Source organism: Labrus mixtus, chromosome 7 (genome assembly GCF_963584025.1).
Source record: "Labrus mixtus chromosome 7, fLabMix1.1, whole genome shotgun sequence".
Classification (NCBI taxonomy): domain Eukaryota; kingdom Metazoa; phylum Chordata; class Actinopteri; order Labriformes; family Labridae; genus Labrus; species Labrus mixtus.
In genome coordinates, this window is record NC_083618.1 from 1,185,430 (window position 1) to 1,257,518 (window position 72,089).

The 72,089-nt window shown below is 40.4% G+C and overlaps 3 protein-coding genes across 4 annotated transcripts in view; all 3 read right to left on the bottom strand.

The window, feature by feature from the left end:
* Positions 1-2,901: 2,901 nt before the first annotated feature.
* Positions 2,902-39,712, bottom strand: mapkapk2a (MAPK activated protein kinase 2a). Its single transcript, XM_061041968.1, has 10 exons — positions 38,940-39,712; positions 16,905-17,044; positions 10,234-10,298; positions 9,569-9,648; positions 9,344-9,470; positions 9,147-9,222; positions 8,925-9,049; positions 7,025-7,110; positions 6,847-6,927; positions 2,902-4,708 (listed from the first exon to the last, which is right to left on the bottom strand). The coding sequence occupies exons 1-10, from the start codon at positions 39,162-39,164 to the stop codon at positions 4,559-4,561; spliced, it is 1,155 nt and encodes a 384-aa protein (XP_060897951.1). The 5' UTR covers positions 39,165-39,712; the 3' UTR covers positions 2,902-4,558.
* A 17,859-nt stretch (positions 39,713-57,571) lies between these two features.
* Positions 57,572-67,677, bottom strand: dyrk3 (dual specificity tyrosine phosphorylation regulated kinase 3). 2 transcript variants are annotated; one of them, XM_061041983.1, is made up of 6 exons: positions 66,862-67,677; positions 64,654-64,763; positions 61,291-61,496; positions 60,864-61,158; positions 60,345-60,761; positions 57,572-60,250 (listed from the first exon to the last, which is right to left on the bottom strand). In XM_061041983.1, the coding sequence occupies exons 1-6, from the start codon at positions 66,902-66,904 to the stop codon at positions 59,519-59,521; spliced, it is 1,803 nt and encodes a 600-aa protein (XP_060897966.1). In that variant the 5' UTR covers positions 66,905-67,677; the 3' UTR covers positions 57,572-59,518. The 2 variants fall into 2 exon arrangements, with proteins under 2 accessions (XP_060897966.1, XP_060897967.1); XM_061041984.1 differs by lacking the exon at positions 66,862-67,677 and adding an exon at positions 64,988-65,734.
* Positions 67,678-69,732: 2,055 nt separating this feature from the next.
* rassf5 (Ras association domain family member 5) overlaps positions 69,733-72,089 on the bottom strand; it is a 32,222-nt gene continuing 29,865 nt past the window's right edge. The window contains exon 6 of the mRNA XM_061041985.1: positions 69,733-72,023. Coding sequence (XP_060897968.1) covers positions 71,880-72,023 — 144 coding nt within the window. The 3' untranslated portion in view covers positions 69,733-71,879. The remainder of the gene's footprint in view (positions 72,024-72,089) is intronic.

Genomic DNA, 72,089 nt, shown 5'->3' on the forward strand with positions numbered 1-72,089 from the left:
CTTTCCACTTGATAGTAAAGATATCTCAAATTCCCCATAACCAAAAGGTCTGTTTATTGAGGCCTACAGTATTAGTCTGCTAGTCCCAGGTCAAGACTTGGTGTGCATGTCCAAACTAGAGGGGGCTAAACTTGGACTACATGTACAATTCTACAATTCGCTTAGCAGACGCTTTTATCCAAAGCGATGTACACAAAAAAGGAAAAAAATATGTATTTAAAAAAAAAAAAACTTATATATATTTAATATTTAAAAAATATATATTTTGTGGCAACTTTGGAAAACAAAGCTATGTATCCTAGCAATAACATATCTCCCGATAACTCTCAACAAATAATAAGTTTACTTTATGTCATCAAAAAAGATGTTAATAACTTTATGCTTGGACAGATCTAGTTTGTGCTAAATGTTGTCCAACATCTGAAGGTAGTCAAAAGTATTTGTAGTTTTTCTGAATGGCCTCACATGAGGTGGAGTGAAAAGTTAACTCTCAGGGACTACAGATGTAAATTAGCTTATAGCTACCTCTGGTACAGCTAATTGGCTGTACACCGTCCCTGTCAAAATAAACAAATAAATACATAGAGAAATAAATAGAGAGAGAAGGCTGGGGTATTTATTTACAGTAAAATGCAGTGAAAAATTCTTCTGTCCACATGAAAACTTAATAGAGACATGTTCAGAGCCACATTTCTAACCCCCACAGTGCTAGCCTCTCTATAGATTTCATAATAACCCTTAGTATGATGATGTGTGCCTTTTCTTTAATTAAGAAAAGAGAATTATAAATGTTATTTTTCCTTGTTTTTATTATATTTTCCTGTAGCTGTTAGCATGTGTATAATAGAAATAGTCACTGTACATGTTAGTCATAAAAAAAGACACCCACATGAAAAGGAAATTAGAAATTGCAATAGTTGTCAAAAAAGATCCTGATGCATAATCTTGCATGAAAAGGTGAAGTGTGAGAAGAGTTATATACGCACATGGGGTGAGTCAATTACAGGATTAGATTAGATCGAAGTGTCATCAGCATATAGGAATGTACATTTTTAGAATCACTACTTTGGAACAGTGACACAGTCTTTGTAATGTATGCTGTGATGTGTATCATCACTGCACAAGTCAAACCTGAGGCGGGTGTTGCACAGATTTTTCCTCTCGTCTAGGTTTAGCGCGCAACTTTTAGTTTAATTTCCGCCGTTTACAGGAAAAGGACGCGGGTGAAACAAAATATGTAAACAGAAGTAACCACTCAAAAAAGAAGTCATCTATATTATTGCTTAACAAGCAGCACTCTGGGTACTTCCTAAATATGGTGTAGAGAATATTTGTCACATAATAGATGTTTCTGACTGTTTGACAAGAGTTTGCATAATGAGCGTCTCTTTTAAAGCTTTGCTTTATAGAGGATATTATGTCTGTTATTTTTGTCAAATACAGACTTAAAAAAAAAGAAGAGACAAACATATATCTCTGTCATTGAGGCCAACTCTAGTCTGTAACAGTAAAATGTTCTTACATGAAAAGGTAAGAACTTTTGTTTCAAAGGCGTACGCTGATATGCATCAACTTTCTCAGATTCAATGAGGAAATTGTTTCTAGGATGAAAACATGTTTTTCAAAAAATCAGCAACGAATAGAAAAATCAAAGTAACCACATCCCCCACATATACCAAGAGCTATGCCTGACAGTAAAGTGTGATCAGACTTCCAGGACACATGAAGCATAAGACAGTTGTGCTGTACATGTTAAAAAAAAAAAAAAAAGGGTTTCCATTTGATCACGTTTCTTACTGAGGTAATGTGTGGCCTCTCACTTTTGCTACATCTTCTGTCTGGGACAGGTCATTCAGCTTCTTGTCTAGTCTCAGAGGATGTGTATGTGTGAGAAAATGAGGTTGGCATGCCACTTCAAAGAACTCACTGCTGTGTCACCTCCTCAGCTGAGAAGCTTCCACCCTTCACTCTCCTCCTCAGACATAGTAGTGACATGCAGGCACCTTCAAGCAGGCATGTTTCAGTTTCCAACCCAGACAAACCTCATATTTCTCCCAGACATAAAATGCTAAAGGGTCGCCCCTCCTCTCTCTGACGGGCATACAGCGTGAGTGTCCTGAGGTTTTATAGGGTGAGGGGGAGAACTGACTTGACATCTATGATGAGAAACTCCCCCGTGGCCCCGTTAAAACCCTTTCTCACTTACCCGACAGACTCTTGGGGATAAGAAAAATGACTGTAGGTTTCGACATACTCAGAGCTGGAAGCCGAGTGCCTACAGCAGCCTCATACCTGGAGAAAAAATTACCTCGTGCTTTGGCGGAAAGCTGCTCTCAACACCCCAGTGTTGGCAAATGGCAGTGTTGACTCAATGACAGTGCTGTTTTGCTACGCAAATGTGTATATTCCAGTGGGGCCCTCGTGCTTGCCAGTCTGTTTGTCACAAGTTTGGTCTTTGCACTGTTTCAAAGCCACAAGTCTCGAGCCTGTCCGACAACCTGAGTCATAAATGCCAAAGTGTTTGACACAAAAAAATAATCTAATTGTACAAGTTCCTTTTTCATTTAATTGTGATATTTAATTATACTAAAAATAAAATACTACTTAAATGATCAAAGTAGTTAGTTTTTTCCTGGCAACAGATCCAAAATAACTGAAAAAGATCCTTTCACGATGACTTTATCTTTGTTTAGACATTTAACGTCAAAGCTTAACCTGAAGAGATATGGACTCTACTACAGCTCTCATCATTCTTACATCATTAAAAACTTCATATTTAGTAAGTGCCTTGTATAAAACAGTGCTTTGATTTTTTTCTTCTTTAACATTTTTGTTGAGAGTGTCATCTCTGTGTCAAAGTAACTGAGTTTTTTTGAAAAAAATAGGAATTGACAGAGCAGGTTTCTTGTTTTTATGTATTTTTAATCCAAAGCTGAAGCAGACAAAAGTACGGCAGGTGGCGCTAAACAGACTTGATGACGGGGAAGAAAAGATGGACTCGTGTGTGTGCTTCCACTACAAAGTAAGTGTTGAGGGGGGATGAAAACAAAAAGACATCAAAGACATTCAATGAACATTTTTACAGTGAGAGATTTTTGTGGAAGCAAGGTGACAGGTGATGTGGATGTGATTCTACAAAGTGAAGTGGACAGAAACAAACACAATCACGTCCAATGATCCCAAGTGAGATGGACAGTGTCCCAAAAGGTCAACAGAACATTAAAGAGAAACCAACCATCACAGCCCCCTTTGGGTGAGATGACAGCTTTGCTGGTGTTTTTTTCTATTTCTTTTCCAGGACGAGGAGCAGCTCTGGAGTCACGTGTACTTCCTATCATGCCTCAGGGAAAGTGTGGACGAGATGTGCTGGAGGTCAATAGACCAGATTAGTCCCCCCCTGACAGTCACACTAAGTGATCCCTGCAGAGGAACTGAAACATGTATCGAGTGCTACTGCTTGCATAAACACACAAAAACGCCCCTATTGTGTCCGACATCTCTCTAACACGTCTGAAAACAGAAATCCACACGATAAAGGTCCTAGCAGTACTTTCACATCGCTCGCCGACAAATACACCTGCATAGCATTAACTTGAAATATAATATGGCGGTGTTATAAAATTCTGAAGCATAACATTGGTGAAATCCAAATTGTAGGTAAGGGTTAAACGTCATTTTGCTAATTTGACAACACCATTAAGGCCTATGCTTAAACGTTCATAAAATCCATGAAAAAATACAGTATCAGTTGGCTCCGTCTCTCCTTTGAGCTACATGCAGAAGAAAGGTCGAGCCACTTTCTGTTCTTAAACCTTGCATCCTTCTCGGACCTAAAACTACGTCTCTGAAAAAAAAAATATAAGCGTAGATATTAATATGAGGAGAGAGGAGCCAAGAGGTGAGGTGCTCTGTCAGAATGGCACGTGGCCCTTGAGTGAGTGCATAGGCCTCTGTTCAACATTCACTAAGCGAACTGAACCGACAGACTCGTCCCACGTATGAGTGACTATGCGGCTAATTCCAACAGTCAGGGACAGAGTTCTTACATTCCACTAGTCAGTTCAAAATACTTTTGCTTACTCTGCATTTATGTACAAAACAAAACTTCCCTTGCTTTAATTTTTGGAATTTAGCCGTTAAAAAAAAAAAAAAAAACATTCACAGGTGAGGGGACAGTGCTAGAACAGGGTTGTGGGGGGAAAGAACTACTGCTAATGCTAAGGCCTCATGTCCTATTCAAACATTTGAGCCCCTCTCAGTATATCAACCTGATATTTCAGGAGAGAAATCTTAGTGATTCCATCTCCTCTCCTCCTCGAGGATTCATAATCTCTTCAATGGTGTAAAAACATAAACATCCTCTCTGCTGGAGCAGAGGGTTGGACTTGTTAAAATGGTAGAGTAATAAAAACAAAAACACTCCTACAAAACTTAAAAATTAGAATTTGCCATGAAAAATAAAACACTGATAAAATCCATGCAATACGACTCACGTGTCGACAAATTATTGCTTCCTTTTTACAACCTGTGTTTGTGTGTGCATGCATTCGTGCAGCTTTCAGTGGGCAGCAGACTGTGGGTCCCCAATGCTGTTAGTGGCTTTCTTCCTCCGTTTCGTTAGCAGGGGATTGGTTGAGTCCTCAATGGTCTTGATCTTGATTTGCTCATAGTCAACCCTCATTGTTGCCAAAGCACTGGTCATTTCCTCCTGAAAATGTACCAAGAAAAATATCATTAGGCCACTTGCTTGATGTCATGAGGACGAGTTGTCAAATGATGTCACACTTCTAAAATGTATTGCCATCTAGCGCTCAGAAAAATACCCTTTTGTGTCTGACCTAAGAGGAGGAATATGTCTCCTAACAAGACTCTGAAATGTGTTTTTTGTATTAGTTAATTTCCGTAGCATAAGCAATATGTCTAATATTTAACAGGGTGAGAGTTGATGAGAAGAATTATGAAACAACAAGCCCCTTGTGTGATTTTCTGTGTATGGGAAAGCTGGTGTGTTTCCCACAGCCAATGACAATGTGCAGGTGAATTTAAGAGAGGATTCAATTCATCAATTGAACCCGATTCAAACAGGCGAATATTGCAGACGTGGACATAGCGACAAATCATAGTGAGTTGATACGGCTATAGCTTGTTCAAACGAAGGTGAACCTTGTGTTGATTTTTTTAACTGTGGACGTGCAGTTTGCCTTCTTTCTGTTGGACACACAGGTGCCAAACACCAGCGGTTAGCATGTGCTAGTGTGCGTTAGCTTGCAGTGTAGGCATAAGCAGTAAACGTACACACTACATCCTGCAGTGACTGTGCGCTTTTCATCATTGATTTTAAGACACTAGTTTTGTCTAACAAGTTGCTACTTGTCTCCCCGTCCATTTAAGATGAAATCGCCTCCGCTTCTGATCAATACATGCATGAGAAAGATGTCTGTCTCTCTGCATCACCCCCACGTGCTCAGAGAGAAGGCAGGAGGGGGCGCTCAGTTGATGGTACAGACACTCTGATGCACGTGACCAATTCTCTTTAACTTGGGACTTGAGTGTTTCCCCTAGGTTTACAGCTTTGAGGGGGTGGGGAGGGAGGGCAGACGGACGCCGACACAAACACTTGAAGGAATCTTGGTGTTCATGTGTTACTTTTAATGACAGCTGTCCTGTTCTATCGGAAAGGTATCCTTAAATGACTTCTTTCCCTGATTTCTGACTCTATCCACTATCCTATCTCTACAATAAAAGGCACAAAAAGCCCAAAAATAAATCTAAAAAAAATAAAAACTTTTTTTTATTTTTTTTTGTATTAACTTGACCTTCAAGGGGGGCTGCCCCCTAATATAATGGTAGGGGAAACACTGACTTGTAATATGTAAATGTTGGAAATCGTTTCAATCAAACCGACACCCCAAAGGCTACATTTAAGAAATGACAAATGACTGTTTTCTTAATATGGATGATTCTGACATAATGAGAGAGAAAAGCCTGGTCCACGTCACTATCCCAGCATGCTTTGAGCAGCGAATCGGGCTCTAGCGATACACAAGGGGAACATCTGGTAAGTCTTAAAACACCACAGAGCAGGAATACAATGAGAGTTTCACATACAGTGAACTTAGAGTGGGAGACAAGGCAGGGATGGCTGTAACAGTGGCAGTTCAAATAACCTCTTAAAAACAAGTGAGAATAGAGTCGAAGCATATGACAACCTGTAGGAGCAGTTGAATTTTTAACAGAATATGGTGAAGAACTGCTTTGTTTGTAAAGTTTCCTGTGATAACATGTTATTTTTAAGTGTGATACAATCAAGAATTCATTTGATGTAGTCAAGAATTAAGAGCTTAACATAAGTTGAAAGTAGCCCGAATTAAATGAACTTTATCCTTGTTGAATAACAGTACATTTATGTTTCTAAAAAACAATGCATTAACAATTGATGAGGCATGTCTCGTTAACCGTGCAATGAAGGTCTACATGATCAGTTCATATAAATATTAAAGGTGTAAATCTAACCAGTCAGGCATCAGCATTGCCTTAAAAAAATCAGAGCTGTTTACAGACACCTACGCACTGAATGATATTGTTGAAGATATTGACGATATTTACGATGGATATGATGCCGATTACAGCTCTAAAGAACAGCTGTCAATGCTGATATATTAATTTGAATTCTAACAACAACCAAAGTGCTCTACCTCTGTGCGCTGCCCGTCAGCACATGTGTCTGATCTGCTGATCTTCCCACTAGATGACTGCTCAGTTTTTTATGGAAAGCCCTACTATTGTAGCAATCTTACAGGAAGATCTGTCTCTGTTTTCCGAACAAAAACAAAGTGAACCTCTTACCTTGACATCCTCCCACGCATCCTTCTCTTCCTTTAGCACTCGGCTGGTGTGAAGAGGGGTCTGGGGAACCTCCATCGATTGCTTTAGAAAGACACAGAATCACATGCAAACTTGACTTCAATGTTCGAGTGTGAGCCAGAGTAAAGACGTTTGAAAAAGCATGATAGGGTGCCCTTACATTAATCCATGGATTATTCATGAACTCTGTGATGGTCATCCTTTGTGTCGGCTCAGTTTTAAGGAGGGTCCTGATCAGTTGTTTAGCTGAAAAAATAATTGTTTGCACTGTTAAATTAAGAAACAAGATTGGGAAATAACAGCTTACATACAAATCTTCTGTCACATAGAAAGAGTGTGATATTAAAAACAAGAGCAAAATGTTCATGGCTCTAGGGAACAGAAGGATATTTTTAGACTAAACTAATGTGAAGAAGAAAATATCACACATCGACAGTAAACCATGTGCTGATTCTTGAGAATAGTATTACAGTAAATCACACCAATACGCCTCTTTTCTTGTTCTACATTTATAATCACACGTGCATGTGTTTGAAGGAGACTTTGGTTCAACAGTGTCAAAGTCAGCTTCTCTTTTCTTTTTAAAACGTGCACATGACACAGGAGCTTAAAACATCACTTTCAATTATAGTGAATATGATCGATAGCAGTGAGGAGGAGGAGGAGGAGGAGGTGGTGAATGATCGGTTTCAATTTCTTGATCACAAAGAAGGAAATAAAAAGCTTGTTTGTCACATGTAGGTGAGATAATTTGAAACTCTCTTGACATATTATTTCTTACTTATGTGCAAAGTATTTGATAAAGATCATAGAGGGGGTTTGGTCTTCATTTGTCAAATCAATTTAGGGAAAAGAGATCTTCTATATAGAGAGAGAACCCTTCTAATCAGTTGTTAAAGGCTGCTTTTTCCAACTACGGTCCTTAACTAAAGTAAAACCTTTTTTATGTTTCAAGATTCAGAAAAGGTTATTCATGCTTTTATTATGTCCCGCCTTGACTACTGCAACTCGTACTTGTTTTTAAGTCACTGATTGGTCTAGCCCCCCCGTATTTAACAGAACTTGTAACCCCCTACACCCCATCACGCCCACTTATGTCCTCTGAACAGTCGCTCCTTGTAGTGCCTCGAGCTCAACGAAAACTCAGAGGTGACCATGCCTTCTCAGTGGCTGGCCCCCGTCTGTGGAATCAACTGCTTCCCTCCATCAGACAAATCAACGCGTTAAATCCATTCAAATCAAAACTCACCTCTTTTCCCTGGCATTTAAAACAAGTTGAAACAGATCCCATATATTTAGCTTAGGTATGTATCTGTATGTATGCATGTGCATGTAGGTATGAGTGTATGTGTTTGTGATATGTATGTATGCTGCATGTATATATGCATATGCATATATGTGTATATATATATATATATATATATATATATGTATGTGCATATTTATATCAAGTACATTTACCTCAAGTCCCCATATGCACAAGAAACTGACGCATCAAAAGACACAAAGAGTAATAAATGGTAGCAAGATGACACAGCAGAGCTAGAAGTCCCGCCTGCTTCTTTAAATCAGTTGTGTGGGGAAACTTCAGGTTCCCAGGGCAGCACGTCATTGAAAACATGGTGAACATGCTCCCAACAACATGTCCCTGCTGTTCTCAAAAAGCCTTTGGACACTTCCAGCTATGTGACTGACACTTCATAAATCATAAATGTGATGGATTGCTAATTTCTTGTGTCTTATATTTGAAGTTGTATTTCGTTTATATTTTCAAATCAGGACATTTTATTCATTTATGTTGCCGTTTATTTTGCAACATTTTGTTTTGTCTCCTCCTTTCATATTTCATGTTTAAATTACACAAGTATTTGTAAACAACAGACACAAACTGTAACTTGCACAACTGTCAATACAAAATAAATTAGAGAAACCCATTCAGGACTTCTTGTTTGCTAATTTTCCTGATGAATTGAAGTCATACCAAACAGTGACACCAAAAACCAAGGTACGAACTGAACTTTGAACTCTGAACTGTTACACAATAACAGACAATGGCTGACCTTCATCTGATACATCAGACCATTCAGGGTTTGGAAACTCATATTGGCCCATCCTGATCCTCCTCTTCATCCCAGGAGAGATGGCCAGACCATGGTTAGAATAGAAAGGAGGGTACCCACACAACCTGTTGAAGGTTTACAAAAGCCGTATTAGTCAAAGAACACAATCAATAATCAGAGATATTGCAATACAAAACCAAAAAAAGAAGAAAGAAAACGTACAGAATATACATGATGACGCCTAATGACCACATGTCACATGACTTGTCATATTTCTCTGGGCCCAGAACCTCTGGAGCTGCACACAGAAAGGAAAAAATGTAAATTGTTACAGGTCAGAAAAGTGTTTTGACTGATTTTTTTTTATTGTAAACACCATGAACACAGAATAGGAGAGTAAATAACAAAAGGTTTCTTACCAACATAGTAAGGTGTGTAGCAGGGGGTAGCTAAAGAATTGTGTGAAGTTGTCTCCTTGGCAAAGCCAAAGTCTGTGAGCTTGAGCAGTGCACTAGGTCTTTTCGTTGAATACAGTAAATTCTCTGGCTGCAGAACAGATTAAAAAAAGGATGATTGTTAAATCAACTGATGGGTGTCAGTGTGGAATGGTTGAATTTCTTGGTAAGCAGGGTAACAACACAAACCTTGACGTCTCTGTGTGCAATGTTGACTGCATGAAGGAACTGGATGGCCTCTCCAATACTCTTCATGATGTCAGATGCCTCTAAAGTTAAGAGACAACACTTTCTTTTAGGATAAGGGACCCAAGTAAAGCCGTGGACAAACAGGCTTTCTATCTTAAAGGCTTTATATGCGATTTTTTGATCAGGCAGATGTCGCCCTTGAGCACCAGCATGAAACCAAAACTTCGGGCTGCATTGTTGTGTTAGCATGCTAATGCTAGCGATCTTTATTATGCTCATATCTTCACACTGCATGTAAATTTACCTGAAATGAGCGTGATCTAGAAACACAGTTAAGCAGTGAGTACAGTATGTTATTCTTCTTTTCTCTAGTCCCTCAATTAAACAACTTTTATACACGAGGGGAGGAGTCACCCGGCCGTCAAGGCGATGTAAACAAACTGAAGATAGGACTCTGAAAACTCTGAAAACATCACAGACAGTGGGACTCGGGTGTTACACCCATTGTAGACAGTCATGACTCACGGAGTTATTTTCAGAGGATATACTTGATTTATATTACATTTAAGTGTGAAAAATCACATATTTAGCCTTTAATACTGAACCAATGCTATGCAATAATTCATTGTGAGCCATGTTTGTTGGGGTCAACGTGGGCTTTGTACCTCTCTCTGTGAAGGCCTGGTCTCCTCTGTCCTGGATTCGACTAAAAAGCTCGCCACCATCCATGCTAAAAAAAAAAAACAACAGACACATTAAGTCAGGGACTGGTATTTTATTAAGTGGACACTTGCAGTGTTTTCATCACTCCATTTATTCTAGTCTCTTATTGCTTTTATTTCCACATTTAGCACGGATGTAACACAAACATTTAACAGATCTCAACAACCTAATCTCAGATTCTCAGGTGCTCACCAAGAGCCCCTTTGGACCCGTCATTGAATAGTATCTGCAGTACCAGAGATGCCATCAGTGAGGATTCCCTTTAGAGACCTGTGTCAGTCTTGGCAGTGTGCTGGGTTGACATGGGAGGAGGAACAGAGTGGAAATTGAGCTCAACAGCTTTATTTTAGTATTAAGGAAAAAGATTAGCTGAGAATGAGGTTTTTATTTAAAGAGGTACTGACACATGGTAACTGGATGACTTTGTGAAACTAAAGATGCCATGATGTTTATGATTGACATTTGTAGTACTGCCTCTCATAAAATGTGGATACTCTTAGTAATTGCTAGTGAGCACAGTAGTTCTGAGAGGGTAGTGATGGTGTTGAAGTGCGACATGGTCTTTGGCAGGTTTTCATGCTAATTCATCTTTTAATTTGGACCAAAAGAAACCACGCAAGTAGCCTCGTTATGCATATTATTATAATTGCTTGATTACAACAACTATAATCGTGGATTAGTTCTCAAAGTCCTTAATGTGTATAATCTGTATAATTATGAACAATACCAATATTAATTAAGGTAGCACAGACACATCAGACCACAGTTCTAGAAAACTATGCAGCGGTGTTCAACTCACATGAGAAAACCCTACTCAGCACGTTGGCTGATAAGTTTCATTTAATCTTAGTATGCTCAGTATGACTGTGTGAGTTTCAATTCCAGTCATATTTTTTTTTTCATTTGTCTAAAGGTACATGACAGCACAAATCGATTCTTCAGACGTGCAGGTGTTAGCGAGGGAGCCGAACCTGACGCCCAGCGGACAGTGCTGCTAAACCACAGCTCAATTCAAACCCGCCAAAATTGATCAAATTCATATTTACCATCATGAGAAATGTAGACTAGCTGGATTCTTTTTTGTGGTGTTCAAATTATATGACTAAACCTCCAGAAGTGAGGCTATCCCTCATTTCTGCAAACCGTGTTCACAGTTTTATGGTTTGTCTCGTGGTCAAAGGTGTAGATGAACCTGAGGTTTCATGGCAGCAGCCTCTCTATCTCAGTTTTCTGAAAAGGGAAGCGTGAATTCTCAGCAGAATAGATACTACTTCTGATGAGAATGGGAGTACACAGGGCAAACATCTTCACAGCTGAAACACTGGCACACCCTGAATGTTTCTCATGGTGTAGAAAACGCATCGCATGCAGACGGGACAGAATTGACTTGCTGGAGATAGCATGGCTGTTTGGAAAATCCCCATCGTACATCAAGTGTTTGTTCATTTTGAAACCAAATATTGAACAACCTTTTGTTTGATTGAAGCAGCTATGAGGAGTTTTTATTTGTGTTGATTTTGACGGCCCGTGTGGATAAAGCGGTATGTCTTATTTCTTCACTAGTTCTGTTGTGCTTTTTTTGTAATTTTTTTCCCAGGAAATATTTCCAGTTTCCTTGTAAATGGCAAACTTACAACTAACTGTGAAACTTCTGTCCTGTTCTGCATGTTGTAAATGGATTCATCAGAATCTGACTTTATGACAGTGATGACAGGCATAAAAAATGAAGGCTGCGATAGCCTTAGAATTATGGAAACCAAACAGATACAGATGGAAACCAAGCTTAACGTTTAAGATCTGATGGCATCAGTCCCCTGAATCCTGGATCAGTAAAAATGTAACGTGAACTAGCCAATGGCCCCGATTTTAAAATAATAAAGCGGTTTACTGACAGGGTTCCCACTCTCTACTAACGATCATTTCCCACGATTTTTCCAGTCTGATTACAAAGTCACAAAGTCTGCCCGGAACCTGGGTGTCATGATTGATGACCAGCTAACTTTTAAGGTTCAAGTAGCCTCGATTGCCCGGTCATGTTGATTTGCCCTGTACAACATCAGGAAGATCAGACCTTACCTGTTAGAACATGCTACACAGCTCCTGGTACAGGCTCTTGTGATATCACGCATCGACTATTGCAACTCTCTACTGGCAGGTCTTCCTACATGCACTATCAAACCCCTGCAAATGATACAAAATGCAGCAGCACGACTGGTCTTCAACCTTCCTAAAAGAGCACATGTCACTCTGCTGTTCATCTCCTTACACTGGCTCCCAGTTACTGCTCGCATCAAATTTAAAACTCTGCTGCTCGCTTACAAAACAACCACAAAAACGGCTCCTCCTTACTTTAACTCTCTCATCCAGGTCTACACTCCCTCCCGCCCACTACGCTCTGCCAATGAAAGGCGTCTGATCCGACCTTCACAACAGGGTCCTAAGTCTCTGACTAGACTCTTCTCCTCTGTTGCCCCCCGGTGGTGAAATGAACTTCCAAACTCCATTCGATCTGCAGAGTCCCTCTGCACCTTTAAGAAGAAGCTAAAGACCCAGCTCTTTCATGAATACCTACTAACTTAATGATGATGGTCTCCATATTATTGACGATGATGATGGTAATGACGATGGTTTTTGTTTGATAAACGATGACTTATAAGATGGTTTCTATACTGATTAGAGCTCTCAAGAACTGCCCTCAATGTTGTGCTTTGCCTCTGGTCACTTCCTGTCAGCACCTGTGTGTCCAATCAGACTCAAAGCTGATTGTTACTTACTGACATTCTTCCCTTTTTTCTAGATCCTTGCTTGTGTTGTACTTACTCTCTGATGTACGTCGCTTTGGATAAAAGCGTCTGCTAAGTGAATTGTAGAATTGTAGATTAAGAATGTGCAGTCTATGGCTATAACAATAAACATGCTTACTAAATGATGACGAACTGATCATAAAATAATACAAATACACATGCAGATGTATAGCGCTACATTTTCGTAAAGGTCACATATTACCCTCCTTTCCAACACGTAATAAGTCTCAGAGCTACAAAACACACAACTGTGAAGTTTGTGGCTCGGGCTTTCTTGCACCATGTCCTGTTGTTTACGGTGAGAAGGCAGACTCAGAGGGCAGAACAAACACACAGCTGTGGGAGTGTCCTGCCCTTTGTGATGTCACAAATATATTCATCCAGCAAAGGTGAAAAAAGTAAAGTAAACAAATGTAACAATTAAATAAGTGTTCATCATTGAGTTCAGTGTAGGTTATTGACACTGTCCTGCAGCTTTTCCAGAGTTTTTTGCAGAGTGCAAAAGCTCTTCCCTTTTCTCTGTAATACTTATTATTGATAATGAAAAAAGAGAAGATTTATAAGAAAAGTAAGGAGAGATTTTTTAATCATACTAAACAGTCTAGTGTTGTCAGTGTTGTCCTTTCACTGCAACTCTGCATCGGAAACTTATCCAAATGATCAATATAAAAATAACAGCGGTATCACACTACTGGTTAAAACCTAAAGTATTAAGGTCCACTGACTCTAACCAGTTTATCACACCGTACTGTAACCCTTTACTAGTCACTAGTTAAGTGGAGTCACTACCGGCACTACGAGACACTGCTACAAAAGTTACACATTTTATGATACGTTCTATTTCATCAGAACATTGCAACACTGCATTTGAGGAGACAATTCTAGCAAAGAAAAAAAATAGTACCGTTTGCCAGAATAGAGTAAATGTTTGACTGGCTCACGGTTAACCATAGCGTAATATTCATTAACAAAGTCTCCCAACATTTCCCAACACACATTTAAATCATCCCGTCTTTCCTTCATTCTGCCTTTAGCCTGCTCCTTTGGGCAACTTTATAAAACATACTGCTTTGACAGCATTTGCCTTCATCAGTGATTGGACATTCACATCCAACTTGGCAAATGTTCAATTTAAGACCAGGCCACACAATCAACAAAGAAAGATATGCACTGTCCCAGAATGCATCTGAACTATTAAAAGGCATTTCACCATAGTGAAAATAAAGTGTTGTGATGTCTTCAATAGAGCTGAGTAAGCACCTCCAGCCTCCCACGCACTCTAAACCAACATATGTAATATTGATAATGGTACGATATTGTGGGATATTGTGTTAAGCTGACACACAACTGATCCTTAAAAGGTTAAGCCTGGCTGTTTCTACATTTTGGTTAGTGTAATTATTGTTTACTTAACATATGCATATTCATCAATGCCCCACTCCAGGTCCTACTGAACACAGGTTGACAATAGCAAAGATATGTTTAACCCTTGTTCCAGATCTGAATCTGTATGAAAAGCAAAGGAAGAAGAAATCAAGTAGATGAGATGAAGATGTGTCGGAGGGCATATCAGCAGATGCACTCTCATCCACACTGAAGTTCCTAAATTACAAGCTGACTTGACATTCTGACACATTACACAACATGGGAGAATACTTAAACAGCAGAATATAGGTCATCTGGAAGGTGCATCGTGTCTTAGTGTGATATTTAAGGAAACGGTTAAGTTTCACAAGAAGTTCTTTATTGGCATTTCATGCTGAGCTAAAAAAATTTTTCACAAGGAAATTGCTCATCGTATGCCGGTATCTTTTGAAGTGTGTGGGAAGACAGGTCCCCTACCTCTGCAAAAAGGTAACCACAGCTGACTGCACGTGTCGAGTAGACTGTGGTTTAATGTTGCAAGATGGAAATTGAATAGGTGAGAAAATTGTTCTTAGATCATTTCAAAGAAATGGGTCATTTTCTTTCTAAGGCCATGCACAAAAGGTTCACCAAAATCAAACTGAATGATACTTTCTTTTGAAAAACTTGCAAGGGCAAGATGTTCAACACTGCCCTTACACTGATATTATAATATAAAGGAAATACACATACTGGTCAGGGTTTTACCGGGCTCAGAATGGGCCTTTGGGGGATGACTATACGCGCTGTAGTAAACGTTCGACCCGCCTATAACAGTTTAGTCTACGAGTCTGTATTACCTTATTTGACAGAAATCTGTGCATTTCCTGTTATTTCTGACCATTTTATAAATAATATTATCATTATGCTTAAGTTACTGTAACCACAATTAAATCTGGTAAATAATATTTTTTTATTGCAACAGTGAAACAGGGGAGAGTGAAACAGGGGAGGAGGGGGATTTTGAGGAAGAGGGGTGTAATGAGATTGGGAGAGGGGGGGTCACATCCTGCCAGTTCATTTCACCCTCTTCCTATGATCGCTGCTCTTTTCCTTTAAATTGTGTTTTCGTTTTACATAAGTACATTTATTTGAGTTACTACGGTATATATGTCAAATAGTTACAGATTTTAAAGTCAAAGATAATTTAGTTAAGTTATTGATAAAAGCAGACACGGTGGAAGTGAACGGAGAAAAGTTGAACGTGCGTTCCTGAGTCTGACTCGGTCCATAACTGTGTTCTGTTGCACAACAAGTCAACAGGTGCGCGCGGTGGTTGGCGTTCCGGTGTGTGTGTGCGTTTGCAGCCATGTATGTTGGTGTGTCCCGGCGTGCCCCCGCGATGACCCATCTGCAGACAGCAGAGGGGCAGGGACAAGTAGCCGCAGCTAGCCTCATCATACGTGGTTTAGTATAGTTTTAACAAGACTGTTGGGATAAATATTTACCACCATGAAGTGGATTACTCTTTGAAATTAACTCGACAAACAGAAAATCAACCCACATTTAGCGCTTGTGGGTGTCAGCGGAGCGTCATGAACCAGCCAAAAGAAACGAACAGTCAATCAGCTGGCTATCCAGCGCTAGCCACATGCGTAAACGTATGAGAGGGGAGATGACTGCTAGAAGTCAGAGATGTCGTATTTAAGTTTATGTTCTGCTTGTTCAACAGTCGTGTGATGTATTGATATTTTTAACATACATTCAGAGAGGATTTGATTTGTAATTTAAATCGTCTTTTTTTTTTTTCTTTTGGCGCTCGTGATTTTCCTTTGGCGCTGGTTAAAACCTCTTTGGGGGGCACCAAAGAATTCTCTATGCAGGAAAAACAATTGGTATACAATTTACAATATGTATATGGCCCTCAAGCCAAAAAGGAGAAGTATGTGGAGATGCAAGTCGCACAAGATGCTGACAGCCAGATTAAAAGTGCAACATTAGCCTGCAGCATGCATTAAAAAGACCAGAATACCTGATTTGTCTCTGCTTGTTTTTTCCAGTCTCTGTTTACATAAATCCAGTATGTCTTAATTTTGGAGGTTTCACTTTAAAAGAAAACAATAAAACTGAAAATGAAGTTCAGCGTGAATAAATTGGACTTTTAAATTTTAGGCCAGATGGCCCAACCCTAGTAGGAGGTCTTTTCTTGTATTTCACTCGTTGAGAAAGATAACCTCGTTGGTTTCATTTTGTGTAAGAAAAGTGCATGTGCACTCATTTCAATATAAATGCTGAAACATTTGATAGGGGAGAACTTATGCAAAAATATCTAGTTTGACGCTGACAATGTGTTTGAAAACCAACGACATGGTCGAGATTTTGACTGGATATGATTGTTTTTATTCATCACTTCACACGGTGAGGTATCTTCATGTGTGTGTGTGTGTCTGAAATCATGCACTCACCACTCCATGACTATAAGCAGACACTTCTTGTTCTGATAGAGGTTTTCATAGACATCAATGATGCGCACAATGTTGGCACAGGGGGATGCCCTCCAGTGGAGCTCCACTTCCCTTCGGGCCTTTGCACAGTCCTGCAGCATCTGGACAAAAGAACAGAGACAGAAGGGGGCTGATTAGTTGACTAAAGTCATAAATAAAACATCAAAGTTATTATTACTGTTTAGTTGTTCTTTTTCTCTCTCTTTACTAAATGCATTATATGAAAAAACTGAACTGTGGGGGATCTGCTACCTCATGGTGGGATTAATCAGGTTTCACCTTAAACGGTTGATGAACTAGAAGACATGAAACCAGTTACAGACCTACTTGAATCCACTTCTGGTATTCCTACAGCATTGAAAGAAATATCTTAGAGCAGTGCTGCCACCTTCTGGCAAAATGTTGAAAATAGGTTGTGGATTTTAAGTTCTTTTATTTATTTATTTATTTATTTTTATTCATTTTTCTCATTAACAACAGTACAATATGAAAAATATTTCTTTATTTTTTTTCCTTTTTCCAGCTGTATAGTTACATTCGGATATTAAGCCAGCAGAAATAGATTACAAAAGTAAGATACAAATCAAAATGTCCACTCCAAAGAATATACATATACACAATAATACACAATAATACACATAAACAAACAAGTACATAAATAAATGTTCATAAATTTAGAGGAGAAATGAAAATCATAAATAAAAGTTGTAATCATAAAGAAATAAATTCTAATCCACTCAAAGAAATCACGTGTCAAAGTACAAGTGCGAAGTCAACCACAGGGAAAAATGGTGCACGGTCTTGGTCTGCGCCCAAATTAAACAACACTCTCTGTTGCATTAGTAAAGCCAGTACAGATCTCCATCTTGTTGTGAAAGTTTCTTTTTGGAGTCTTAATTGATATGTAATTTGTTCCATTTGGTAAATGTCCCAAACTTTCTGGATCCATATATTGTAAGTGGGCGGGTCTGGTTTCAACCAGCGTATGGTGATGCACTTCAGGGCCGCTGTGAATAAAATATTAAACAAGTACTTTTTGGCCCTGCCATTCAGGCCAACAGGCGTCACTCCAAGTATCGCCACCAGGGGGTCTTGTGGAATGTCCTTTTGGAAGACCTCATTCAGTGCATCAAATACTTCTCTCCAGAACAAGCTTAGTTTCGGACATGACCAGAAAATGAGGGTATGATTAGCCACATGGGTTCCACAATTCCTCCAACAGGAGCTGGGATGTGCCTGGCACATTTTGGATGTTATTTCTGGAGTTCTAAAAAATCTAGTAACAATTTTCCATTTAAACTCCCTCCACGTGTTTGAGTTTGTAACCAAGTGTGCTTCTGTACAAACCTCTTCCCAGTTGTCTTGCAATATAACCATGTTTGTTTCCGCCTCTCATCTCTGCTTCACCCTCAGTGAGTTGTCTGTATTCATAGATAAAAATATGCTATACAATTTGCCAATTATTTTCTTATGACCCTTCCCTTTTTGTATAAGCATTAGCAATTCTTCTATGGGGGTGGGTTTTATAAGTTTGTCCCACTCCTTTTGTATCTTCAAGAAGGTTCTTAGCTGTAGATAATGAAAGAAGTCTGTCCTAGGGAGATCAAACTCATTTGTCAGCTGTTCAAATGTTTTAAGAACATTTCCTCGAAACAGCTGAATCAGATAGCACAGCCCATTATCTGACCATCTTCTGAACCCAGTATCCAGGTTGTTAGGTGTAAAAGACTCCATTAGACCAATGTTTGTTAATGATGAGATAATCTTTGGTAGCCCAAAAGCTACCTTTATTCTATTCCAGATTTTGAGAGTGGTCTTAGTCCAGCCTGCCAATGCTTTTGTGGGTGTATTTAAAAAAAAAAAGGCAGGAACTGCAGAGGCACTGGGCACATATTGTTCTCAATATTAAGCCAGCGTGTGTATGTGCTATTCTGCATCCACGCTGTCAAGGGCCTCAATTGCGAAGCCCAAAAATAGTATTTGAGGTTTGGAAGTTTTAGACCCCCGTCTGGCTTAGATAGCTGTAAGGTTTTCAGCCTTATTCTAGGACGCTTACCTTGCCAGACAAATTTTGAAATCATTTTATCCAAGTGGTCAAATGAGGCTTTTGGAATTTCTACAGGTAACATCTGAAATAAGTACAGCAGTCTGGGCAGAACATTCATACAAATACTTTCAACACGACCGAAAAGGGTCAGAGGGAGCATAGACCATCGTTCCAAGTCACTATGTATACATTGAATTAACTTACCATATCAATAATTTTTGATTCAAATAAATCCTGTAAGGCTGGGGGGATGTATATACTGAGGTATTTAATGCCCTTTTCAGGCCATTTAAATCCACTTTAATGTTTCACACTTTGTGGGATTCTGCTGTTTATGTCCATAGCCTCGGTTTTATCCACATTAACTTTATAACCGGAATAATACTCAAATTTAGAGATAACCTCCTTTAAATTAGGTATTGTTAGTGCAGGCTCTGTCAAATATAATAATACATCATCCGCATAGAGCGATAATTTGGGCTCCTCTCCATCTATTACAATTCCTTTTATATTATCATCATCTCTAATTAACTGGGCCAATGGCTCTATACACATAGCAAACAGCAAGGGTGATAAGGAGCAGCCTTGTCTGCAACCACGTTCCAAAGTAAACCTTCCCGATCTGTAACCATTCACTTTCACAGCAGCCTGTGGAGATGAGTAAAGTGTTTGAATCCAGTTTATAAAGTTAGGACCGAATCAGAATCGTTTTAATGTTCATATATATAATTCAGGATCCCATAGGAACATAGGGATCAGAAAAAAAGGAACATAACTACTAACGTAGTGTCTAGTTTGCATTGATTGCAAACAGGTGGGACCTAGTCCCTAGCCACAAAAGATAAGCAGCAAAGTGCACAATCCAAACAAAGTAGACTGTGCTGGGGGTGTGCTAAAGTAAGGGTTACAACGGTTCGGACCCCTGCAGGACCTTATGTAAATATCCTAGACTTAACAGCTAGATATAGTGAAAAACTCAACTGAAGAGAACACAGGAACTATTACCAGTTTGTTATTGGAGTAACACTAATAAGGCAAATATAACATAAAAATAAAAGCAATAATAAAGACAACCACCTTAAGATATATACCATAGTTAGAGGGTAGTGTTAAATTAACAAGGCTTGGAAAGAAATATACCCCCATGATGATGTTCCAGACATTGTATGTTATTTCAGGAGAAAGTAAAAAGGTGATGTCCTATTAGGGTTTAACAACATGTAAGAGTATTTGGTACCTGGTCATAGATCTCTGTGCTTACTGTTAGAATTAATGCCAGTGTAGGGATACACTCAGTTTTCAGGCTCTGTGGACGGAATGACAATTTTTTTGGAACATAGTCCATGGCCTTATTGGGATCCACAAACTCCTTGTCCTCATCCTTGTGCGAAATCCTGAGGCTGGCTGGGTAAAGCAGACCGTAGCGGACACCTCTCCGTCCTCGCAGCGCTTTCCTGGTGTCCGTGAACGAGGCTCTGGCTTTGGCAACGCCGGGGGCGTAATCAGGGAAGATGGCAATCCGTTTCCCGTTGTAGGTCAAGGGGGCTCGGTCCCGGGCTATCCTCAGGATCTCTGCGGCTTCGCCATCATAATGAACCTTCGCTATGATCACCCATGGTTTTTCTCGTTCTCCGGGATTCCTGGGGGCGAGGGTACGGTGGGAGCGGTCCATCCTTATGTCTCGATCCATGTGTAGCGCTTCTAGACCTCCTTGCTCATCGATGCCGACTATCCGGATATTACAGCGTCTCATTCTGCCTTCCATGTCTTCGCACCGGTCTTTCAGAGTAACCACCTGACTTTGGAGATTGGCTACGGAGGTCCATAGTGACACTACTTCGTCTGACCAAGTAGATAATCCACCTTTCACGTCCCGAATGTCAGTTTTCATGTAATCGATCTCTGAACGTGTAGCAGTAGCATTGTTAGCAATTTCCGCCCGCACAGCCTGCAGCTCCAATTTCAGTGCGTGAAAATCTTCTGCCAAAGCACTTTTAAGTTCATCTCTGATTATTTTAGATATCTCTCCTCTCAGTGAAGATAGGATGTCCGTTTTAATCTCTTCAGCGGCCATGCTTAAACTTTCGTGCTGAGAGGGTGAGGGCTGGTCCGAGCTGTCGACTGGCTGCGTACTCTGTCTCGTGGATCTGGCAGGCCTTGGAGCGTTGCTACCGTACTTAAATTTTTGAAGCTTTTCCGCCATATGGGCCGTCAATAACTCAAATAATTCCACTTATTGGGCAATAACTGTGATCCCTGTAAACTTCAGGCTGGTTTTCAGGTGAAATAGGCTGTTTTATTTAGAAATATCATCGATCCTACAGGAGCTCCGAGAAACGCGTCCTACTCCATGATGCGCTCGCTAGCGCCTCTAAGTTCACTCTTTTGAAAAAGTAGCACCATCTTTAGCTCATTTTCGATTGGAGGAACTTTCCCCCCAGAACTAAGGACCTTTGAGGAACTCTGTGCATTTCAAACAGATGGTCTATAGTTTCCATGTCATAATAACAAAACCAAAAATATCATTTATCATCTTAAAAGTTGTTTCTCTGGCTTTGGATGAACTGGGGGGAGTGAGGTATCCAGTTCTGATTCTTCTAACATTTTCATTAGAGTACTCTTTCCCTTTTAAAGACACACTTAACACAGCACTCATCTCCTCCTTTCCGTTGTTAATCAATTAAGTTTTCAGAGCAATAAATCCGGATTTGTATAATATTCCAGGAACTTCAAGCAGCGGTGGTAATGCTGACAACTATCGGCCACATGAGAAGCACCTGTAACTTTTAGTTCTGGGGTTGAAAAGGGGCTTTAGTGTGTCAATAGGTAAGCTTTAAAATTCAGGCTGCTAGCCAAGGACGCTCAGGAGCCCTGGCCTTCTGATACATTGAATGGCTTGGGTCTTATGGCCAGATGTTTGAGTATTGAACTGAGCTCAATGTCACATTTAACCAAGCATTTCAGTAGATTGTTTATCCCCAGCATACATTTTGTTCATTAAGGTTGTTCAGAGCAAAAAAAAAAAAAAAAAGCAAAAGAAAAGCACAAATCTGAGAACATTCATTTGCAGTCATTTCCATTTTGTGCGATACCAGTGCATATAACTAATTATTCTTTTAGTTCTTAGTACTGCTTCTGTTATGACTTTTTATTTCTGCCTAAAAAGGTTGGCTCACACAGTTTTACCTTTTCTTCTATCAGACAAAACAAATACATAAACATTTCATACAAAAGATACCTTAACTTCAAAAAAATTGCATACAATTCCGTATTTGTGTCAGGGGAATAAATAATTTAATTAAAAGTAGTGCTGTAACGGTATTTGTTTTTGTCCAGGACCTCTAGGTTCTGTGAATAGAGTTTTGCAACAAATTTGATAGCTGCAAATAACAAAGTAAATGCCACAGAAACCGTAACAGGAAACAAGCTATTTTACAAAAGGGCGGCTGGGTCAAATATAGACCTGAACTTCTAAACTATAAAGTCCAGTATGATGCAAAGAGTAAACATAAAGTGTCCATGATTACAAAGCTACACCCTAAAACAAGGTTGTAATGGGGAAATGATTCTGTAGTACAGCTGCTCAAAGTGTTAGTTGTGCTTGAATCAGTGCTAGTGTTTGAACATATTTAACTAGATGATATATATCACAGTGTAAAAACCAAACAATGTCCTCGTCAGTCAATGGAAAGATTTCAGCCTTGTAGCTCTAACAATGAGCCATCGTCTGTTCATCTGTGGTGCATTACATTCCAACCCTGCCCACGGTCACATCACAAGTGGGCTCCGTTCCAGTGGGCAATGAGAGCTGGGAGAGCCCGAGCACCCACACTGCTGTCTGGTGTTGCACACAAGCCATTCACTTTATAGACATGAGCTTAACAAAGTGGGCTACTTTGAAAAAATAAGTTACGTAGAAAACACGAGGATTACAGATTCACCTGGTCTTGTCTACCTGCAGAAATCAGTTTGGAGAGCATTACTAACTTGAATGTATCTGATTTTTTTTTTTTTTTTTTTTTAAAACACTTTTCTACGTTTGTGCCGCAGGGCTGATGTTCCAGTAACAGGAAAGGGAGAGCTGTGTAGGATGATTAAAATTCAGCTGATGTTCAGCTGTGGTACACCACAGGTTTCTCTCCTTCACCCTTATGTCAAAGCCATTCTTCTTCTTTTCCAAATAATTTTTTTAATACTTGTGCATTAATGGCAGAATCCAAAGAGAAAGCAGCATAAACATTGAAAATAAAGTCCAAGTTATTTATGTATTTAATAGGGAGACATTATCATAAAGATCAATATAAATAAACATTCTGTAAACTTGTGAGATAGCAAGACTAAAGGCTATTCATGCTTCCTTTACTTGAAAATAGAAACATGTCTTAGAGGTATTAACCACCCACCATTAATATACTACCATGTTTTGTTTACACTGGGATGGATGTTAAATATCCACTAGAGGGCGTGATCACGCATGGACCTCGACTTCTCCTTTGCTGCTGTCCAGCAGTTCGATCTCCACAGGAGTACGGACAGAGCCAAGCAGCATAACTGAGCCTGAATCCTAACCCCCCATTAACTTGCTGTTACTGACAGCACAGTTTTTACAAAAGTGGTGCACCTATGTGGCACCTCACAGTGCCCTCTAGTGGTGGTTCTGGTGATCTCAGTCCTCCTTTTTGATTCATTTATTGAAAGGAGGTGGGGCAGGCCAAAGCATCGCCTTAACATAAAGGATAGGATAATACTTTATTGATCCCCAGAGGGGAAATTCGGGTACAAACAAGCAAGATGGAAATATAAAGTCTCAAAATTGATGTGTATTGATTTATTCTTCCAGAATGTTTTAGTGATACATTTGAGGAGTTATTACATTTTAACAACAACTTAAGTGGCTCTCCTGAGACGTATTTCTATTGATGAAGTGTTTTTACACTTAAAAAATAGGTTATTTTAGCATTGAAAATATACCTTTTCCTGAGTTTTTAACTGTCAAAAATGGCTGAATGTCTTTGAACTTTTGGATAGTACTGCTCATCATCCACACAGAACCAGTTTATTTTCACAAAGCCTTGTTTTAAGAATTCGGTTGATGGCAGAGTGCAGATAGAGGAATTAAAGTGATGTTCTGGCTTGTCTTAATCTTTCTCCAACCATTGTAACTTTTTTGTGTGCTCTCCCCCACACCGCTCAACAAGGAACCACTTCAGGCATTGATTCAGCTACCTTAGCTGAAACTAGAAAATCTCATGTCTGTAATGTACCTGGTTCCATATAAAAATACTTGCACTGTTTAGGTGATTGACCTTCTGACTGCAGCAGTGGTGAATCCAGTATCTTTGTTCAAGTTATTGAACAACAAAATGTGTATCTGACTTGATTAAGTAACGTGCCATGTAAACCCCTTTGAGGGGTCTGTCAGACTATACCAAAAGATCCATAGAAATGCCATCTATTTACTATTTTAATTGAATTAGTAAAATATCTTGGCTTGTTAATATCTGTACAATAAGTTAAAGGCTTCATATGTAATATATGAAGCAGTGCATCATCAGAACAAACAGGAAACAAAACATTATCACTTTCATGACATTAAACTTAAGAGAAAGTAAATCAAGCCAAGAAGATACAAAAGTACTTGGTACTTGTAAGATATTTAAATTCTTAAGGAACACGATGAGCTCTAAATACCGTATGTGGTTTTGCTTTTTAGAGCCTTTAAACCTTTTTATTTCCCCAGCAAATCCAGCAGCATCAACAGGAACAAGGTTAACAACTTTAAAGGCTTATGAAGACTCTCTGATACACATGATATTTACTAGATTTATATAAGATGCAAGAGTCTCACTGTAATACATTCATAGTTTAAACTTTTCATTACAATTATTCCTTTTCAACTAAAGTTAGTACTCTACATTGATTTTCGTGAAAAATACAAAACATTTCCGAGTTTGGCATTGATTTATTTGAAGTTCAAAGGCCAATGCTTCAGTTTCCCAGCAGCTCAAAGTGTCTCTCAGCAGCGCGGAGTTCAGACTCATGTCAAATTCAGCCCAGATTATCTTAAAAACTTTCTTTTCATAGATTTTAAAAGGGGCTACTAAAATCACATTGTATTCCCAAGTTTCTGAATGCTTGAATACCTTGCCTGCTGCTTGCATCTATGAAATGTTGTTGCTGACTTTCTAGCCTTGCTGTAGTAAGTAATAACATCCATGTTTATTTTTTCCTTTCTTGGCCTCACTCATATCCTGTCCTGATCATATCAGAACAGAACTTAATAATTACTTAACAACAACAAAGTAAAAGTGAAACTGAAAATGTATATGGCTCGGATGATACAAATATTGGTATGGAAAAGACAAAAACATAAAAATGTCATCTGATTTGAAGAAAATCAAGTAATCTTCGAAAAGAAAAATATAGAGTACATGACCATAAAAAATGGAAAGACACGAAAGATAGTATCTTCGCATTACTTGCAGACTACCGTATGTGTTGTGACTCGGGTTTGTATTTCTATACATGTAACAAAATAGATGGTGAGAGGCCAGAGGCTGAATGAGAGTGATTGACTGATAAAAAGAGACCGTCTCTGTTACCAGGAAGAGTTGGTATGGTGCAGCTGTGAATTATTCTCTGCTTTACCCTAACCGTGAACACGCAGCACAGTTCAACCATCCTGTCCTTTTGGAACAGAACAAACAAAGTCTTACTTTTTGCGTCATTGCATCATTTTTTTGCAAAAAAAAAAAAAACACTCACACTCAACATCTGGATCTGAGGACACAGTATGGGGACAAGGAAGTGATTCACACAGATCTAATCAAATGTTTGGTCTAGTATGGACTTGTATTTTGTGTACAAATAAATATTATTCATTTAAACATAGATCAAGTTTAAAATAAGCCTCAGAATCTTAGCCCTTAATGCAACTATCCATCAGACACAGACAATATTTGCAGGCATATAGTTCTACAGATCTGACAGAAAACTGCAGGAACAACTCTTATATCTATAATCTTTTATATAACTTGAAATTCTCGTTCTTATGTAACCTGGAAACTGATCACTGTGGATACAGAGTCTGTGCATCATCTGGCTCTAAAAATCTATGAAATTATGTTCCTGTCAGAATGTGTGAGCTGAATGCTACAGGCAGGATGTTCAGTTAAGAAATGTGGGTTTTAATTAAGTGTGTTTTAGGGCTAAAACTATTCCTCACATCACTCGAGTAACTAGAAAGCCTCCGGACAACTATACAGCGCACTGTGTTTCGCACTTTTTATTTTTCTGCAGTGTTTCCCAGACCATTCATTTGGAGTGGTGGCCTGCCACCCGAACACGACCTCCTGCCCCTCTAAACCGAGGCACAAACTGCGTTATTTATGGAATTTATTGAATTTACGTGTCTACTTTTTTATTTCTGCAGCGCATGAGCATCTTTTGTGTCTTGCTGTCCTGAGTAATGCTGCTGCTCTTGTGTTACTATCGAGGGTGAGTTTTTGTCTTCGACACAATCACAGACAGACGCATATCCTTTATGGTTTGTCTCAGACGTCGCGTCAGGATATCAATTTGGCTGAGTCTCCACTTCAAGAGATACAACCATTTTCTTTTCTATTGCCTTTTTTCAAAGATATTTCTCTGAAACCTCTACGATTGAGAGACAGCTTTTGTTAGCCCGCTGACTTTTAATACCTATTTTTATTGACACTGATAAGGCATGCTTGTATGCTGCTATTATGCGGTTATTATTGATTTATATTTATAGCGTTGGGACGAGATAGATTGTCGGTGGGCGATCTACAATGACCTTTAATGAGAGAGAGGAAGCAGGGCACTGCGCCCGTCTCAACAGAAATATGCAGTGCTTGTCACTGTGGATGAGATCGATGATACAAAGTTTGTAATCCAAGAGTTACCTGACTTTTACCTGAGTGAAAGTTGAGTCCCTGTCCTTAACTTGCCCCCCTCCCATAACTGGCTTGCAAGCGTGTTAGTGCAACAACACGGGGTGAGGGGTTTAAATATGTTATGGTATATTTTCCAACTTTATATAAAACAGAAGGTTTAAAAAAAAAAAAAAAAAAAAACTGTCTTTGTTTTGTTTAAGTAAAATGTGTTCCCTACTCGTGCTATTTAATTTGATCAGCAGTGAGGAGCATTCCTTCTAAATCATCAATACATGTAAACTAGCCATGAAGTCTAATGAACTTAAAACATGCAATTTATTTAGGCCTAGTAATAAGATAAGATGATCCTTTCTAGTGCCACAACATGGGAATATAAATTGTTAGAGCAGTAAAGGCAAAAATAAATTTAAAAAAATTTAAATAAGCATCAATTTAAAAAAAAAAATCATAATTTTTTTTGGTTAAAAATGTAGCAAAGAAGCAAGAAAACATTTCGAAAAAAACCATCTATATAAGTTCATTTTAAGAGGCCTGTCTCATTTTCTCTTTTTGTATATCACTATTGCCCTTGAATAAAACAAAGGGGATTGAATGAAAAAATTGCTGACCTTGCAGTAATTCGTATTTGATTATCAATTAACCGCCAGAAACATCAATAGAATACTCCACTACTAAATGACACGATTACTGCAGCCCTAGAGTGTTTCCATTCTGTCATCAGTGTCCGGATGCTGGTTAACACTGTGGCTACATGTGTGAACTGTGAAAGAAGCAGATGTAGGACCAAACTTGTTGTGGTAGTGGCACTGACTACACTTGCAGAGTGAATCCCAGGCAGTGCAAGGTGTTTCAAAAGCTACTGTCAAAGGGCTGGTAAAAACTTCTAGTATCCAGATCTACCTGTCCATTCCCCAGGATACAGATACAAGTTTGTTGCGAAAGTTTGTTAGCTATACCAACCTAATCCAGGTCTAGAAGCTTGTTTATTTTCCACCACGTAGATCAAGCAACAATTAAATATAGATTACATTTTAATAACAACTTCATCATACATGTACACTGGTCATGTTACTTAAGTTAAATGGACTACAAGGAGACAAATAATCCTTCACTTGTTCTCTCTCCACTTGTTTGTGCAAGTGAAAGGATCACTGGGAGAAACCTAAATGTGATGACCAGGAAGGGAGTTTGTTCTTAAAAGAACAACATGAGATTCAGGAAAAAAATATCACTTAGTTTCTTTTTCAATATCTTGAAGGTCTATAAGGAACCAGACAAACTGTCTTCCACATCTGGAAATGTAAAAAAAGGCTATTCCGCTTTTAAAAATAAACAGATGCAAGGCGGTCTTACTGCATAAAACTAACTTATAATACTTAAAGTTATAGTTACCGGTAGTTATAATTAACTTTTGGATTTGTTCAGATATGCTAAAGGCAGTTTATTTTTTTCAAATCCTAATTGTTAACCTCAAACTTTGCTGTCAAAGTAAAACTAAAAGTCAGATATATGTGCATGCATATACTGGAAAAAAGATCCATGTGCTCAAAATAATGTTAGCACATCTAAATAAAGGAGACATCCCTCCACAAAGAGAGAGCTAACGCCATCTTCTGCATACAAGTGACACACAAGAGAACAGCCCCCCATCACCCCTCTCTGCTGGTCTCCCCATCTGCTTTTGGCTCTTTGAGGCTAAACAGCAAAGCTTGTGGAGAAGGAGGGAGATGAGGGGGCAGATGGGCACACAATACTCTTCCTTTCGCAAATACAAAAGCTCCCCGAGCACAGAGCACGACGGCAGTGGGAGGTGGGCTCGGGGGTAGGCTGAAGGCAAACCCGTCCTCCACCTGCCACTCAAGAACTAAGGAAAAGCCCCGTCTTGATACCAGAAAGAAAAACACTCACACTGAGGGTGATGGGTCAGTGGAGAGAAGTTAAAGAGGGGTGACCGGTTAATCTAGGCTCAATCAGAAAAGCTTCTTAACCCGATACCAAAAAGTTAAACAACAATCTACCAAAGGAGATGTCTATTGATCTGTGTCAATACAACATGATGTGATTAAAGACATCTGCTAGTCTTCAATAGACCACCAAATGTCTGTGTGTGTGAGTGTGTATACCAGTATAATCATGCAACGTGTAATGCACATACAATTTTTCTAAAATGTTTCTATTGTTCCATTCAAGCCTCAACATGTTTTAATAATATCAACTGCCACAACTCTGCAAGTCACATTCTCACTGTACAAACAGATTGGCTAGTTTGCAGTATTGTCTTTAGCAATCAGGTGCTCTAGTGCACAACACACACTCATGATAAGTTGGAGGAAATGAAAGAAGGACACACAGAAACATCAGTGTCACTTCCTGACAGACGCCGACAGATCTGCATGGAAAGAAAACAGGAGATGAAGTAGATTGATTTAAAGAGGACTATAACCCCTTGTGAATCATTTTTTAAACTTTCATTTTTGTATTCATGAAACAAACATACAAAAAGCATGAGTGACCTTTAAAAGTGGTGAGAGCTGCTAATCGATTTGTTTTGCCACCTTTGGACTTGATAGCTGATCCTCCTGATCAGTTGTTTTGCTAAGCTAACCCACTTTTAATAAACAGATTTAAGATTATCTCTGGGAAGCAAGCAAGTCATTTGTGTAGCAAAATGTTTATACACTCCTATTATACAAATGTATATGTAAATACTGTTAAACAAACACACAACAAAGCTAATGTAATTGACAAAAAAATAAAGGATGTTACAGATTCATTTTTTTATTAAATCTTGAGTCATGAGTTGAAATACAAGTTTTGCTGGTATCAGCTTCTGAAAAGGGAAACACAGTTGCTTGTACATATACCGCCAACAATGTTGTTTGTTGAATGAATCAACTCTGGAAGAGAGAAATACATTCACTTCCCTTTACTATTTACAACACCATTCAGCACTATTCAACAACTAAGCTTCCCATTTAGGAACTGATCAAGAGACCAAAGCAACAAAAAAAGACATAGACACAGAAAGAAGTCGATTGAGAATACGGAAATTTACAATCATTCATAAACAAGTTTTGGTATAAAAAGAAAATGCTGTGTCAGTTTGGAAATAACTCTGAATCAGATACAGGTAGCTTACAGGTTCTGAGCCCATCTATCACAACCACAATACCACATCCTTTACACACTACACCCTTTAGAAGGTGAACAACAGAGAAATAAAAGACCTAATAGTTAATGGTGTATGTGTGCGGGTATGGGTGGGTGTGTTGGGGGGGGATAAGGCCCTCGGTCACAAGCTACATAAATTACAATCCTTTAAATCACATTATTTTAAAGGAGCTTATAACACCAAGATAAATGTTTACCAAAGAAGCTTTATCCTGAAACTAATCTGTTTGTTTGTGACATGTGTCACACAAATATGTTTACACTGATCTGAAGGGAGAAATAAGACCTTTTAGCATTAAACAGTCTGTCACAATGTTTGCCTCAACAATCATCTTAATCATCAAAAGGCTTTAATATAGGTTTCTTAAGCCACCATCGACTTATTGCAAATCTGGCATGTACTAGCCGTGAACACAGAAACCATTTCTTTAAGAGGAAATAGAAAGGCTTGTTGTTTTCAAAAACCCTTCTGTAAGCCTGTAACTACTGACCTAATAACAGCTACCCCACTCCCTGAAGGTACACATGATAGTAGTGGTGTAAAGACAAACCAATCAGAATTGGTAACAGATCTTAATGTTAAACCTGGATCCGCTGAGCACTGGATGGATAAAGCAGTACTACAAACCAGTCAACAGCCTGGTTTTAGAGTTATGAAACAGCTCACTGAGAAATTGTTTCCTATCACTGAGACTGCACAGATTCACTTCTCTATTACACAGTGGTTCTCAAATTTTTCTGTCACGCCCCAGTTTAGAGGTGGAATAATGTTTGCAACCCCCACCCTTACAAAATAGTGAGTGAAGGGGCCAAGTTCAACATGCTGTTTAACAGTTCGAACCGTCAAAAAAATCTAACCACCAAACATTTCTTTTCCAACACTGTGATCAATTTTAATGCACCAATCTGTGCACACAGCTTTATGATGATAATCTAGTCCTTTTTTCTAATTTTTCAAATCTCTTTTGGTGTTCATCTAACATGTTCATACAATGAAGGTAGCATTTATTTGAATACCTTTGTAAACATGTTGACTGGAGAGTAACTAGAGAAACTAGTTGCCTATGTAAAGCTGATATATCTTTAAGTATGACATTATTTTGTTTTGTTTATGCACTCATAAGAATGGAAAAATATATTAACATTTTAAAGTAATACAGAATGTGATTTATTTCTGTGACACATGGTAATGCAACGACGTGATCTTATTTATTTCTATTTCTGGGTTCCTTTTTTGTTTTTTAAAGAAGGGTCAGGACAGTTTGAATACAAGACACAGTCGCGCCTGCCTGTACGCGCACTAAACGCGAGAGAGCTGATACACTGAAATAGTTGACAATGCAGGGACCTCACTGAACGCATGGATTTTCCTATGCAAATCTATGTGCATACAGGAAGTTTGTGCACAGATTAACAATCCAGTCCCATTTGCACACCGACGGGTACAGATTTGCAAACAGCTTTTTTTTTTCACTTTTTCTTAACCGATTGTTGCAACACAACAAAATTCCCTTTTAAAAGTTCCACTTGTGACTGTCATCACCACATGTGAGCCTTGTGTCGGGAGGATTGTTGTCAAGGCACAGCAAAACCAAGAGAAAGTAGAATCACATCAGCAGTAAGCAGCTTCACAAAACAAATACAGATTTGCAGTTTTGTATTTTGCATTCAAAGACCTAACACACAGACACTGATCTCTTTTTCTCTATCTCTCTGTTCACCTACAAAGTGTAGTGTGCAGACCTGCAACACACATGAAGGGTACAGAGTGAGCGAGATCAATCACCTACTAGTTCAATGTTCTTAAATGCTGAACATATGGGGTGGAATACGCCATGCCTAGCACCACATGCTAACACGGCATCGTTCCAGTGAAGTTGGTTAAGTTGAGACAAGAGCTGTGATACTCGCATACCATTGGAAGGTAAACTCCTTCCACATTATTTTTCTCCCCTCACAGCCTCACGTTGGAGATATGCCATGGTGCCCAAGTAACTAAAGGCCTGCATACAGAATCAGATCGAATCATCTTGTTAAGGAGAGAATTACACCCCTAATGGAAAGTAATCAATAAAGTAGGAATGATTATCATCTCCATACTACCATTAGCTAGAGTATTTTCTCACTGAGAATATTTTGTGTAACACATGATGTAAATACAGTGACGACAAAAGTCAACACTGTGTTCCAACAACTAGACAGTTAAAAAAACACTAATGTGCTGAAGCAGGGGGATTTTGCTCTTGCTCAATCAGGTAATCAGTGGTCTAGTGGAAAATTGAGTGGGTACTCTTCCAGAGAGGAAGAAAAAGTCTTCTCATAAATACCTCTCAAAAGTGAAAAGCTAGCAAGGGGAGAGAAGTAAAACGAAGTGGGCCACCAGAGAACCTCTTCCTTCCTCTCTCCCTCCCTGATTTTCCTTTCTTTGTCTCTTCATCTAATGACTAACGCGTGAGCCATGGCTCTTCCTCTTTATCCATATGAAACCTTTAATCAAACATGACAAAGTGCTAGATTCAAGCTGTGTGAATGGTGGTTGTCGCTACATAAAAAAAATTTAAAAAAAGTAATCGCAGAAGTTAAGCAGACTTCAAACCTCATAAGGTCAATGGTGTCAGTTCCTCAGCAAAGCCCTGACAGGTGTGTCCACGTCACCGCACTGACTTCCACATCTTTCCAAGTTTCAGGAATCAGAACTTAAACATATTGATAAAGTATGTGTTTCCCTGTCACAAAAATAATATCCATGTAGAATTGTAGAATGTGAATTGTAGAATCTGTGGTGGCCTTGGGGATGTATTTTTTCCAATGGGGATGTATTTTTTCCAATGGGGATGTATTTTTTCCAATACTCAATGCTCACCGTTTTTGACTAGTAATTCAAAGCTATTTGTCAGCCCACTTGGCCTCCCTCCAGTTCTCCATTCCACACACAAACTAGGGCACTATGATTCCCACTATGTGAAACACAGACTGATTCAGAGAAATTGACACTGGCATCGACAATTTGCTGAAATGCTGGTGTGATTTGTAACAAAAATCTGGGTTTTTTCCAACCAATCTTAATGGATTTATAAAAAAATAAAATGAGTTTTAAGCATGTTTAGTGTAGCTGCAGCTTCTCTCTCTTCCCTCTTCTGCTGACTACATAGCAGAGTATCAGAGTGTCATACTGACACACATGAAACACTACCGACACACAAACACACACACAGGAATGCCAGCCACCACACCCACCTGTTTGCGTTTGGTGGAATGGAACACAGTCTGTGATACGTACGGACCGAGTCAAAAACGCACCTGATCCGGTCAAACGGTCTGTTTCAGTTTTATCCATTCACTCTCACTGCGTCTGCATTTATCAACAGTCAGAAACGTAATAGTAACGCTCTGCCCCTACTTTTGAATGTTTTAAATCCAGTGTTTCCCCTACCATTATATTAGGGAGGTGGCCCGCCCACCTTTTCATTTACAACTCTCGCAGCTAGTGGAACATGCACATCCGCTGAAGGAACTGTCTGCTTCTTTTAAGTGTTCAACTTTGTTAAAGTTCAAAAGAGAAAAAAAACATGATTTTGTAGATTACTCCAGTCATATAGTTCCACACACACTAAGTTTTTGAACACAGTGCTTTTGTAGGTCATAATGTGGCCTTCACCTAATTGCTCCCAATCAGGGTTTACGCAAGACTTTGGACGGCCAATCACAGAATTCCGGCCATTTAGAGAAACTACCGAATGTATGCCTAATAACCTATATTTAACAGCAATAAAATGCATAAAAACCACAAACTATTGATAAATCATTATCATGCACAAATTAAATGTCTTAAAAGTCCTCTCAATAATGTGTATAGCACCACTCGAGTGTGCGATTAGTGTCGCAAATGACGGTTTAATTCAGATCAGTGCACTGCAAGCTTCAAGGCTTCAAAGTAATCACAACGTGCAACAGCACAATTTTGAATTAAGCACGTATTTAATTTTGTCCCCAACTCGAAAGATAAACTCAAGTAGAAGGAGTTTTGCCCACCACAACCAGACGGCAACTGAAACTTTAGAATACAATAGGGCCTGACTGATAAACATCTGATATGCATGTTATAACATTGTAGGCCTACATTAGATGAGTGTAGCCGATGGATCGTGATTGGTGATCTTATGCAGATAAAAAAAAAGTTAAAATGTTATGGTTTATGTATGGGAAACACAATATTCAAAATATGCGATAATTCTTATTTTTATTGTTTATATGGCATATTTCCAGCAGGAGATATGGATATTGATATATTTTTCTGCTGTACAACAGCACAAGATAACCCCTAAAAGCCGGTACTCACCGTCAAAGTAAACCATGCTCCCAATAATCCGGTTTCTCGTGTGCATATAAATGTAGTCACTGTAAGACGATACCTGCCTCACACCCAGAGAGTGTGCCTGTGGCAGGACGTTTTAAAGGCAGACCAATCAACACAGGACAAACAGCTTTGTCTCACACAAAAGTCAAAAGGTATTGATTCTCTGCGACAGGATATATCAAACATAATATATAAGATGTGAAAATGTTCATGTGAAGGACTCCCAAAACATTAGGGTCCGTCTGCTTCTCTATCACAATATCCAATTAGTCAACTGCACTTTTTGTTTAACAGATAAAGGTAGAAGTATTTACAAGGTGAGGTCACCTTGGATACTGCAAACCTAATGAATACAACGGATGAGATGGGGCTGAGTCAGCTGACGTCAGTGAAGGGAATAACAAGGCCGTGAATTCATCAGTGAAGGCGTCAAATATATATTTGGCTACAGTCTGTCTTACAACAGCATGAGAAGATGAGAACATTGAGTCTACAATATTACAAGCCAGATCCAACGTGCAACAACTTTTTAAGTGCTGTTGGAGTCATTTGAGGGGTAGAAGGTATTAGAAGCAACACAATCACAACAATCACATCACTTAATTGCCTTAAAATGCAGTGTTGTGTATGTACAGTATGGGCTTGTGTTTGTGTACAGTAATCTGACATGCAAGCAATTTTTCAGCTCAGGCATCAAGGTGGGAGCTCATAGATGCTAACTGTTTGGAAGCTCAAACACTTCAATATTTAATGCATATTCTTTTGTCCCATTACATTGCAGTCAAAATGTTGCAAGCATTTTAGGTAAGGTAAGAAACTCTTCTATAGCTCTGATACGTTGTGCTCCTTCTTAAATGGGACTAGGGTTATTTATGATGAATTAAGGTCCCCTCACACACACACACGCAGTGAGTCAACTTTGTTTTTCAGTGTTATTCAATATTTAGGTTGTTCTCGGAGAGGCTTTTTTGGATCAAGCATGTCTCCATCACCACCAGCAGCTCGGCCACCACGGCAAAGAATAAATGAGTCATCATATCTCACATTTATTAAGGACTAAACAAGAACATCAGAATGCAGTGTAGTAGCACTGGTCTCCTGACCGTAGTATGTGTCATTAAACTTTAACTCAAAGTCACAGGAATTCAATTCTCTTCTTAATAAAAGTTATTATAGTAACTGCTTCTTATAGGATATGTATAGGCCTGTAGTGAAAAAATAGAGGATGTGAATAGTACTATCCCGGTAGTAATCAGTAATAGAAAAGAATGTCTTTATTGTCATTATACAATTGTACAACGAAATTATTTGGCTTCACCTTAAAGTACACACACATACAAGCATCCACACCTAAAAACAACAAAAGAAGAAAAAAAAAAGGAACTCTCATTCAGGTAGGATGGGCAATGTATGGTAGGAGTTATTTACAGGTAGTAGCATAATGTCAGTAATGCAACAGCCCGCTGCAGTCTGTTAATGCAAACTTAAAGAAACAAACACACTCCATTACAGAGCTCTGTGTTTGGTCCAAAAACTGAGCTATAGCTCCTAAACGCATGTTTGGTGTTTCGTCTGATTACACAGCATGCGTAAAGGTGCAGCCGGTGCACAGACGCACACACATCCACTAAATCAGTGGTTTTCAACTTGTTCTCCAACCCTCTTGGAGGAAATGTTTTGTCGCCCCTTTGTTTTGTTTATGCACTTGTAAGAATGGCCAACCATATGAAAATGTAAACATAATCCAGAATGTGATTCATTTCTGTAGCATGGTCATGACCTTAATAATATTACTGTTATTTTTGTTTACTGGGTTCTTGTTTTTGTTTAAATGAAAGACACACTTGCCTGAGAGAGACAGAAGCCCTATGTAGACTGCCGTTGCAAAATTTACGTCACTGTTACGTTTCGCCTTCAGTATAAATGTCGGGGAAGACGCAATGGGGGAACGAAGTGATCCCGTCTCTGTACCGTCTTCGGAGGTAGTAACAGAGGTGTTACAGGAGCGCCATCAGCTGAGCCAGCAGGGAGCGCAGTGCTGTGTGTGTGTATGTCTTATTGTGTGTGTCTGTAGAGCTGCCGCTGGGTCGAGCTTCCGCAACCCTGACATGCGAGTTCACAGATTGTGACACCAGTATTATGCCGCCCCGGAATCAATATAGCCGTTTTCACATATGCACTCCGGATAATATCTAGATAATTACAGGAGGACTTCTCCGGAGATTCTCCCGACCTAGCCGTTCACATATGCTCCTCACAGCGCGGGACTTTCCCTGTTGGAGGGGGCTCAGGGGATTTCCTGAGGTAAGACGTGACGTAAAAAAACAACATGGAAGTAGCGGCCGAAGCAACAGAGTCCGCTACACAACGTTATAATGAGAATATTTGCCTTTATATCAATGCTATGTGTAGTTCAATGGAATGACAACATCCACAAAAGAGAGGAGAACAACATACTGAAGAACAGAAGACAGAATGCAGCCGTTTAATTACGTGCACGGAGATCGTAGTGGTTGCATGCAGACATTTTAGCCGGTCACTGTATATAAACGCCATTCTCTTTCTATTGGCTCGAGTTGAAATCTCTGGAGTATATGCTGCTGTTCAGACATCAGCTCACTCGGATATTCTGCGGATAATACTAGGGGTCTGGCCGGGTAAAGTCTGCGCGAAAAATGCGTCTGTTTGTTAGCCTAAAGAACCTCCGGGTAGCCAAATCTCTGGAGTTTTTCAGGAGATTTCCATATGTGTGAAAAGGGTTTTATTGTTATTACAACACTTTTGCATAAACGTAGTATGAAAAAGGTTACAGACAGAGAGAGACAGAGACGGCTGATATGCTGTTTGTAAAATTTGAAAAAGTAAAGTACCACCATTATGAAGCGGGAGCAATTAAATGTCTGTTTAGTTCAGTGAGCACATTACGTTTCTGCTCTTGTATAATCTAGCCTGGAGTCACTGGCCAAAGCACAACAATCTAATACATAGTGTAATGTGACATGCACAGCTATACAAGGATGGCCAACATACAAACCCCTGACTTATCATGATCCAATGTAAAACAGGTTACAGCTGTGTGTGTAAATGTTTAATTTTGCCTCACACGGGTGAAGTAAGCTTTGACCCAATTAGTAAGAGTGCAGTTAAGTTTGAACCACCACACAGGATGTTCACAGGCTGTTATTCATACGGGGAATTTTTAGTGCAAAACTTATTTCAACAAACTTTACACTATACGAACCCTTCGTAAATAATGAATGAAAAATTAAATAGCCCACAGTAGTTAAGTGCCTCACTGGGTTGTGTTTAGGTCATGTGTGAATAGCTGTTGTGACATTTACCCTTTATCAATCATTGACCTATGCTGATTTTTAGGAGACTTTCTTAAACTGCAGAGTCACTTTACAACCTGTACTAAACTTTTATTAGCCTACAGAATACAAATAAGTAGCTTAAATTTAAATCCAAAAGTACCAAAACAGATTTTCTTATCTCAGCTTGATTCTATCAAACAAAATGGCAGATGTGGATGACACATGAAACAATTACACAATGCTGAAACATTCATGAGTAGATTGAGAAACTGTGTCCCACCCCCCTTCAAAAGATAAGGGGTTGGATGCCCGCTGAAAAAATGTGTACCTGTAAAAAAATGTATTCTGCGTTCCCATATCAAATACTACAGAATATTTCTCTCAGTGTCCAATATGAGAAATCACTTTCAATTTACTATGAGGGGTTGAAATACCTGTGAGGCCTCACAGAGCAAACATGACAAATCATACATTCTTGTGTTTCTGTATTTATCAATCAATCAGCCAATCTTCAAAATATCACATCTAAAAAGGGAAATATGCCATTTTGCGAAACTTAAGCTATATATGATGTCTTCATGTCACTTCTTTTGTGCTACCAGCACCCACAAATGTTAACTTTAGGCCATTCAATTTTCATCACATCACACGTCAATGAAAGACAAGAATCAGAATCGATCTCTGTAAACTTAAGTCAACTCAGCTTCACAACTTGTTGTTATTTACATTACTATCAAAGTTGTGTAGGCTGAACTGATGGTGACAGCTTCAGTAACCAACAGTTGGAGCGAACACTACGTTTCCAGTGTTATTCACTTATGTCAATACTGTCAATTTACAACTCTGTTTTTGCACATTTACATTTAATCTTCCATATGTAATCTTCCTATTTAAGACTAGTAATGCTTAGTTAAATCCTGGATGTATATACTCACATTCTTAGTTTTGATATTTTTAGTGCTTATTTACTTTGTATTTAATATTATATTGTGTTTAGATTTGCTAATATTGTGTTTTTTGCTCATATTGTGTGTTTGGATAACCTGCTGCTGTAACGCCACAATTTCCCAGTTTGGGATCAATAAAGTAATTCTATTCTATTCTATAGTCTTTAAAAACAACTGGGGGGGGGGGAGTCATATTCCTCAAATGTATACCGGTTTCTAGTTTTTCACACCACATATAACCTACCTTCAGCGCATATTTGTCTCCTGTCTTCTTCTGGAAGATTTCAAGCACCTTGCCATTGATACCCAGCCCCAGCACCTGGCTGGTCACCTTGTATTCATCTGTTATGGCGTTCTTCTTGATCTGTAAGCTGGGTCTGGCGTGAAAGGGGAGGAACTGGCCCGGAGGGTTCTGCTGCTGCCCGGCCGGGTTTGGAAACACTGGCTGGTTCTGTGCGTTGGACAGCATGCTCTCGGTCTGGGGGCTGAGAGACGAGCAGCCGCCTCTCAAACAAAACTTCACTGCCTCCTTTTCCCTTTTAGAAACACACCGAGTCTTCTTCCTGGGTTAGCTGGCCTGGGACAAACTGTGTAGAAGCCAGGCCCGAGATAAAACCCGTTCGTAGATATGACGGTACAGGTCAACAAAGTCCCTCGGTTAGTCGATAAAATGCTAAGTTAGCTCGGTGTTAGCATGCTAGCTTGAACCTATTCTTGACCTGTGGTTCTCGGCTAACACAACTCAGCTATCGGTTAGCTTATCCATCTCCGCAACGGTCCGCCGTCCACCGGTTCCTCAAAGAGCACTTCAGGAACTTTTCTAAAACGTCCCATAAATCGGCTAAGGGACTATTTTGTCTCAATTAATAACTTGTAACCTTTGCGACTGAAGTTAAGAAAACGAACACAAACACGTAGCGAAGGACAGACAAACAGAGGAAGAGAAACTCCGAGACCACTAGCACGCCAAACACACTTCACTTTCCGACGGACAGACACCCAGGAGGAGCAGGTTTTACTGCTGACGTCATGGCCGGGGTTTTTCTGCGCTTAAAGGAGAAGAGCGACTTTACGCAACAGTTCAAACTGAAGGGACACATGAACCAAAAATAACCGCAATACACTCTAAAGTAAGCAATACATTTTCATTTTCGACAACTTTACATGTATATCTATTAATCTTGTATGTCCTACAAGATTTGAGAAAGGTCACTGAAGTAAGCATATTAATAACCCTCTGCCATTCTGAATATCCTCTCGCATTGTTTTGACAGGCTTGAGCAGAAATAGACCCAGCGGGTTACCTGAAGGTTAGATAGACTAGCTATGATTTTTTTCAGCACTGTTTATCTTATCTAGGATATGTCTGAAATTGCCCTATGGCCCTGCAATGTTATAATAGTTTTATAATTTTTTTTTTTTTTTTGTGAAAATGCTTGGTTTTTGTTTAGTTTTTATTAGTTTTAGTCTTAGGTTTTAGTGCTCGTTTTATTTCTTAATTGTCATAGGCCAATGGGATACTTGCCAGGGTTGTGACCTAAGAGGGCCAGAGAAAGTAGGCCTAAACATCATACAATTTTGTGCACACAAACTTCATGATGCCACCCCTGCATAAACACAAAACTTTATTCTTTAAACTCTATTCAAACTGTCCTCAGAGGAAAATGTGGTCCCTGTAACACTGTTTGAAGATAAAATGATATGTGAGAAGTTATGGTGGTGGGCCCGCAACAGTAAAACCGTATCTCTCCTTGTAGTTTTTAAGCTCTAAACAGTGTTCAGGGACCCATTTTTTCTTTGAGTAAAGTTTGTGTTTTCACTTCAGAAAATATAGCGTATAATTTTTTCACTTCTCCAACTTTCAAATTTCACCACCAAAACTCCATAGTGCACCTTTAAATTTAGTTAGTTTTGCAAACACTCAATACAGTTTTAGTTATTGTTTTTTGAAAACACTCATTTTATTTGAGTTTCTTATATTTAATTTCCATTCCTCAATTCACTTCCAACAAGTCGTATCTTGTTTTTGTTCTTGATGATAACCTTGGCCCTGACCTGAAGGGAATGTATTTTCAATTGTGTAACTTTACCAACTACTTTTGAATAGTATGGAAAACATGGAAGGCTACCCAACTAACAATAAGCTCAGCATTAATCTGTCATGTAAGCAGTGGAAAGAATGGCTGTTGTGAATAAATTAATGCACAATAGATAAAAAAAACAATAATGTTTCAATGGCCTAGTTCCTTGTTATTTAGCTGCTATAGTGTCTAAGGTGTTGTTTTTATCACAGATATTTAAAAAATTTAGCCTATGGAAAAGCCAAATTTACTCATGACTGTAAATCAAAAGATATCACATATTTAGGTTCTGAATTTGATTGCTGTGTCTTCCGACAAGATGAAAAAATATTTGTAATCATTCAAATGAAAAAACATAAAACCCGCAGATGGAGCACAAACACTGAATGTTGGCTTTTGACAACAGTTAGGCCTAGTTAAGAACCTTACAATGTATTTTTCTGTTTTCTACATGCTTATCAAATTAGACAGCCGTCATGTCATTTTATATGCAGGAAAACCTTGCATCCTATCTTTGCAATGACAAATAAAAACAAGATTTTTAAAAAAAGAATTAACAATATGATCATATGGCTGGGAACAAAATCGATTCACTAAAGGATTTTTGTGGATGATTCAAAAAGTCAAGTTGGGGTACAACTCAGGAAAACTACAGAAAGAGAAGCTAGCTGATGAAAGTTTATAAAACGAAAAAAATAACAGGCCTCCCAGAATCATGAATGTGCTCTGCCTCCCAAAAAACAACGTTGGGGGAAATCAACTCTCAATGTAAATAATGAACTGAACTGTTTTCTCCTTTTTATTTTATTAATTGTTTTCAGGAAAGTGAAGAGAATTTCAAAAAATATAAGAAACATCCTAAAATACCCTGCATCCCAATTATTTCATAATTTCTTCCTCCTCCATTATTGACTTTTCTAATGGAAATATGCATACAAATCAGATATTTTGGTTGTTAATTCTTTTCATCACTTTGTTCCTCTTTTCTTGGCCAATGGCTACTTCAGTGCAGCCCCTTCTGTAACCACTAGATGGCAGGGTAGACTAGGTTTTTTTTATAAGAATAGAGTCTAACTCAACACAGTGGTTTCATTTAAATGATTGAACATGCGTGAAAAAGATTAGCAGGGTAAGCCACTCAAGACAGAGATGTAAGAACATAATCACCAGAATGTAAAACAAATGGGGTTTATTTTAAACATGGTACTGTTTTTTTTTTTTTTTTTTTTTGCCTGACACTGAGCTAAAATGTAATTGTCCTCCTGGAAAACACTCCAACGCTTAATTTCAGTCACTCAGGTGACTCAGATTGAAAATATTCTCAGCCCTGAGAAATGTGCTGATCAAACTCCACTGCTTCATTGGTTTAAAGCATTTATTGTTGAATGCCTCAGTATGTAGGTTAATACCTCAGTCATGTGAGTCAAGCTGTTGCCAGCTGAATGTTGAAAGAGTAGAAAATATCTTCCACCCTCATTTCCCAACAATTTACTTAAAGCTGTGTTTGAGTTTATTTTCAGCTAACCTCCATTGATTTGTATTCAGCTTTCCTTAATCACATTGGATTTAAAGGGCTTCAGCTACAGCATCTGAAATTGCACTTGAGAACACATAAATGTTTCAAGAATTCCCACAACAATGACAATAAACGTGTTTTGTGATATTTTCCAAATCTACTTTGCTTCAAAGGCCATACAAATAAATCAAATGTGTAAATAGGATTGAGGGGCCAATTGGCCAAAATCACACTCCTCAACTCCACTTCCACCAATGGGAACACTCTCTGTACTCAATATCATCCTTTATTGGTGACTACGTTTTAAATGACTAAACTTGGTGTAATATGCATCACATAGGCGTGGTCAGGACAACAAGATTTGACCCAATTAAAGATAAATGATGCAGAAATAGTGTAGTAGATCAACAATGTATTTACAAAAGGCAGATTCCAAAGCTTACAGGATTACCAGGTAGGTACTCATGGCAGGGAGCTATAAACCAGGTAACAGGCTTGTTGCTAGGATACGCTGTAACATTGACTGGCAGAGGGGAAAAAACGGATATGTGAGGTAAGTGGCAGATGAGGGGATGAGTTGAAGTGGGGAGACTGGCCCAGAGCTCAGGTGACTACAGAGCAGATCGGAGTGTCTTGTTCCTACCAGGCATATACTGTTGTAAACTGGCTATAGGATAAATGAACATTTGAGAGTCCGTCCATTCTTCATGTAAATGTCTTTCTTTCCAGTCTTCTTTTCAAACTTTTAGAACTCACTATGTTACTCTTTCCCTGACTCTATTTCTCACGGGCAATTCAGTGTCACCAATTAACCAAACAAACACGTCTTTGGACAGGAGGAAGCCAAAGTACCAGGAGGGAACCCGCTCGCAAGCACAGGTGTTATGTAAAACTTTATCTTGATTTGTTTCATTGGTTATTATACATCCTCAACGTTCATTTTAGATTTCATATTTAAGAACAATTAATGTGAAGGAAGAGATATGTTGACTTTTTTTTCTATAGTATTGGTCCCAAAACATCCCGAAATCCGACTGTCTGTAAGAGAAAGCTGACTTTATGAAGTTCCTCCTAGACCAACAATGCTTTCAACCAGATAAACAGAGCTTTCCACCACAGGGTAAACTGTTCTTGATGTGTAAAATTAGTGGAATGCTCCTTTCGTAACTGCAGACCTCTGATATATAATGTACGATTGCGGGTTGCACTGTCAGGAATTGTTTCCAATTTAGTTAGAAATATTGTTTCAGCAACAACTCGTGAGCTGCCTCACAACTATTCCTGAAATACTGTAAAAGCTTGGCAGCTTAAACCACAATTAATCTGGTCAGCACAAAAGATATCTTTGATACAGTTTGCCCATGACAATACACATTACACTTCTTTTTTTGCTAATAATGCTCAGCATTCACATAACCAGGTATGATCTGATTACCCGTTAAGAACTGTGCAAGTCTTCACCTAACTTCATGATCATTCAAGAGGAGCATTTGCCACAAATTACATCTGCCTGAAAGTTTGAGGGCAATAATTCATTGTTTACTGATTGAATTATATTCTTTAATGGTGTTATATAAGATTCCCAAGCTCGACTCGACATAGCCTGTTAGCTGGCAGAACACTGAGGAACGATATAGTCCTGAAGACTAATTCACTGTTATTATCTTCAGTTATGTAAGAGATACACATCACATGTCCCAGAGTAGACCTTTTTTTAAAACACCTTGACACACACACACACACACACACACACACACACACACACACACACACACACACACACACACACACAATCACACTAAATAGACTATATGTGTAGGGGAGGAGGCTGGAACCTGAGCTTTGACAGTTTTGTGCTGATAAATTAACACAAGTTACAGAGTTACAGTCACTTTGCATAGCTGCAGGCTCACTTATAGCTCTTCTTCTGACACCCAGGACGACCTGTTCATTACAGTGTTCTCTCTGGGGAAAGTATCACGGCTCCCACTTTTACTCATTACCAGAGAATGCTCACATTGAACTGAACATGGAGGATTTTTTGTCTGGGTTATTCCCCAGACGGTGTGGTGTCCCAGAGTTTGTCCTTCTGTACAAGCGTCAAGAATGCACAGCCTGCGCACAGAGCTGTGTAATCTGCCATGTTGACATTTTCCCTGTTCTCCTGCTCCTTCCCAGAATGCTCCCTCAACACTCTCTCTTCTTTCACAGGACTGCTTTTAACATCCTGACAGGAAGGAAATCTCAGGGGCAAGAGGTGCATCTCCCCTCCAACCCTACCTCCCCCCCCTGTTCTTCATTAGTGTGCGAAAAGTCGGAGCAACTTTGGATCAGTTATTTTCAGGCTGGCCAGAACCTGTCTTTGTCGGAATAATCCTCCATGGCCGCCTGGGGGCTGAAACTTTAGCCGGCTCTTGATATAGACCCACGGTCAGCATTGGCTCTGATATAGAATTCTAGCACCTGAGCGCTCACAAGCCTCCCCCCAACATGGGAACTGTTGAACCTGCTAACCCCCCTGATGCACGCAGACATACACACCCCAGTATGATCCCCTTGAATTATCACTCAGTCACTCTTGCTCTTTTCTCTTTATCTCTCCATCTCACTCCAATTTATTTATACAGCACAGTGAACCCAAATTTGCACATGATATCAGTTTAGCCCAATTTATCTGCACCCCTCGACCACCATTTGTTTACACATTGCCCTTATCCTTAAAAAGAGAGCCTGCAGAAACTTTGTCTCTCAGCCTGTCAGCCTGTTTACTAGTCCGTCTATTTGCGTCGTGATTCGCTCAAGGCCTGTTTCAATCCAGTGAAGCATGATAAAACTCTCCAAGGAGACAAGAGGAGAGGTGTTTTCCCCCATTCTGGTTGCATTGGAGATGGATGTAAATCCCCTTAGCAACTTCAGCTCTGAACACCAGTGGCTGATCTCCTTCTCTCTCGTTTTCTTGTTTTCACACACATGCATAAGGACATAAAAACCCCACTGATGAGGAGTCACAGACATAATCAGCTCCAAGGCAACGCATTGCTCGAAGGATACAAAGTGTGCAAGGGGATTTCAATCTCAGCTCTGCAACACAGAAACCCTGGAGGTGGAAGTGTACTAAAAACTTCTGGAGTTTATTACAGTGTGCTGCAGGAGTCTGTTGATTATAATTTATTAATAAAGCTCATACATATTTAAGTATGAGTCTACTCGTGTTTCATTCACATTATTTTTCTCTGCAGCTTTTACCTAATGGTCCATCGCACTCAAGAAGCATCTAAAACCCAAGAAGTTGTAATATTCTCTCATGCACACCTGCACATGTGTAACCAAACATGAAAAGGCACGTGTCAGGCACAGGTTGCCTTTTACAGAAGAGCTGTACAATGCTATAGTAATCTACACATGCATCCAAACAAAGGAAACCATACATCTCTCTCTTCATCCATGAAACCGATTGGTCTTTCTGTATAGGCCTGCAGGGAGCATGTGACCAACACTGGAATCCCCCCTTTCATCTTTGTTCAGAGCCCTGAACAACACAGGTCCCTGTAGAGGTACGAGGGCTCTCATTTGTTGGGTATGATGGATTTTTACAAACTGAATCCAGACCTGTTGTGGAGCTGTAAAAAGTTGTGGGTATAGCTGAAAGAGAAAACAAAGAGGGAGGGGGAAGGGTGGAAATAACGCAAAAAATAAGACAAACTTTCAAAATAAAATGAAGCAGCTGTGTTGTGCAACGAGAGTGTGAATAATGACCTGCTGAGGGTTAAGTCTTTTTTTCTTTTGGGGTTAGTGGGACAACAGGTTAGCTCCCGTGTGAGCCATTGCTCTCACGTTTTGGTCACATGGACATTCCTGTTCCCCCTCTTGCCCCCCAATAAACAAGAGACCGTTTGATGACAGGGGCCGATTATATAGCCTACTTCTGCTGCCAACTTGTCTTCTGCCGTGCTCAGCTGTAAAGAATGCCCTAATTTCGTTTCCACCCCACTAACAAACAACCACACATAGATTACACATGCACACTTCTCTTTTTCACATACTTTTAGCTCTATGGTTTCTTTCTCACATTCGCACACACACACACAGCTCTGATTCTGCTGACCCAGTGACATGAGGACGGAGGATGCTCCAGTTCTCCCACACAGAGTGAGTCTCTGCAGTTATTGCTGCTTTGGTACAACACTAACTTCCTCTCAGACACAACAATGTCACGCTTATTTTTCTTTCCATGATTCACTCCAAGCCACTGATGCAGTCAAAGGAGATACATACTCATGCTCACTCTTAAGCACCTGAGTGGGTCTGTTTTTCACTCTGCAACAAACACATAAAAAACCAAAAGGGCTTCTTCAATAGAATATGATTGGTCCTGTAAGGTGCCATTTATTCAGTGTGTATAGTGAATAGTAAACTGTGTGCATGCATATACTTTCTGCAACTGACCTGTTTGTCCTTGATAAATAAACATAAAGATTACAATGGACCTACACTTGTGTATTTACGTATCTTCAGATTCCTGTGTCTGAGTGTTAAAACTGAAAGAAACTTCTTGCCCCTCTTCAACTGTCTAGTCTAAACAGAACAGCTGTTTGACATCCTGCTATGAAAAATGGTTTCACCTCTTGAGTTATAAAACAAATTGATGCCAATAATTGATACTATCTTGTCCATTACTAAATATGAGACTGTATAGTGCTTAGCCAGTTACCTAAGCTTTGAAGCTACACAACATGTTCTTCTGTTCATCCAGCACGCATTTCCATTATTAATTATTTGAACCCAAACTTACATCTTTTTGCGTTGGTGCCAAAACTCAACTGGTAAGAAAGGTTTCTTGACTCTAACGGGCACTATGTGTGGGTATAGTTCCTGAGGGATCAGGTTATTCCTCAGGGATGTTTTCCTCCACGGGGATGTTGACACATTGCCAGGGCGGATCAGAAATGTAATCCCTTGAGTGTATTTTGGATATGCCCAGGAGTCTCCACAACCTTAAAGGAAAGGCGCCAAGGAAGCATTTTTCTCAGATGCCCCAAAACCCTTCAGTTGGCTACTTTAATGGATGAGACAAAGTGGCTCTAATCCACTCCAAAAAATCACCACCTTGGTGGAGGTGTTTACATGTCCCTGTGACCCTGGGGCTACATTGTTGGGGTCTCTAAAGTGAAAGGGGGTCTAAGACTAACATCCTTGATGAACCAAGTGGGGGCTACAACATCATGCCAGGTAACCTCACCTGGAACCAGATGTTAGTGGAAGGCTCTTCAGTGAGCGTTTTGATACTGGGCCTTGACCTAATGGGTTCAGAAACAAATAAGCACACTCCCCAAAATGTTAATCTCTTTCTTGAAATGGAACCATGAGAACCCCAGAACTTCAAAAGCGGAGTGGAAACTAGGTTAAATGTCTTGAATTGGCATGACATTTCCCAAAATAAATAGAGTCAATAACATGTCTACATGGATGGTCATTCTTTGTTGGTGGTAATTGAAATAAAATGTAAGAGTTATATTCATATTAATAATGAAAATGTACCGTTTCACTGTAATCAAATAGCCTATAGTTGTACATGTTTTCCAAGTGTAGGCAATCCATATTTTTTGTTTCTGTCTGTCTGTCTCCTCCTCTCAGGCCTGTAATCCAATAATCCATTTTAATCCAAACTGAGATTACAAGAGGTGAAAGAGCCACTTTGTGCACTAGATTATCTTCCAATTGAAATCACTGCAGTACTCTATGTTCATTCATGTTGTACGTGTACATATTAGCGTTTGTGTGTGCATGTATTACGATGTATCAGTTAATCTATATATGTTGTGGGGCTGCATTAGTGTACTGGTTTTTCCTTAATGAGCAGCTGTTCCTGTGGCCCTCCCCTTGGTTTCTTTATCCCTTCCCTCTCTTCAGTGCATTAGCAGAGGTCAGTTCAGTACTCTTTAATCCTAGCAGTCTGATCCCCATCACGTTTCACCTCCTTTTCTCAGCCTACTGCCCCACTGCCCCTGCATGTCTGTTCGGCTCACTTTGCCTGAGAAGCTAGACTCCTCAATTTACCAAACCCTGTGATGCCTGTAACACATCCGTACCTGGCACACCTTTCATTTTATCCCCCAAACTGCAAATAGAGTGATCTCTTTGCCAGACGGCTCAGATCAGGGCTCCATAAGACAACTTCTAAGTTTAATCATCCTTCTCCCTGGTGTCGTCCGCCATCACAAAGCGGGGAGATGAAATCCACTGTGAATTACAATTGGACTGTTGGTCATGTGTTCCTAGAGTCCCGTGTAGTTGCAATGCTCCACTCCTCACTATTTTTAAGCTGCCCAGCTGGTACTACCACCCGGTCACTTCTCCTCCCCCCCCGACCCCAAACCCACCCACCCGCCACAGATGCACCCTTGCGCACACACCCACATAGATGTGTGTACATGTGCAGGGCTGCTGTGACGGTCCACTGCCTCCACTATGCCCTTGTACGGTTGTATGACCCACAGACCAGCATGCCCAACCGGTGTGGATTTCCATTCCTGGAGCTCTCTTCAAACATATATTCCCCTCTGCCAATACCGTGTCCTATCACGTCTTCTGCCTATACTATTCCACTCCTGACAGACATATACAGTATGTCCACGTGATATACAGCACAAACACCTGTTCTACAATATAGAAGGCATGATCCTGTGTCGTTTTATCATATGGGACATAAATACAAGTCATAATAGACCGGTCTATACTGCCCATACAGTAAATACACAACAGCACCGCCTGCATCACGTTCCCAGTGTGCATTTCACCTAAGACAGGATTAGTAACATTAAGCCCTGAACTCTTGAACTCACAACTTAATGCACTCACGGAGGGTAGTCTGCCACTGTGCAAGCCAGCGGACTTCGCACTGTTTGTTTGTTTTTAGGGTTTTTTTTGTGCATATGTGTTCATGCGTAAGTGTGTTTGTGTCGCATTCAAGTCTTACCTCTGACTGTGTGCATGATGCAACCATCATAAATAAGTAAAGCAAAGTTCCCCTAGCTAATACACACTTGCTCAATGCCCTGGAATCCAGTATACAGTTAAATAGCTTTGTGAGGATGCACACCAGGCGCTTCTCTCTCTATATGTTACACAGGATTGAAACAAGCTAGCTTGGCTGTGACCAAAGGTAACATTTCATGAATGTATATGACAGGCTGTTTTGTGGGGTCACATAAATGTGGAAAAAGCTAGCTGGCTGCAGACTTGTACTAACTAGACATAATAACTTCCAAGATATTTTTTCCATGTTCGGTTCTCAGTAATGCGCTGATTACAAAGTGCTCCAGGTCTTAATTTAGCAACGCTTCTGTGTTCAGCCACCAGTGAAATATAGACATTAACGCAGTGCAGAATAACTAAATTATTGATGCCCAGCTAATGGGCTGCATTCAAACATTTCCTCAGTCTCTCTCACAGTTTGTGTGGGTGTCAGACAGAGAGCCAGACAGAAAGGGATATAAAAAAAAATAATCAACTACGAAGTGTGAGCATGATTTTGGCTGCAAGAGGAAACCTGTCTCAGCTCCTCTCCTCTCCCCTCCCCTCCTCAGTGGGTCACTTGGTTTCCTGTCAGAAGCAGACGGAAACTGGCACTCCAAGCTCTGCCATGGAAAAAGCACTTAGGACTACAATTGACCCAGCAGCTGCTACAAAGACGAGAAGGATGGATGAGAGTCAGAGGACATAGGAGAGAATGAGGCCAGTGCCCCCCCCCCACCCACACACACACACACACACACACACACACACACACACACACACACACACACACACACACACAAACATATAAACATAAATATAGACATCTTCTGTGGGGCTACTGGTGCCATACTGTCCTGCAAACATTTCCATATAATGTACTGTTAAAATTCTTCAGGGAACATTTAAATGGCCCCTTTGTCCCTTTTTCACAGTAATGCAGCGTGTCATATCCAAACCAGATTAACGGTAATCACCATTGAACTGACTTACCAAGTACCAAATACTGTGAAATGCTGGCTGTTATGAGAGCACTCAAAGTACAGATGGCCTGACTGGGGCCCGCTAAATTGTGTTAAAGCTGACCAGCAGTAACAAAAACAAATAGCAATTTCCCAGAATTCTTCCTTCTTGTTCTATAACCACACTGTCCTCTTTTCAATTTTATACTTGGAAGGCAGTTTCAGTAAAGGTAACAACAAGACGAAGCATGTGACAGAAACTGACTCTGTGTTGACACTGATACAAACACACACTCAAACAGCACACACACAAGGAGGGACAGGTTATATACCAGGCATTTGTATGGAATTTTTCTTCTTTTTACTTTAGCTCTCACATTACCTCAATCCACCATATTTACTCAGCGGAAATGGTCGTCTTATGTCACACTCAGAGTGCGACCATCAAATGCTAGGATAAAGCAACTTATGATCACCCATCAGTATGCTGGCAGCTTTATATAAAATGATGGACAATGACTACATTCTTGTGGCTTAAAATGTTGTAAGCCAAAACTAATGTAAGCTCGGCTGTCTGAAAGAGTTAATACGTGTTTTGTTAAGGCAGCTCATTAGCTATACTAGCTTCCACAACAGCTAACATTAGCATTCAACTAGCAAACATTACTGTTAGCTAGGAACACCTTTCCAATTGTATTTTGTAAAACTATAAAATAGTAATATTGGAAAGGAATTAGATTATAATTAACATTGGCTGACATCTAACTGTGGAGGGCTTTTTAACATAGACTGTAAATATTAATGGATGAAGCCTGAGTGATGTCATCCATCTGTTACTGCAGGGGGCTCCAGAGGCTCATCGGCAGCAGCAGCCATGCTACTGTTATTTTGCGCCCGCCTGTCAATCAGGTCAGCTATGTGCCTTAATATGGATAACTGGTATCGTTTATGCAATCGATTGTTTGGTTTGTATCGGGCTGTAAACATGTCAATTTCTGCTGTCAAAACTGTCTTTTTTTAATGTTGTGTGTGACTTCCAGCCTCAAGCGGACCCTTGAAGAACTGCAGGATTTTGCACTTCCGTATCGGCTTCATCTTTAGACACCGGAGGTCGCTGCTTGGTTTTTAAGCCTAAATTTGTTTGTTGTGAAATGATAACATTGAAAGGTTCCCTGTGTTAGTGTGTTTGCAAATTTCATATCTGAAACATAGTATGACATCATAAAAGATTTAGCTTTCCCACTCTAAGCAACAGGTCAGAGAAAAATAGCTACTGAGAGAATATGGTACGATGGACCTGAGCCTCAACAACAAGCAAAAAACTAAAGCTAGCTTAGCTACAAGGAGGTTCACTTCAACATATTACTGGCACCCAAAGTCCAAAATTCCCCTGCTAAAGGTAGTTCCCATTTCTTCTTGAAAGCTGAAACCAACCATAAATATCCCATTTACCCAGCAACAGAGAGATCGTGACATCAGCATCCTGACTGTAGATGCCTCTGTAAGTGGGGGAATAGGTGGGAATAGGTGGGAAGGTTTTAAACAGTGTTTTATGACCTCTACAAATTGCTGTAGTTTGATGTAGTCTGAGATCATAGTCAATTTGGTTGACTGATGCTATCTTTTTATCAATTTATTTCTATGTATTAATCCTATTAATACATTTGTCTTATTATCATACGTTTCTCCACATCTTTGTATCTTACATAGGCAACATAGGATGCTTGACAAGAAGAGTTTAAGGCAAGACAAGGTAAGGGAAAAGAAAGTACTCAGGCATTAAAAAACAGATGCATCACATGTATTCAGTCGCGTTGCTTTGTTGATAGGAAAGTGATTTGGGTTTTGGTAGTAGGATATTAAAACATACAAAAAGTCCGATACGCTCATATTTTACCATTATGCAATATTTTGAACAATAATAAGCATATACTGTTGACTTTTATGATCAGTAATGCATCTGCCTTTTCATTTTGAATATTTGAAAAGAAGAACACAGACTATGGATCATAGCCCCTGTATGGCTCTGATGTGCCCTTGGAGCTTCTTCACAGAGTGTTGCTATGCAGAACTGCTACCTTGAGGCTATAAGAGAACTGGAAAGATGTAACCATAAAAACACCAGCAAACATACACACACACACACACACACACACACACACACACACACACACACACACACACACACACACACAGACACAGACACTCACATATAGAAAAACAGACAGTCGAATTCATCTCTGCAGACAGGGGATGAGTCATCCTCTATTCCAGCTCCAACTTTGACCCCTCTGGGTCATGTAAACAACACAGGGAAACTGAAAACCTAAATGTGGGGCTGTCACTACAGTAACCATAGGAACAAATGGGCAGCCAAGGTTTTGACCAGTGAGCTGAATTTAAAGGTCTCAGCAAAATACCTTCTGAAAAAAAGAATGCTCACTGCAGTCTGTGTATGTAGATCGGTGGGTTTGGTGAGCAAATGTCCCTGAAGCACAACCCCACCTCTCCCAACGATCTGCATCTGTTCAGCCTGTATAGACATGTGCTCAGCTGTGCATTTATGTGAGTGACTAGTGTTCGCTCAGCTGTGTGTGTCATTGTGTACAGATGAGAAAGGAACAGAGTGCTGGAGTCTGCTTTTGTGCATGTGGGGACATGTGTTGTCTTTTTTGGTGTGTGTGTGTGTGTGTGTGTTGGTGCAGCAGTGGGGACTAATGCTACATTCTCCTGCTGCTTCCATCGCCTGGTTTTGTACCTCAGCTGTCCCAGTGGACCCAAGCCAGACGACACACATAGCTCTGCTGTGTGTCTGCACTCTGTGACCCACAACTGTGTGTGTTTATAGTTGTATGTGTGTGTGACTGTATTGTCCGTTCCAAGAAAAAAGGCTTGCATGAATAAAGGAGTAAAGTACAGATGACCCTGCGTCACTGTTCTGATCTAAGCTTCAATCCAGACAACACTCGTTCCTCCTGCCAGTCAGAACAGAAAACCTACCACATGAAGATTTTAACCTTTGCAAATATGTGAAAAACAAACACATCATAAGGACTACATACTTAAGCACTTCCAGCCCTCTGGGAAATACTTCTAGTTCTCCTAGTCAAATCAGTCAGTCTGTCAAATCCCTAAATACAGGTTGAGTAAGTTTGAGACAAAACGTACAAAGTTTGAGTTAGCATGCTTTTAAGTGACACTTTAGACAGCTTTGTGGTACAAGTTAAGTACACCCTAGCATATCTTAAATTAAAAGTTTTACAAAAATGCAGTCCTTTGTCAGGAAATCCTTCAAAGGACCGTTTTCTTTGGCTTCCATTTCCTAAAAAGTTTTCTGCCAAAATACTAGGTTCCCATGACAAAAACAAGGGACCAGCTGATTTCACAGGTTTTTAACCATATGTTTCTAGTGTTCCAATATTTGGCCACAGTGTTTCAAGATCCCAATCCAAACAAAAAATGCCAAAACTTACAGGCAGAAGTGTAGATCAACTGATGGGGGGGACATGAAATAGTGTAAATAATTAATACATAATAGAATATAGAGAAATACACAGCATATACAAAAAATATAAAGACGTAAGAAGGAAGATAAAGAATAAATTGATTTTACAATATAGAAAAACAAAATACACAGACCATTTGTAGAATATATCAAATGGTTAGAAAATATATAGAATATATACAGATACATATCATATAGAAGAAAAACAAATATGAAAAAAAAAATGAAATATCAAATGAAAGGTTTGCTTCAGTTGTAAAGATTGTTTATTATTGACATTGTTTTGTATCCAGCCTTAAAGCCACTTGGTTTGTATTTACCTGAGTTGGAAGTATGCACACAAGGCCTGGTTATTTACACACTTTCCATCCTTTTCTAAGGACCTTTCTCTTGAATAAAAACAGAGTCGGTTGTGCTATCCAGTGTAACTATCACATAACCTCTGAAAAGATACATCAGTATGGATCAGTTTGATTAGTATTAGGCTCTAAACATATTCAAACAACTGGAGGGATGGAACCAAAACAACCTGATTAGCCTGTTATGTAAGAAGCTACATTCTACATGACCTCATATTATCATATATTAATACTAGCTCATGTTTCACCATTAAGAGTATTCACAGGTACCCACATGTAGATGTAAACAACTTCATGGAGGGAATGGAGAGGTGGATAAAAAAAGAGAGATGTTTACACTTTGCAAACATTGAGCAACAAACAAGATCAAGATTTCTGAAGCTGCATGGTTCTGCAGAGAGCTGTCATCGCTCTGCCTCCCCTCATGTCACAGATTCTCAGTGTGGTCTGAGTGTTTGGACTCCAACTTGGAGGAGAAAGGAAACACCATCTGTTTAAAGAATAGAAGAGGATGCTGGGGATGTATGAGCTTCATGTGCACCATATGGTCAGAAGGTGACTGGATTGGTGTCTTAATGGGATTGACCTAATCTGCTTAAATTGATAGAAAAAGAAGGAGAAAGACACACTGACATTTAGATTTAGAAAACAGCGCAGTGTAATGTCATTGGCATGTTTAGAGAGGGAGTTGTACACAAAAGGACAACTATATCTTTGGTTGAATATGTTCTTTTTTTTGACAACAAAAAATACCCCAATGTAACAACCATTTAAAAAAATCAATTCGGCATGACTCAAATATTATTTTAAATAATGTTTTAGGCTGTAGGGGAACATGGAACATGTGCAGGGTGCTAATGTGCAATATGTGCAATTATTGGTTGAGACTGGTGTGCGCTCTGCTTGTTTGTTGATCTGAAGATGTGTTTTGTTTATATTGTTTTTGATTTATAAGAATTGGGCTGCTACCTGCACAGATGAATGTGTTCATGATTTGACTTGAAGATACATCCTGTTATGGATGACACTGTGTATCGTATTGTATAGTCTTGTGTGCTATTGTGTCATGTCGTGTTGTATCAGGGGCCCGTTTCTGTAAGAAGGTTTTGTGTAAACTCTGAGTCAGTTAACCCTGAAATGAGGGAAACTCTGGGTATTCCGTTTCAGAAGAGGAGGTCACTCAAACCCGAGAAAGAGGGATAACTCCAGCCCGTTTCAGAGGGAGAGGTTACTTTACCTCTGAGTCAGTTACTATGGTAACTGAGTCTGTGAACCTAACCTGTTCGGGAGCAGGTTTTCTTCAATGAACCCTGAGTTTCTCTCGGTCTCCTCCCTCTTTCAGAGCCAGAAACGCCATTTCATTTCCTCATTCTTTCATTCAGTCCGTATCACGCCGTGTTAGTGAAGATTCAACGCATGGGTGGTTCTAGGCAGGGGCCAACAGTAACACTGAGCTTGGTCCCCCCCTGTGGCCACCCCTCCAAAAGGAAGAGCCCCCCCTCATAACACATACACAGTATTTGACTCAACAACCGGACTCACAATCTCATATTAAATACTGTTACTGAAACAAATATAAATCATGGTATTTAATGATGTGTGCTATTATTTGGCATAATATATATATTTTTTAAATGATCATCTTTGTCTATTTTTCACCTAGGTTTAATGTTCCCCTCTGACAAAACAACTGGCCCCCTCAGTAAAAGTGGTAAAATCCAAATCCTATTAAGCTCACCAAAACAGGATTGTGTGTTCTCTTAAGTCTACCTGTTTGTGAAACCTGATCCAATGTGAGTAAACATGCTACAGGAAAGAGTGAGTCAAACCCAGTCTGATGACAAAAAAACATTACCTGCGTCATTTCACCATGAGTCTTCTTTCATTCTTCATCAGAAGTTGTCACATAACACCTGGGACAAAATTCCCCAACACATACACAACACCACCTTTTCTCTCTCTCTCCTGCTCCCTCGCTCGCTCTCGTCTACTGAGGGTGATGTTGATCAACCGGTTTCTGTACCCATTGCGTAAGTACCTGACTTTGTCTTCCCCGGAGGCACAATCCTGTGAGTGTAAACATCCATGAATCATCCGCGTTACATGAGACGAGCAGTCTTCCATCGTTAGTACTCGAGAGACTCTTCTCATCTCTCATTTCTGGCTTTGTTCCCATACAGAAGTACATCTGTTCTGTTAGCCGTACAGATAAGACACAGGACACAGACGGTGGTATGAAGGACAGGAGCAAAGGATGAAACACATTTTGAGGTGGCTACTTGAAGAGGCTTGGAAAAACTAAAAAAGAGGAACACCTTTCACCAGGTGTCTAGCTTATTGAACACATTCCTAGGATGACGACGGTGAACACCTGCAGCTGGAGTGACATCACTTCACACCCAACAGAAAGGCATTCTCTTTAAAAAAAAAGATAGTCTTACACACAGGTCTTTGTAAGAGTTATTTATAAGACATCAAACTTTCTAACTTTCTGCGAGATGCAGGGTTTCTGTAGTAAATGTTAAATCTGCATGTTTTCTGAAGTTTCATAGTCAAATCAGTATTTTGCACATTTTTTACTTTTTCATTAATATTAATTCAATTACCGGTAAACTTTTTCTTGAGCGATGTTCCACAGCAGGGTGGATGCAGCTGCAGATATAGATGAACAGTAATACAGAGTACTGTAAGTGCTTCTTCATTAGCTATGTTAAATAAATCTATATCCATTATTAATGTTATCAGCTGTTTCCACCTGCTGTGACACTTCTTCCTATTGGAGCATTATTAGTATTTCATATCTGATGTTGTAACAATGTGAAGTTGTTGTAAGTAAAGGCAAATTGTGTCTCCCCAACTGTGTACCTATGATGATATGACCTGGCAACGACAAATCCTCACTTATATGTTAGATGCTTTTTTCAGTCCACTCTATTTTTCACAACTTCGATGGAGAGGCACAATAACAAGGCAGTGTGAGTGTGACACACTGCCTTGAAGGGTGTCACAGGCCACTGACTCATCAGCGTCCCAGAGTTCCCTGAATCTGTAATCTAATCTCAGACTGATATTATATTCACTTTATGGTGATTCACTGCAGCGCCTGAATCAAGGTGCGTGTGGAGACACACTTTTGTTTCATAACACAGGCCTCGGGTGTCAAATAGCAAACCTGACCTTGTAACCGCTGGTTACAGCATTACCTTACCCTGTACGGAATTTGATTATTATTTATTTTCAGACTCTCTGTGGAACGTATACTCTGGATGTGACAGATCTTGAAAACAGAAATGAGAAACAGAATGAGAAATGTTTGCTCACCTGTGTGTTAAAAAGATAAAAATGTGTTTTTTTTGTGATTAAAAATATTGCCTTGCATGTTTTGTCAGGATCAAACGATACTTGTTTTAAAAAGCAGAAATCAACCCAAAGCAGCACATTTTCAGATAATAATCAGTTTTATTTTCATTAGAAAAAGAAACTATCACAACTTCATTTTGGTTACTGTACAGTTTCTCTTCTCATAGTCACTCAGTCTGATAACAGGTTGTGATTTCATGCTGGAACACCAAACACCCTCCTACTAACGCACACCACTAGTACAACATGACAGTACACAACTTTCTCTTTTTTTTTCTCCTCTCTTCTTTGCATTTTACATCCTCTGATATCCTGGACTGGGTTAGCAATAGAAATCACTTCCATAATAATAATAAAAAAAATGGAGTAGAAATCCCTGACACTTTCACTTTGAGGGACAAGAGAAAGAACTCTTTGAGCGGTGTGGTCCATACAACATGCACCTGATGTGTTCCTGTATGTGTGTGTAGGCCTTTGGACAGCACCATAATTCACTTTTAAACGTGTACATTTAAGAGGTTCCCTGCCCTACATGAAGAGCGAGAGAAAGAGATGTTGATGGGGGGGGGGGGAAATCTAGGTCAGATTGTGGAGCATGCAGACCCCGTTCGCAGGAGCACTCGTAATATGCATTATCTCGCTCTCTGTGGACAGAACCGCATGCATGGTCATCCACGGTCAGGACAGCAAGTGGAACACAGTTAATATAAGATTTAGGGATGTTCCAAGTATGTCTCCCTGAGAAACACTTTCTTCAGTACCGTAAAAAAAGACAACAACCTCCTTTGTCACAGGCCCATCCTGTTTAACTCTTCTAAGCCCTACTTTTTTCTCTCTCTCTCACATTTCTCTTTTCTTCCTTTATGATTAATGCACCACTGCCAGCAATCACAGCAGCCAATCAGGGGGAATGGGCAAGTGACATTCAAACAAACTTTAACTACCCCCAAAAACAACCTTCCAAACCCACAGGTGTGTATGTGCCGTCGCTAGCTAGCTATATATGTCTCCATCTATATATCCAGGCTGTGAAGAACTGAGTGTGACGTTGACACCTTTGTGACAGTTCAAATGGTGCTACTGTCCCCCCCCCTTCTTCACACTCAAACAGGAGAGCTGGGAGGAGGACGAAGGCTGTAAATAGGTTGTTCTGCTGCCTCTCAATGTCTCCCACAGTAGCACCACAAAGCTTTAGCACACACACACACATTTGGACATCACATATTGAGCTGACATGCAAAAGCACCAGGGGTTTAGGAAAGGTAGAAAACAGGTGCAGTTAGAAAAAAAATACAAATAGTGAGGGGCTTATTGCTACAAAACGTGTCCTAATCAGTCACTACATGATCCATGTGTAAGGGCATTTATGTTTTATATTTAAGGGTGTCAATGCGTGCAAGGACCGAGCAAAGGAGCAGGATTCTTGATTATTATATCAATTTATGTTGGCTGAACACATCTTTGCAGGCTTTTCTCTGACCTGTTGACAGTAATCTCTGTAGCCCTTTACAGGTTTCACTCATAAAAACACCGCCTTAAAAAAGGGGTTGGTGTCCTCAGAGTTAAGAAAGAGAGTCAAGTGAGGCAAGTGACAGTGCAGGTGTGCTTGTGTGTGTGTGTGTGTTACTAAAACAGGGGGAAAACACACGCAGATTAAAAAGCCTCATTTATCAAGCTGTTCACTCACACAAGGAAATTGTTAAAAAGCATTATCTAAATCAACATGTCAATGGCTGTATACAGAAACTCCACAGCCGCTCAAGGAAATCCTCTGTATAAAAACTTTTTTTTTTTTGATTTTTATTGTCTCTCTCTCTCTCTCTCTCTGTTCGGCTAATATTAAAAACAAGGAAACTGCGGTGTCGACACCTCACAGTAGAAAACAAATAAAAGAACAACCAAACGTGATTTAAAACCTAGGGCTCCAATTCCTCCTGAGCTCTGACTCCTCCTGAGGAGTGCAGAGGAGGAGGAGGAAGTGGAAGGAGAGAGGAGATTACAGGTCTCTCTCTCTCTCTCTCGTTCACTAAGAGACGAGTTTGGGTAGGACCGTGCGCAGAGCGATGGCCTCCTCAGAATTTCCCATCATGGTGCTCCTCAGTTTGTTGTTGGCCGCTGTGGTGCCTAAACCAGTTCCCCCTTTGGCCAGGATCGAGGGGAAGGAGGTGCTGTGGTGCTCGGGGAGTCGTTTCACAGTGGCCCCTTGGCTCTTATCTGTCCCGGGTAGGGGCTTTGGTAGACGCCGATACAGCCACGGGTGTCTGAGAGCCTGGCTGGGGGTGAGTCGAGACGAGGGGTCCCAGTCCAAACACTTCTTTATGAAGTCAGTAAAGGTGGGGTCCTCGCAGCCCTTTAACGCCGCGCTCCACTCCTTGCTGCCCGGAGGACCTCTCATCTTGCCGCGCCGTGAGCGGGACCCCGTCAGCACGGTGGCCCCCGTGGGCAGCGTGTTGGCTCCGCAGTAGCGGGGGTGGCCCTTGGAGTTGATGAAGTTCTTCGCCCGTTTGGCCTGCTCCAGGACCTTCTGCGGAGGCATGCCGAGCAGCTCCATGACGCAGGCCAGCTGGTCGCCCTCGTCCTCGCCCGGGAACATGGGGTAGCCGGTGAGCAGCTCGGCGAGGATGCAGCCGAAGCTCCACATGTCGATGGGGAGGCCGTACCGCGATCCGAGGATCACCTCTGGCGCCCGGTAGAAACGAGACTGAATGTAGGTGTAGACCCGTTGGTGCTCGAAACAGCTGGAGCCAAAGTCGATCACCTGGCAGGGACAGCAGATAAAATCATTAAATTAAGTCATCAAATGAAGACTTGTTATACAGAGATGGTGCATTGACATGCTCCAGGTGTTGTACCTTGATACCGCTGCGTCCCTGTTGTTTGAGCAGGATGTTCTCTGGTTTGAGGTCACAGTGGATGATCCTGTGCCGGTTCAGGGCCTCCAGGCACTGCAGGATGGAGTGTGCAAACTTCCTGACCAGTGGCAGACTGAAGCCCTGGAACTTGTTGCGCTTGATGAGCTCGTACAAGTTCATGCTGAGCAGCTCGAAGGTCATGCAGATGTGGTTGCGGAACGTGAAGTTTTCGAGCATGTGCACGACATTCATGGTGCCGTTGCGATCCTGCTTGCGCAAATGCTCCAGGATGCGGATCTCCTCCTGCGCTTGCCGGTGGAAACGCTTCTCGTTGCGCACCATTTTTAGAGCTAGATGCTGCTGAAGCTTGTGGTCGTACACCTTAGCAACCTGGCCAAAGCTTCCTTTACCAATAATCTGAAAGGAGGGAGATAAAAAATAAGAGTGGGTAAGTTACAGACAACTAAAAAAAACAATGGTCTACAAAAACGTCACAATACTACAGCCAATGTGTCAGACCTTGAGGAACTCGTAGCGATAAGCCAGATGGTCATGAGGGACATGAATGTATCCGCCCTGCTCATCATCGTAGCCACAGTTGTTGTTGCCCCCAGCAACGGCGGGCCTCTTCTTGGCGTTGGGTCCAACAAAGTAGATGTCCGGGTAGGAGTGTATCTCTGTGTGCTCCAGCGTGGAGAGCTGAGATCTGTACAGCCTGAGTGCCTGATCAGGACTAAGGGGGCCACACAGCTTCCCGCTGTTACCGACTCCCTGTGGGCCGGACGACTCACTGGAGCCCTTACTGGATTCAGTGCTGTGGCAGAGAGCAGGGCAGAAACATAATGATGAACGACTGAAGTAGTTTCACATGTTTTTTAAATTGTTTAAGAGTTTTTAAGTCTCTTAATATGATGGTATTTTGTTTGTCTTTGTGTCTCCATCTCACCTGTCTACACTGTGCTCCTTGGACAGGCTGGAGACGGGGGCTGGTTTACTGGGCGTCTGACCAGTGGTCCCACTGTTCTGAGTGGTCGCTGTAGTTATTGCATTGATCTTCCGGTTGTTGCTGGAGTCTTCATATAGATACTTGACCTTCAGCTGGCTGCCTCGCGCAGTTACCTGATCCCTCATCACAGCCTTGTTACTGACAACCTATTAGAGGAAGAGGAGACAGAGAAAGCTCATCAGAGAACCCATTTGGGTAAAACTCAACTCCAGGCTAAGAACTGGGATGACATATTGTACTTCGATGGGTAGAAACCTTTGAACATTAGAGAGGAACAATGTGTTTAAATGTATTCAGTACAGTAAAGTGAGAATATAATTTTTCTTTGAGTAGACTAGCGAGACATTGTGCATAACAAAGGGGCAACATATAGAATTCAGACTTTATCTAAGAGGACGTAACACAAGCCAAACTTTGTTTATTAACCTCACTTAAGTAAATATATTATATAATAGGTTATGTGTTTTACATTCCATTTTTCAAAGCAAAGCAATAACAAATGTGAAAAACCGGTAAAGTGACCCTTCTGCTTTATCTACAGTCATATTTCCAGAGAACACTAATTCCACAATCTAAAGTAGAAAATACAACGAGTCATCAGATGCAGCTCGCGTCCGGCTTGTTCCAGCTTACTTCAGATTTACAAGCAGGGAGACATTAGCATTGGTGCAGAAAGCAGAATGTAAACCAGCATAACTGGAAACTCAGAGAGCAGGCCTACCCCCAACCATAACTCATGCAAATTGACCTACATCCCCACCTACTTTTTTTGTTTGCTAGCTTTTAGAATACAGTGAGCCTTATTTATTTATTATTATTTCTTTTTTTTAAGAATTTGAACAATTATTACGCTTACACTCAACAGTTACCCTCAAAAGAGGATATTTAAGTTATCGTTGTGTTGTCCTAACAATCTAAAGTGGCAGGTCCATTTTTTGCTTTGGGGAGTTTCAGAAAAGCTCTGAAGCTTCGCCTGCCAGCAAACAGTTTCATTTCAGCAACCCCAGGAATTCAGTCGTCCACCATCTCTGTCTCTCCCTCTTTTTCTCTCACTTTACCAGCGGAAAGAACCCTCCACAAGATTACGGAGCAAAAGGGGAAATGACAGTCATTAAAGTTAGATTATGCTTTTAAACTATACTGGCAGTGCTGCTGTTAATAAGACACACTGACATGAGCTGAGCTAAATACAGACACACAAGAAGAGGGATATTCACTGCCTTCATCATGTGAACATTTCTCAGGCAGTGTGTTTCAACCATGTGAGGGGGGAGGGGGAAATTAACTGTTAGCTTTCCTCCCATTCAACGACTCCGTTTGTACACACAGCTGAGCAGGTAAGCTGATAAAGACGACACAACGAGGAAAAGTGCATTAAAAGTGGAGTGTTGACATGTTCATCTGAAAGAAGACTCTGCTTGGAGTGTGTTTGTGTTGTAAGTTGGAGTCCTAAAAATAGAGGAGGAATGCAGGATGGGCTTACATGCATGAAACCATATAGTCTTAACTTGTTAGAGCAGTCCTGCTGCTAACCCGAGGGTCCCATGCAGCTGCTGTATGTAAGCTGCACTACAAACACAGTGAATGTCATTGATTTAGCCCCTTCACCCACAGAGACTCATAAAAATCAAAGCTTTCTCCATGTGGAGAATCCACTGTGATTGATCATTTATAGACCAGGCAGGGGGAATGCAATTAGAAAAATAACTAATCACTGACTAAAATAAATAAAGTTGGTGATGCTGAGGGCGGAGAGTCCTCTTGTTTGTAAATCGGCCTGGTGTAACAGATGGAGAAGAAGCTAATCTCTATGCGTCCAGAGAAGCACATAAGTATGCTTCCCTCCTTGCCTGGAACACACACTCGTAGTGTTGCACAATTCAACACATGACGACCTTTTCCACTCACACATATCAGCCAATCATGGATAGAGATCAACATTTGGTAATTGATGTTTGTAATAGGAGCAGAGCAGTCCCCTCCCTAACTCATTAAGTTGATATTGTGAAAGAGAACAAGTGCCACGATGATTTATTTTATTAGATCGTCCCGTAGACTAACAAAGAACAGGGACACCCGGTTTATTATTTTAATAGAGCACGAGGCAAGTCTAAGAGCACTGTCCAACAAGCCGAAGTGGAATGTCACATTGAACAAGAGGATATTACCTCTGTGAGCGTGACACAAAATATAAAAGAAAAGGAAGGACGGGAATAGAAAACTAGGCCTAACCTCAGAGCCCACGGATGGTGGATTACATGAGATAGAGAAAGGGGAGTGGGAGGGGGGAGATGTTGATTGGGTGATTTTGTTTGTGGGTCACATTTTCAAGCCCAATAAATCTTTAGAATATATCAAACCAGCCCCCACCCCCCCTCTCTACATGTGAGCGAGGCAGTGGAGTGGCATTGTCTGTGCGTGTGCATTGCAGAGAGGCAAACACAGCAGAAAGGTTAAACTACTGCTAAAACTACCACAAGGCTTTTTATGTAAGTGTAAAGGAATCTTTTTGGATTACAAACATGTTCAAATAGACAAATGATCATTGAAACTTTTGACTATTCTTGAAATCATGTCCAAAATGTGTTTTTCTTGTCTGACCAAAAATATTCCCAGCAAATAGGGACTTAGAAATATGAATGGATGAGTCTACTGAATTCAACGGAATCCACCTCATCAATAAGAATCACTGTTTTTTTTCTATAAATATTCTTGACTACATGCATGTCGAAACAAATTCCAAATGGTTCTTCTGTGAAGCCTCTTGTCCCAGCAGATGAGAACACTATCATATGAAGCAAATGGAAGACCTCAAGGCGTGTCAAATTACTGGAAATTGCTAAATTTACATCCTGTGATCAGTGTAATGCCCTGTTATTTTCTCATGTGCAAACTAGCAAAGAAGGGGGGGGAACTGTTAATCACAGTTTGATCGTTGTATTTATGTGGGCTGGAGACGTACAATGGCTTCATCTGATACAGTCAAGGAAAAACTGCCCGCTGATACTCACATCCTCATATCGCCTGAGGCAGTCAAGTCAATGTTATTCAGAGGATCACGTGTTATGCTCATTGATAAGGATGGAAAAACTTGACTGAATTATAAAAGGTTGGAGGTAAGAGATAAGACAACAAGTCTCCCAACCTGCAAAACTGTAGGCAAGAAAGGCTGCAAAAGGGATGAATGGGAAGAGGCCGAGTGTGGAATATCACTGAGGAACAGGATGTCTGGACACAGAGCGTGCTTCAGCACAGGAAACATGGCTTTACTGGCTTTGTGCGAGTGTGTGCGCGTGTACTTACTGTGTGTTTGGGCATAGGGGGCAGCCCAGACGGACTGTTTGTATCGGCTTCGTCTTTCAGGATGTGGTCTGTCCTCATGTAAGAGTCGTACAGGCCGTCTCCGTGGCGTGCTGAAGGAGGAAAAGATGGACAGATAAATCAGTGTGATAATGCGGACTCATCAAAACTTGCGTCACTGTTGCAATCAGGCTGGAGGATGACGTTGCGAGGTAATGTCCACAGAGTGCGATGTAATCTTCACAGCAGGGGGGCAAACAATCACCCTTTTTTTCCAAACCAGGCACCGAGTCCTATTGATTATTTCATCAATCAAGCCCAACTGTCCAGTAACTACCTTGAGACTTAAATACAGCTTGGTGAGGCACAAATCCCCCGCTGAACTTCAGCAGGATGGCACCAAAGCACTGGTCCGACACGACGCTCTAACCCTCGTTTACTGTGAAAAGGCAATTACAGCAGACACATCCATCCATCTATTGTATCTGAGACTTGGTATACATGGACATCGCTCCAACCTGACCAGCTTAGACAGGGCTTAGGGTCCCAGATAGCTAGCGCTGCAAGTGGTATTATTGGCCTAATAGGGGTAACAGATGCCTCTGTGACGACAGCATCTTTCCGTCTGTCCATCTGTCCGTTCAGCCTGAGCCGTGTAGTGCACACACCAGGTGTGCTCACAAATAGAGCTCATGTTAACAGATGCAGGTGCTTGTCATTTAATAGTGTCACAAGTGTGTATGGGTGCTCACCTCTATGGCATCAAGCCACACACCTAACACTGAGATGATGGTGAGCCAGTAGAGGGAGGACAGGAGTATGTGGGGACTCTATGAGGTCGCCTGTTACTCAAATAACAAAAACCTCAATTGGCCAGCTGTTGGGACACAACAGTTGTTCAGCATAGCCACAGTTTGCCGGTTCAATAGAAGTGGCCCTCCTGTATTAATGACTGAAATGCGGTCAAGTAGTAGTCTGTAAGCGTAAGGCATTCACAGAGCGATTGTGTTGGGTTAGCTCATTAGCAGAGAGCTTAAAACTACAGCAGCCCTTGAGAGTGGTGTAACCATGTGCAGGTGCGTCAGAGTCTGTGTCTGCAGGTTGTCAATGGACCAGCTCCGGGACAGATTAGACCTGCTGCCTGGATACTGATGAAATAGACCTGCACAGCACAGCAAACGCGGGCATTAGGGCTCCATACACACAAAAAGTAGCAAGCACAGACCCTGTTAGCCGTCTGGCTGCGAACTTCAAAATCACTCAGTGGGGGAGGGGGGGCTCAGGACTCTGCACTGCATGTGACGAATGTTGTCCAAGTGAACTTTCCTGGAGAAAGAAAATCAAACAGAGCCCAAAACTTCAGTGTACTCAAACATCCAGCCTACAATGCCCTGTTGGGGTGCAGCTCTCTACGCTGTGACAACCCCCCCTGCACAGCAAAGAGCAGGGAACAAGGTTCAAGCAAACAGAGATACAGCTGATCATGTGACATAAAAACGTGAGAGTCGTAAAGTCACTGTTCCTGGTGTTCTGGACAGATTGTCATCTTGCAAGTAATAAGTCCAATGTACAACAGAGGGAGCATTTGACTAAGAGCCATTAAACAAGCACATTAGAAATGTTTTTGTTTTTTTACAGTTTTCTTCCCAATGTTAAATAACTGCTCGTTCCTCAAACACAATAGTGCAAACAGAGATGAGGTCATAACAAATAGACAATACCAGCGACGACATCCTGGTACTAAACTGTTGTTTAAAAACTCCCTGACAAAGACATTCAACCTTATCAATCTGTGATAAGACGATATACTTACAGGGGAAGACTTCCTGGTTTCTTCTTCACAACATTCAACAGAAGCAAGTCTCGTGATTGATATGGATGTTAAAAAGCGAAAGAAAACATGTTTACAACCAGCGTCTTGTGTAACAACCAAACGAGCTGCATGTGTCTGCAGTCTGGACACGACGTGACTTTTAACCCCGGATGTCGAGACCAACTCAGTCAATCAGACATTTCACACACATGGTGTGTCTGTGAAAGCCAGAAATCAAGGGATGGTGAAACTAAAGCCTCAAAAAAAACAACAACTACCTCAGCTGCCATGTTGGCAACATTTCAGCTCATCACCGACAGACAGTGCACTTTAAACCAAAAGAATAAGACAACATTATGGACACAAAGGCAGACTACATCACGGTTTTTTGTGGTTACCTGTTGCTATTGGGCCCTCTGGTTTTCTGCTTATTATCATCATGATTTAAATTTATATTTGATTCCAGCATCCGTAGGAGGAAAAAAAATCGGGGGAAAAGTACAAAAACAAAGATGGTCACTTTGCGAAGGTATCAAAAAGCATTAAAAACTTTGTGAGATTAAAAATGTTCAGTGCTACAACAATGCAGCAAGCGAAGTTGTTTTGTTTTCTCCTTATGTTAGCTGGCGCTCCGCTTTGCTTAAATCAGATTTGTTCTTTGTTTTTTGCAGCCCAGAGTTGTGTTTATTCAGGGTGCTCCTCTCACACTAACCCGGGCTAACGTTAGCCTCGGCTGCAGCAGGCGGTGGGGGGGGGGTCGTTTCCCTCGGTTAGCTAGCCAGCTAGCTCGCACAGACCACAAAAACACTCGCCGCTCCCTCCGTTAAAAACAGTTTGAGTCCAAATATTAGAGGTTGGAGATCCGACCCGGGTGTCCCTCGCCTTTCTCTGTCTGTACAGTGAGTCGATCCAGAGCACCATTCCCCCTGATAGTCCGGGATAGCACGACTTTGTAGTTAGCGATGTTAGCTGAGCCCCCAGGATTGTGTCCTCCTTCGGGACAAGCTTTGGGGCTGCTTCGCTCTTTCTTCTTCGGGGGATGGCTAGCCCAAACAGGCTAACTCGCTAGCTGTGTTGCAGTCCCATGTTTCCTGTTTCCTTCACTTGTTCTCAAAGCAACAAAGCGGCGCTGTTTAATCCTTCTTCTCTGCGGTGCGAGTATCTTATTCGAGGCAGCTGTGTGTTGTTGCTAAGGGCGTCTTCACTGAGCCTGGAGTCAGCAGCATACAGGGGGGGAGGGACCCGGGCGGTGCTTAGTGAGCACACACACAGAAAAGCAGAAGGGCGCCGCGCAGTGGCCTAACTGGGTACTGCAGGAGGGACGGGCTGCCCAGGCAATCTATTCTGTAAATTTGCTCTGAAAAAAACCCTCAACACTCATAGTTGCCTTGAAAAGTTTCTCTGGCCTATGAGTCATTTAAGGCAATTCAAAAGTAGTAAAAAAAATAGTGGGCAATTAATGATTAAATCATTAGGTAGCCTATGTACAACTATAATTCATTATGAGTATATTCATTTGATAATTAGTATGGCTCTTGCCATCAAATTTGTAGTCATCAATGTTGAAGAGCTTATAAAAAAAACTAAGTGTACTGTGGAGTCTCATTATATTTTCTGTAAATAATTTTAGTGTACTACAAGCCCTCAGAGGACCTCTCCTGAAATTGAAAATGTCTAAAAGACAAAGTCAAATGTCCAAAAGTTTACCATAAAGCATATGCAGATTATTATTTTAAGTTTATAGGGCCATTTGGTTGAATAATAAATCCTGCATAAAGTGGTTGCGCAGATGCACTTGACTTTATGGAAATATTTTTGAGGTTGACCAAAGTAGAGCTGAAACATTTATTTATTTTAAAATTAATTAATCAACTCCGAATCTTTCCGACAAAAACTGATTTAGCTTTTTTTTGGAAGAAGTCAATGGTTTTCTTTTATTTCTTGATTTTTGGCCTGTTGGTTTGCCAATTACAATAAATCAGCTGAGAACCTTTGCCCTTTTTTTTGTCTAAATATGGGAAAATAATGCACACAAAAATAATAAAATGAATCATCAGTTGCAGTCCGTAAGCTAATAAGACTTCATATCCTCAGGCTTACATAGTGCTGGTGGTCATTCACTTTGCAAACCATGAAAGCTGAAAGGTTGCCTGAAACTTGAGATGGTCTGCAGATCTGAGCAGGGACAGATATAGTTTGGGGCAGGCTGGAGGACAGACAGGGTGAGAACGGGCAGGCATGAGAAGGGGCTAAATCCGGACAGTGATACATGCTGGGCAGAGGGTGATGCTAATCTTAGCTCTTTCTCAGAGGTGAGAAGAGGGGTCTGTCTATATTTGCTGCCATAAATAAGCATACTGACACAGTTTTGGGTGGCCCCAAGGGCCGCAGCCAGCCCTGAAGGCCAGCTCTGCCATGCTGATTATTCTTGGTGGAGTATAGAGAGAGTAGGGTGACAATACCTATAAACCCATCTGCTTATTGCACTTTCCTTTCAGAGAAGTTTAAGATGTAATTAAGTTTGTGCATTCTTATCACAGCTGGTGAATTTACAGCACAGCAAAAAATGGGACCAGGTGCAAAGCTACCTACTGAATAGGTCCTTGGTCGGGGGGTTCTGGCCGTTTTTGGTCTCCTGGCCTGTGACAGACACTGACACCTGCATGTTTATTGGTCTCGCACCTCATTTTGAATGCCCTTCAAAAACAAAAATGACTTCATGAGGGTGAGTTATGTATAAAATAGCAAACATTTCATGTTATATTGTATTGAGTATATAAACAAAAATATATCACCCACATGCATTGGCATAAATCCACATACTTACTTTTAGTTGATAGTTACAACTTAGAAATGCTACTGTCCCCTGCTGGTGATTTTAAAGTAAGACATATTGTTGAGACATGTTAGGTCATGTCTTCAGAACACATTATTCTAAATAATTAAAGGTTAAAAATCTGATCTTAATCTATAAAACCGTCTTTGTTGGTATGAATTCGGTGAGTAGCTAAAGGGAACTTTTGCTGGAAAGAAAAACAAGGGAAAGTGAAACAACGGTGAACTACCTCTTTTTTTTGTAACCCTCATCAAAGATTCCTTATCAGATACGCCTTTTCATTTACAACACCTTTGTTTAATTGAATATTTGATATCATGTGAAAAGGCCGAAATAAAGTCAAAACTTCTAAAACTAAGAGGTTCCTTGTGATATATTTCTCCAGCTCTGTGACACCATGTTGAAAACCACAAACAACAGGAAATGAAACAGATTCCAGTAAAGGGATGACCTTTTTATTTCATTTGAATATTCTGTACAGTTCTACTGTTATAGTTATACACACTTCTTCAAATAAAACTAAACAAATTGAAAATAAAAAGCATTAAGACTCATCATCCTCTACATACTATCACATGGATGAGTTGGACCATGAAATAAATAACACGCACCTCACACACACTCACACTCACACTCACACTCGCACACACACACAAAGGAATTGTTGGAAGGACATGTGTGTAAAGGGAAAGAAAATGGAAATTAAATATACAACACTACACCACCCAAAACACACTGATTTGCACACACGCAAAAGAACCCAGACAAACATCCAGTCAGGCACGTGTGTGCTGAAACACACCAGACAGACAAGCACCGGAGCACATGAAACAAAAGGCACTGCCAGCAGGAACAGCTCAGACTTTGGGTGGTGGGGATTGAAAAAACATGTGCATGTGTGGATTTATTGAGGAGGAGTTATGTGCTTATGGACAACAGGTCTTATTTATCAGTACTTTTTATACATTTTTATCAATTCAATGAAGCACGCTCACCAATCTCTTTTCAGAGTGGATTTTCTTCATGTTTTATACTAGTAAGTGATGCCCAGTGAGGGAGTGCTGATCAGACACAGACACTCATTACAAAGCACTATTCACATTGTCCTCACTGCCCTAGATTGAGCATGCAACGCACACACAAACACACGCACGCACACATACACACACCACCCAGCAGGAATGATAACAAAAGTATATTCACCATATAAAACCTTGTCACTCTTTTCCCAGTGTCTACATCATACATATGCATTGCAACCACGTCATTGGTACTTCATAGCCATTAATATTGATTTTATATTGATTTTTTTTATTTTTAAAGGAGATGGAAGGCAGGGAGATAAAAGAAAAGCGAAGCAGAAATTCTGGCCCAGTCTGAGAATTGTGGGCCATTCAGTCACCTGCGTCTAAATGTGCAAAATAAACAGAAACTGGTTGAATTTCTACTTATACCACCTTTAATAAGACAAACCCTTCAAATGTTCTCTTTTCCCTTTAAAGATCCTGGCAATAAATCTGTCCCTCAATGCTTTGGTGTAAAAATCCTCTCACATTCAAATGCAATCTATGCACAATAACAGCATAAAGAATGTTTTTACAATGGTGTGTGGAGCTCCTCGCTCAGGAGGTTTGAGATCATGCAAGATGGGATTGGAACAAAAGAAGTCGCAGTCCAGATTTGAGAATAGGTTTGTGTTTGAGCAGGGGGATGCTTTCTGAGTCAGATTGAGATTAATTCACTGGAATGATAAGAACAAATAAAAAAATGTTGATTTTGAACAAAATGGTCTTAAAAGGAGCTGTATACGGTGGAACTGGTTTCTTTACATTTTAAGGTTTGACGAGAAAAAGGAAATCAGAGACTATATCTCACTTCTTTTCCTCACCATTCCTTAAAGCAAAGCCCCCCTTAAAACACACCTCCCTCACAATTCCCCATGCCTTTTATTCCTGCATCAAAATTATACATCAAATCCAAGAAAAAAAAAACACTCTATGATTGTCCTTCCATCTCCAGGAGATGCTAAAAAAAAAGATTCATGCCTTCTGTTTTAATTCTCACTATGTGCAGGGGGATGAGCTGAGAGAGACTCATGCATAAGTAACACTTGCAGTAGCAGCAGCAGCAACAGTAGCAGAAGATGGGGGAAACAGCAGTGGTTCTTATCCGTCCCCTAATGAGATTTCAAGTTTCAGATCGCGCTGTGAGCTTTCTGTGTGTGTGTGTGTGTGTGTGTGTGTGTGTGTGTGTGTGTGTGTGCGTCTGGCCTTGGCAATGAAAACAACACTTGTCCAATTAGCAAGCAGACCACACACACCCTGAAGTCTTTCATGTCGCTTTCGTCTCTCCTCAGGGAGTAGATGCATGAAACGGGGGGATCGAGGGGGTTTGTCCTGAGAAAGTGTATGCATGCGTGTGTGTGTGTGTGTGTGTGTGTGTGTGTGTATACACTGTATGTTTTGGTGAATATATGTGGAGGGTCAAGAAGCATCTGAATTCGGCTCAAGCCTCAGAATAGATGGAGGGTCAGTCTCTCCCTGGGCTGAGGTCGTAAGGTAACAGGTGGTGGGGGGGGGGTCAGGGGTCATGTTGTTGTAGGGCCTGTTGTAGTTTTTTCCGGTACACAGTGTATTTTTGCTCCACTGCCCGCACACGCTCCGCCTCCTCTTTTTCCAGGATTACCAGGAAGTTTTGTAACTCGGGAACAGAGAATGCATGCCACTGTCAGGAGAAAAAGATAGACGAGAGAAAGTTGTTAAAATACCACAGCAGGAGGTAGTCTTAGGT

Excerpts from the sequence above, each read along its gene's own strand:
- mapkapk2a (XM_061041968.1), bottom strand. The coding sequence starts at position 39,164 with ATGCTGTCCAACGCACAGAACCAGCCAGTGTTTCCAAACCCGGCCGGG. Across the intron at positions 17,045-38,939 it reads GAGACAAATATGCGCTGAAG|ATGCTGCAGGACTGTGCAAA; the intron begins GTAGGTTATATG and ends TCTTTTGTCCAG. Across the intron at positions 7,111-8,924 it reads GTCTGATGTATCAGATGAAG|CTAAACAACTGATCAGGACC; the intron begins GTCAGCCATTGT and ends TTATTTTTTCAG.
- dyrk3 (XM_061041983.1), bottom strand. The coding sequence starts at position 66,904 with ATGATGATAATAAGCAGAAAACCAGAGGGCCCAATAGCAACAG. Across the intron at positions 61,159-61,290 it reads AAGGAGCACAGTGTAGACAG|CACTGAATCCAGTAAGGGCT; the intron begins GTGAGATGGAGA and ends TCTCTGCCACAG. Across the intron at positions 60,251-60,344 it reads AGGGACGCAGCGGTATCAAG|GTGATCGACTTTGGCTCCAG; the intron begins GTACAACACCTG and ends TGTCCCTGCCAG.